A 51587-nucleotide genomic window follows, 5' to 3' on the forward strand; every position below is an offset into this window, starting at 1 on the left:
ATAGACTGGCATGTCTTAAGGTCAATAATAGGTAAAAAAAAAAAAAAGTGCCTGACAAGACAGCCACATCTATGGAAAATGTTACAGTAAGTGTGGGGTGAAATGTCACCTGAGTATCTGGACAAGCTGACAGCTAGAATGCCAAGGATCTGCAAAGCTGCAAGTTTTTTCTGAGAACTGAAGTTGTTTAAGAAGTTCTAAACATCAAACTTTCAAATTGTAATGGTAATTTTTCATGTTATTAATGTACTGAATATACATTGTAATCAGCTGAATGCCACTTTGGTGAATAAAAGTACAAAATTCTTTCCATAAGAGCAAAATCTGTACATTATTCCAAACTTTTGGCCACAAGTGTAAAAGTACTATAAATTGACATATAACTCATTATCTTCTAAGTAGACAATACAGATTAATTTAGAGTTGTTGAGTCCCAGGGAACACACAAACAGAAGATTTGGATAAAAGTGTCTGCTAAATCCATAAATGTAATGATTACAAATAAGTGGAGAGAGGCAATTGAAAATTTAATTTGGAGGGTTGAATTCTCACTCACTCACTCACTCACTCACTCATACACATACATTTCGCAAGGCTTGTGATTTGCAATATGTGAGTGCTCCACTGAAATTCGTATCAGATGTAGATGATTGATAATGTTCACTTAAAACATGCTATTGAGAATGGCACAGTAGGAGCATATTAAATCTACTGTAAACAAGCCTACGGGCTGAAACTCAAAGTTCTTCTTGCAGTTTTCTGCAAAAATAAAAGCCAGAAGGTTTCTAGGTGCGCATTATAACTATAATTTAAGGTTTTGAACTAGCTGTTTGAAACCAACATACAAAACTTCTGCTAGAGAAAAACACACATTTGCACAATTGGACTTTTGAGTCTGAGCCTGTCACAACTTCCCCTTGTGACAACTAGCCCTATGTGTTTTATATCTAAATACATAATAACATGCATAATAGACAGACACAAAAGTAAACTGCAAACTCTTAACATCGAGACAGTTCTGTGCATGTTATAAATCTTAGATGCCCCTTAAATACACCAAAGAGTAAAGCCATGACCTTGACTGGACAAAGGTCTTTACTTTAGCCCTGACCTTTTCACATTAGCCACAGAAAAATGCTGTAGCACAACCTGTGTTCAGAGCTTGTACCCCTTTGTCTGAAAAGCTACACTGAGGTTCCAGTCAAGGGTTGCAGAATCCAGTGAGGGATCTATTGTCCTGAAGACAGCCCTTGCTCTGCGTCCACTTCCCTATATTGATGGTATACAGAACAAGACAAAGCAATTACAAATAACATTATTCCAAACTAAACTAGATTAGTGAAGTATCACTATAAGATCTCTATTTATAGTACTCTGAATTTTGTAAACAGCAAACAATGATCTCTAACCCTGTGCCTTCCAGTTGTACACTGAGCTTGCTGATATACTGGAGTCTCTCAGCGATATTGATTTTTATCTTGACTCAGGAATTCTTTGTGCCTTCAACTTGTGTTCTGGGGTGGGAACATGTACACGTCACTAGGGAATCATTTTGTGACACAGGTCAAATATAATGTACTGTTTAAAAAATATATATTTTCAATATAAAAAGGCTTTAGGGGATAGCCCCCAAAAAATTTAATTCTCTGACTATTTACTCACCTTCATGCCATCACAGATGTGTATGAATTTCTTTCTTCTACTGCATACAAATTAAGATTTTTAGAAGAATATCTCAGCTCTGTAGCTCCACGTCATACAATACAGGTAAATCGTGGCCAAATCTTTGAAACTCCAAAAAGCACATGAAGGCAGCATAAAAGTAATCTTCAGGGAGAAAACCTTCCTCAAAGCATCTTTGAAAATCAGCATGAATATTGTAATAATCACATTTCAACCATTATTATTCCATTCTTATCCTGAATATTATTCAAAGACAAAGCACTGACCATACAACACGAGTTCTTTTCCTCACCTAAATTCTAAATATATATATATATTATATAATAATATAATAATAACAATAATAATAAACAGTGGGTGGCTGTGGCTCGTGTTTGCCACTAATCGCAGGGTTGGTGGTTCGATTCCTGGCCCACACGAATCCACATGCCGAAGTGTCCTTGGGCAAGACACTGAACACCAAGTTGCTCCCAATGACAGGCTAGTGCCTTGCATGGCAGCTCTGCCGTCATTGGTGTGTGAATGTGTGTATGAATGGGTGAATGAGACGCAGTGTAAAGTGCTTTGAATACCGCAAAGGTTAAAAAGGCGCAATATAATTGCACACCATGTACCATTTAATATATGGGGGTCCTACATAACCTGCAAAACCTGCTTTTATGGACTTACATGTTCAGGTTAGCTATAGACATGACAAAAAAAAAAAAAAAAGTGTCATTGAAAAGACAGATCATCTTCAAGATTGTTTTTGATGCTTTCCATCAAGCTGTAAGCCCACGCTCATGCCTTCTCCTTATACTGTTCCACAAGATAGTAGAGTAAAACCTTCAGGTCTCTGCAGCCATCACTCTTTATTGATGAAAAAGGTGTGCAGAAATTAAGAAAACCATAGTAAACATGCATAACAAGTGAATGTTTAAACAAATTGTCTACAAACAGTTTATTTCCCTGACAAATCAGAGATGATAATGCAATGGCATACCTTCTCATTCTCTGCAGTTTTGTCCCTCCAGATATCCTTGATTACTCTAACTACATCAGCTTTCTTGAGCTTAAGATTCTTAAGTTTCCCCTCATAGCGTTGATAAATGGGGACATCATTATATGTGCCCTATGAAAACAACTTGAATTTAATCTAGCAAAGCTGGTAGAATTGAGCCTAGTGCTACCAATAACAACAAGCAAATTGTAGATCACAATATTCACACCGGAAGCATAAATAATGCAAATGATTAGACGAAATTGCTATTGGTTTGATGTTAGCAACACTTACAAGCCCAGTGTAGAACTCATTTTGATCTATGACCTGTCCATTCTGCTCCTGCAGAAAGATCTCCAACTTATTTTAGCTGGATTGACCTTCAAAGATTGAGACATAACACGCAGATCTGAGTATGTGTTCTATCGTACATACTACTTGTATGTCTGAGTATATGCTTTATGTGATTATTTAATTTCAAAGTAAAAATGTAATTAAATGTCAATATAAAAATGTTTGCCGATTAACAAAACATCGCTTTCATCATAAGGTATCCAAAATGATGCAGATCTATACAAAGATCTGAATGGAGAGTAAAATAAAATAGGCTCCACCTGAATCTGCAGGGTACTCTGTTGTCCTCTCGTACTCTCGATGATGCTCTGCAGACATTGATACTCTTGCTTCAGAGCACTGACCTTATCCCTCTCTTGTACCTTTAGATCCAGAATCCTCTTCTCACATTGTCCTGACACCAGCACTAATTTTGCCCGCAAAGGTAGCAGATCCCTGATCTGTTCATGCAGGTGTGCTGGGACAGTCATTAACACTCAACTAATATATTTAGCATTTCATTCTACTTTATTTAGAATATGCTGGTATAACTTAACTTAAGTCATCTTTACACAGAAGCTGCATCTTAAGTGGCATTTTGGTGCATTCATACAGATGTTCAATGCCGCTCATAGCAAGCCTAAATGCATTTACACAGCAATAGCATTTATACTTTTTTTTTAATAAAGTTATACTTTTAAATATGAAAATAAATTATGAAATATGGTCTATCATTACAACAACAAAGTTTAAGGCTACTCTGATGCTGCATTTCATTTACACAGAATTTAAGAAGTATCAGAGCTGCCTTTGATACTAGGGGCTGAGGTGGGTCAGAGCAGGTTTAATTTAGTCTGACTTTTGTGTGTTTACACAGAATTTTGAGTAGGCTCAGAGCAGGCTTAACTCTGCTGTGTAAAGACACCTTTAGAGTGTAAGTACAAAGCAGCTTGACAGAAAATCATACTGTAATGTCTGAAATGTCTTAAAGTCCCAAAAGAACAGCTTCAACAAAAAACTGAAAGGAAATTCCTGCCTTAATATTTTTACACCTCCAATTCAGTACACCTCCAATCAGAAGCTAATTGTCTAAAGGCTTGACATACATTTCTGGAATTTTCCAAGCTGCTTAAAGGCACAGTTGACTTAGTTTATGTAAACTTCTGACCCACTGGAGTTGTGATATAGTCAATTAAAAGTGAAACAATGTCTGTAAACAATTGTTGGAAAAATGACTCATGTTATGCACAAAGAAGATGTCCTAAACGACTTGCCAATACTATAGTTTGCTAATATGAAATCTGTGGCATGGATAAAAAAGATGAGTTTTAATGACTTCAACCTAAGGTTATGTAAACTTGTGACTTCAACTATATATATTTATATATTTCAGCAAGCCGGTTGATAACCAACTTTAAGAAACGTTGACGTAGATTTTCTACTGATAATTTGTCACTGGGATCCACTGCTATCTCTTTTATCATTAGACGGAAGGTGAGATGATGACCTATTGTAGATAATACAGTTATTTTGGAAAACAGCAGTAAAGGAGTATTTGGGTAGTTCACATGGTATGTCAAGCAGTCATTTGAATGGAGAAAATATATAGTATACTTGTACTTTTAAATTTTTATTTTTCACACCGTATTACTATTTAAGAGAACAACATAAAAGATAACAGGTGAATATAAATGGAGAAAAACTTAAAAGAAATGGTGAACTTTCACAGAACATACAGTTTATTGTTTCCTTTGTACATAAATTTAAACCCAAAACTCGTTCATGGACATGTTATTTGTCAACTACCCAGTTACTGACTGCAGTTTTGTAAATTAATCTGCAACCTAAAAAGTCCTTCAACCTCGCTTGAACTAGACGCCATTAGTGTTCAAAGGTTCTTAGCTTACTTTCAGAGTATGACAGCGGTGGTAACTGTAGTTCATTCTTTGCCGACATTTTGGACGACTATTTCAAATAGCAGCTATTTAAATTTTCAGCTGAAGCTACAGCAGCATGGCATTGTTGTTGTTTGTGAGGTGGTTGCCATGGTATTAGAGGCCCCTAGAAAAGCCCTCCAGTTTATAGCTGTGTAAAGCGTGCCTGTTTGAAAAATAAATTGGCTGATCGTCTAGAAAACGTTTTTTTCTCGTATGGAATTAATTGATATATGTAAATAGATAAACAGATTATTTATTAAATATTTTAAGTATTATATATTTGAATCTGTTTGATAGTGTGATAGCGATTGTAATTTGTTTCTCAAGGCAATAAATCTTCTGTATTACACAGCAGAGGGTCTTGTTTTTCTCTGCCTATCTGTTTTTTTAGACAGTAGGAATCCTTAAGGGTGTTTAACTTGTTGAACAAAATGTTAAGTTGATCAGAGCTAGTAGGGTTAGAAGTGTGAGTGAGTCTACTTTTGACTGACGTTAACTTGTTTCAATGTTGTGCTGCTTATGTGCTGTGATAACAACGTATTGACATTGTGATAAATGTCAATCCGCAAAATAAATATATATATATTTTTTTATAAAAATGCTAATAGTTTATATATAGTTTTAAACATCATGTGAATACAATCGGTAGGATTTTATGTAATATCATAACACTGCTTCAAAACCTTGAGGTTTGGTATTAGAATTACATGATGTCTGTTACATAAAGTGCTAAAAATAGTGATACAATTATGTGCAATCATAGAGGACATGCCCTGAAATGTAGTTTCAGCATACGTTTGATTAAATATCAAACTTTAAAGACACTAACTAAAGATAAAAAGATACCGGATTACTTTCAGACCAATGTAATATATGGGCTTTCTTAAAAAGCAGGGTTTTGCGGCATGATTATGAGTTGTGTTAAAACTACAAATCCTACAGTGCACTTTGCACCCGTCTTCGTTTTCAAGCGGACTAAAATTCAATTATTCATGGGGCATGTAGTTAATTGCACTCCCCTCGTGTCATCATTGTGCACTACGCAGGGCTTTGTGTTCAACTACAGTACCCACACGTCACTGTAGAGCGGCTGTTATCCGGGGGTGTCTCACCAATGCTGTGTTTCTCCAGTCTAGCGCTCACTCCTTTTTAGCGGATTGGCACAACAGGGTAGGATTACGAGAAGGAATAAAAAACATAACCAAAAATGGCAGAGCTTGGAGCGGGGAGTCTGCTAACAGGAGATCCTGCTTTTAATTATCTTGAGCATGAGCTAAACGAGCGTTTGAAGCGGCTGTACCCGGCCGTGAATGAGGAAGAAACCCCCTTACCCCGATCTTGGAGCCCCAAGGATAAGTACAGCTACATCGGGCTCTCACAGAATAATCTGCGGGTGCATTACAAAGGTATACAGATGTGACACATTCGCCAAAACATTGCTGAGCTGTCAACTCCATAGGCCTTGACAGTCCAGGTGGTGACGGCTGTTGTGGTTAGCCGCACTCAAATATTTGCAATCCCCCCGATCTAGTTTGAGCTGCTTTTCCGACCTCTTCGCTTTGTTGCATAGAAGGAAAGAGGAATGTCCAAATGGGTCGACATTTAGCAAACCATGTCAGAATTCGGTAGCTAGAGAAGCTCAGGGTTGAGTAACATATGCACGACTAGAGAACCCATCGTGTCAGTCTTGATTTTGGACACCTACTATTACCATCTGATGGACATGAAGTGCCATTGGTTTACCGAGCTTATCGTTTGAACTCACATGAATCCCTTTCGGTGACTTAGTTGAAACTGGTGCTAGCTAGCCATTCACAGTAGGGCAATAAAGGCAGCTAACCGGCTACAATGAAATGTACATAGATTTTGTTTACGCCGCATTGCATTAGTGTATTTGTTATCCGCTTTCGTGATCGGATGATTTATACAAGGGTATAACATTTGGAACAAAAAACCTGGAAATAAACTTGTGTGTGTGTGTGTGTGTGTGTGTGTGTGTGTGTGTGTGTGTGTGTATTTGACATAGACTCGACACTTTACGCACGAACATGCGTATTTGTTTATTATTGAGGGATGGCGAAAAACAGTTGAATCATTCGAATCGAATGAATCGTTCAAAGTCTCAAATTCATCATAGGTGTGAATTCGAATTCTACAGCACTGGTTGTTTGAATTCCTGCACTGGGATGATTCTGACGAAAAATGTCCTAAACATATTTAACCACAAAATGAATGCAAAAATATGAAATTATATTTCTTCATTAAGAAAATGAAGCCAACATTACACGGACCGTTTTTGCATTGTGACATTAACATAAGGACACTTGAGCACATTTAACCTCTAATGCTCATAAATACCATATCACGTTGTTACATTTTTTTTAATGTTTTTTTTTTTAAACTGTATAACAGCAGAGTAGGAAGGACTACTATAATGCATAAATTCTTAAAGGCATAGTTCACCAATAAATGAAAATTCTCTCATTTACTCACCCTCATGCCTTCCCAGATGTAAATTGCTTTTTCTTCTGCTGAGCACAAAGGAAGATTTGTAGAAATATATCTCAGCTCGGTTGGTCTATTATTCAATGCAAGTGAATGGTGAACAGGACTTTGAAGCTCCAAAAGGCATATAAAGGCTGCATAAAAGTAATCCATAAGACTCCAGTGGTTAAATACGTGTCTTCTGAATCGATATTATAGGTGTGGGTGAGAAACGGATCAGTATTTAAGTCAATTGTTACTATAAATCTCCACCGTTGACCAGCACTAATCAGTAGGTTGTGATATGCACAAAGAATGTTAATTGCCAAAAAACAAAAGAAGAATGTGGAATTGAAAGTGAAAGTAGAGATTTAGAGTAAAAAGGACTTGAATATAAAAAATATGAAAATATTGATCTGTTTCTCACCCACATTTATCATATCGCTCCTGAAGACATGGATTAAACCACTGGAGTTGTATGGATTACTTTTAGGCTGCCTTTGTTTGCTTTTTGTAACTTGACAGGTTTCATGACAATCACCCTGTAGTGTTTCTCCAGTTGAATACCCCAGGTGCCACAGTGAATTTACCCTGTGCAGATGTACTTTTTTGTTTAACAACAGTTTACTTTCTTATAGAGAATATATAATAAAGCAGTCTAATTTAAGAATTACTAAGGACAATCTAGATGTTGTGTATGGTTAAATGACTTTGCACCTTTAATAACAGTGAGATCTATTTTTTTTCTGCACCTTCATAAACCATAATGCTTGTAAAAAGGCTTTGTGTTGCCAAAAAGACATTTACCCTGGTTATGATTTGGATACAATTACTGTTGTATGGCCACTCTGAAAGCCCCTGTTTCTGATTACGGTAGCTTATGTCATGTGTCAGTGGATCTGTTCTGCATTGTGCTATACTTTAGGACAGTTACCATTTGAAGGTCATTTCAATTGTCTATAGACTTTACTGTTTATATTCTTACATCATGTGTTGTTGCACACATGACAGCTGTCAAATAGACAGCATGTTTGTGTCAATGCCCAGGTCCAGTGGGACTTTAATTATTATCCTAATATTTTAGTTGAGTTTATCCCCTTTGACTAAACAATGGACAACACCAAATCATTTTGGAAATGTACACTGCTTTGTGTCGGTGGAAAATTGTACCTCATTGGCAACTATCCTCTTTCAGGGCATGGGTATGTTTACCACTTCATATGGTGGCTGATGTTAACCAAGCATTTTGTATTTTGAGTACTGAGACTGTTTGTTAATAAGTGTTGAGCAGGAATCAGATGTTTTGAAATGCTGATATGCACATTTTGGATGCTTGTTTACATTTCGGATGTATCAGTTTATCCTCAAAACAGGATTGGTGTGATTAAATTTGGATTAAGCAAATGGTTGCACCATTAATCCATTTCTTATAAATCAAATGATACATGTTTTGTAGTAACATATTCAGAGCAGATCCTATTAAGATTTTAAGTATTAATCCTACTGTCATCTTCTCACCCTTGTGATTTCAGTGCTGTACTGGCCATATTCTCCATACCAAACTAAAGTGAATATCTTTCATGTTTATAGATAGAGACAACAAGTTTATACTGTGAGACTCAATATTATTAACCTATTATGGTCAAAATCCATTTGCTGTTTCTGTATCTCAACCTAATTTGAACCTGGATGAGAGTGCTGTGGGCGTTTTCTATTTCCCTTTATGATTTGTAATTTCTTTGAATAGCAAATAGTTTGCTTAAAAAACCTGTCGTCATATGGGGACAGTGGGTTTAAGATTTTGATTTTTTTTAATAACATGCTATGAAAAGTCAGCTTTGTGAATCAAATTGTTTACTACAATATTTTCTCAATACTTTGTTTTCTATAATTTAGTTATGTTGGACACCATTTACCCTTGTTTTTTTTTTTTTTAGCAACAGTGTTTATATGAATTTATAAATGTATGAATAGATTTTTTTTTTTGTAAGAAAACGTAATATCTACTTATTATAAAGCTATTTGCCTAACAGCTAAATGGTTAGCTATTTATCACATTTGTGGCAGTGAAAGTGTTGTATCAAGTAAAATACCAACTATTGGGCCAGCAGGAAAGTAACCTGTATTGAAAACAAATCTTCATTATAAGGGGCATGTTAGCCAATTAATGAAACTTTTGCAGCACTACATCATACATCCATGCAATTATTGTACTGCATTGTATTATGACACCACCTCCTGTGAGAAGATTAATGCAAGGAAAGATAAACGGATACAAATATAGAATAGGCCTAGATGAGAAGGATCTCTCTATAAAACTTGGTGGACTGCTGTCTATTTCCTGTGGCAGGCTTTTGGTTCATTGTGTTTCCTTTAACCTCATTGTCATTTTTGCCTATAGAGAGGGCTTTTGCCTGTCTGAGGAACCAATCATGCATGTTCACTTCATGCTGTGATGTCACCAGATTGTGTTAGTTAGTTTCCCCCTAGTGTCTCTGCAAAGCTGTGAAACCCTGTTTGCTAACACTAGCATGACACTCCCAATCTTCTCTCGCTCTCTCTTTGTTCTCTAATATTGCAGATTCATTTGGTCTGTTTAGCTGACGTTTTGGGTGCTAGCTGTAGCCTTGTTCTGCTTCCACCTTTCCCTTAGATGTTTTGAACACTTTGAAAAGGAGATTTACCAGATATTCATCCAATTATGTGGTGCTGATTGTTTGTGTGTGTTTATGAGAGAGAGACTTTTTGAGTATATGTCATTCCACCATTCACTGCGCTACACATACTGGTTAATGGCTACCTTTCATGCCAAAATCTAAAGAAAAATACGATTTTAGACTGTATTTTGCATAAAAACAATAAAGTATATTTTAGGACCATTCTACATAAAAAAGGGGGTTGGGTGGGACAAACATAACATTGGAGTCAGGTCATATCATTCATAAAGAAACAATGCAATTAAAAGAATAGTTCACCCAAAAACAAGAATTCAGTCATTATTAATTAATTAATTTATTTATTAATTAATGTCGCTCCCAACCCATATAACTTTTGAGGTATTTGCACTTTGTCACTAGGGCTGAAACGATTAGTCGACTTTATCTACAACATTGACAATAAAAATAATTGTCATTTGATACAAATTTAATGTAACATTAGATCACGTTATACTCTTATTATGACACGCAAGAGCAGCACTGCAGCTCGACGCGACTGAGGAGAGGAAGAAAACACAGCTCACAGTCCAGAGGTGAAAGTCCAAACTTTCCAAACAGCTTCAGGTAGATTGCAAAGTATGAGGGGCATTATAATGCAAAAATACCAAATAAGTAAATACAGAAGCACACTCGTTGTGGATTAAACGGAGCTGGAGCTCTTCAAAGGAAACAACCTGGCGTTACATCTGTAATGCAGTTATATTTAAAGCGTTAGAGCTGTATTAAAGTTCAATAATACAGAAGCAGATCATGTAAATAAATACAAACTCCGAAACTGGCACTTCTCTGTGCGGTCAGCACCTCTTCTTTGAGTTGCGTGAAGTGTCCCGATCTGAGGGGGCGAGATTGAAACTGCACCCGGCTGATTCACACTCTGGACCCTCCCCTGATAGTAAATCACATCTTTTAAATTTTCTGCCCGGCATTAGAATAATCCCGGAAGTGAAATCTGTTTTATTTGCATATAGAGTGGGAATTGAAGATCAGATTTATATCTGTTTAATGGAGACACATTGATGTGACCAAGTGTAAATGGAATGTGCTTATTCAATCGGATAGCAATCCGATCAGTAAAAACGCATAAAGTGACAAAGTGTAAATGCCTCCTTTCTTTCTTCCCTGCAGTAGCAAACACAAAATGAGAAATTAGAAAATGTTTATGATAAAATGAATGTGAATGGTGTCTCGGGGCTGTCAAGCTCCAAAAAGGCCCAAAAAGTACAAATGAAATCATTGATCATCAACTCCCCCTTACAGCACTCAAGACTTCTGACCAAACTTAGTCACCATATTGGACTTGGGTACTGCTATTGGGAGCAGATCAGTGATTTTTATTTGAGAGTGAACCATTAAAATGTCCCCCTGATATGACCTAGAGCTGCACGATTGTAGATAAATTGAGAATCATAATTATTTTGCTAAAAATAAAGATCATGATTCTGAAGAAAAATGCTTATTTCAGTGATTTACAAAACCTGGACATAAGTGTATTAAACAAAGAAACATAATTTGCTAGAGGTTCTGACAAAATGTTCTCTGCTTCAATCTATGCAAAAATGCAATTAAGTTGAAAATCAAATATATACATTTAAAATATCCCAAGTCCACAACGAATACATTATAAACTAAAACAGCACCTTGTGATTATTGCAAAAAAAAAAAAAAATGCATAATCAATAAAAAATTATTTGACCTGTTTCTCAGGTTAGTACATAAATATTTGACACTTTACTGTGATTATTATATCTACATTAAATACTGATTTGATGCAGTAAGAATGCCTCAATGCCTATAAAAGACATCAAGCAGCTTATATATATTTAGTCATTGCAACAATCAACATTTTGTTGAATCCCGTTGTACTTATACATTATTGGCTGTGTTTGCTTTAATATCCCGTCTGTTTCCACTGGTAATTCATTAACAGCTGTGTTCACATTAATATCACCTAAAGGGGGGTATTTTGATTAAAATCAGAATCTCGTACAGGATCCCTGCATTCACCACAAGACACAAGCTCACGGACAGACACACGCATGTGAGTGTTTAAAAGCAGCCGACTGTGATCAAACAGCACACGGGTAGCACATTTTGTCAGATCTTGGTAATGCCTGTATTTTTGTCGCATTTATGGCTATTCAAATATTGAATTGAATAGAGATTCCATCACACTCCTAGCTAATCGTGGCTGCACCCTTCAGTTTGTAAAGCACTGCACTGTGCTGAACAAAATTCATTTGGCCGTTGCGTTTTAGTTTATTCAGCATCTTATGCAGGAACGCTGTATTTTGGAGATGCCATATAAAGTTTATCAACATTTAAAAACATGTCTTGAAGTGAATTTCTAATTAAAATTTGACCGCCTTAATGCATGCCACTGGAACTTTAATATACATTGCTGGGGCCTGGGTAGCTCAGTGAGTAAAGATGCTGACTACCACCACTGGAGTCGCAAGTTCGAATCCAAGGCGCGCAGAGTGACTCCAGCCAGATCTCCTAAGCAACCAAATTGGCTTGGTTGCTAGGGAGGGTAGAGTCACGTGGGGTAACCTCCACGTGGTCACTATAATTTGTGGTTCTCGCGCATGGTGACCTCCACGTGGTAACCTCCACGTGGTCACTATAATTTGTGGTTCTCGCGCATGGTGAGTTGTGCGTGGATGTCGGGGAGAATAGGGCGAAGCCTCCACACGTGCCATGTCTCCACAGTAATACGCTTAACAAGCCACGTGATGCGCGGATTGACTGTCTCAGATGCGGAGGCAACTGAGATCCGTCCTCCGCCACCTGGATTGAGGTGAGTCACTACGCCACCACTTGGAGAGCATTGGGAATTAGACATGCCAAATTGGGGAGAAAAGGGGAGAAAAATACATTGCAGAATCGTTGTCGTTTAGAAATGAGATTGCGTCTGAATCGAGATTGCGATCTTTTAATGCTTAATCATGTATCTCTAATTTGACCACGCAAAGTAATTGTATGGCTTCAAAAGACTTGGCATATAGTGCACAAATTTTATCGACTACTGTATTTTTTCCATTTTATCGTCTGACAGCCCTGAAATCTTTCCTTTTTGTTATTTTTTTCTGCCTTTTGTGCTCCATAGAAGAAAGAGAGTCTTTGTGACATATATTTTTGTGTCACTTATAAGGAGTAGCCAAATGCAATGGCTGATGGTCTTATAATATATCAGTTGATGAGCTGAGCATTTGGGTGCCAGATTTTAATTGGACCACATTTCTTCCCAGTCAGGTTTGAAACCCATCCAGCCTAGCTCCCTTTCACAGACTGAAAGAATTGATAAGGGCTTCCCAAAACAGGGCCGTTTCTAGGAATAGGCAAACTAGATGGTCTCTTAGGGCACCACCTCGTCTAGGGCACCAGAATGGTCTGAATGGTCCCAAAACATGAAATCAGTGAATTTATATAGTGTAATTTTGTGACCAATCTGTTCCAACTAAAGCAAACATCAATTTGTTTGAAAATAGTAATCTCCTGTATGTCATATACAGTGTCACAATGTAAAAAAATTATCTTGCCCTAAATATGTGCTTAATTTTGCCCTAAATATGAGCCATTAAAAACAACAAGAGAAAAACTAATATATTTCACATGTATAAAGCAGCGCTAATGCAGAACAAAACATAAAATGATATGACCTACAAAGGATTAGAGCAGTGTTGTAAGACACAGCAGACCTATGAATATGCAGTGCAGAGGAGGACGCTGTATGAAAGCGGTTTGTATTTTGTGCATTAAACATGTTTGGGAGAGAGATAGAGGGAGGGACAGACAGACAAGGAACTAAAGAAGGAGAGATTCTCCCAGGGTCGTCTCACTCCTCTGTGCTCCCAGAATGGTGTGGTCATAGCATGATGTATAAATAGATAGATGAGTGTGTGTGAGCAGGGGGGGTGAAGAGTGTGTGCATGTATGTGCATTTATAGTTTGTGTGTGTGTGGAGGAGAGTCAGGGATTTGCTTATACAGGGATGTCTGCTTTTACTCTGGATGTGTGAGCTGGGGTTATAAATAGATTGTGTGTGTGTACGTGATTATGAATGCTTGTCTATTGTAGCTTGTAGCAGGACTTGCAATGCTAAATATAAAGGTGATTAATATTATTTCAGTAATCAGAGATGATGATGGTAAATGCTTACACTTGAAGCAGCTTTCAATGCAGTGGGGATATAGGATAAAAGTCCCAGTTAGTCCCATGTAAATCAGCTAAGCAGGGGGTAGATGTAGTATAGAAAAAACAAAACATGGAGGATGTTTATTTGAGGAAAAGTTTACCAAATTAAAATTCTGTCATATTTACTTACCTCATCTTGTTCACAAAAGGTGAAACGTTTAATTATGTATGGCACTCTTTTCCATATGATGAAAGTGAATTAGGACAAAAAGTACCATAAAAGGGGTCCATTTTGGGATTTTAAAGCTGATGTAATTTTTTGCACCAATAGCGCCATCAAATGGAATTCAAAACATAATTTTTGTTTTCAAAAAATCTTTCTGAATACCCCCTGTTTGCTGTTGGTCAATCAAAGAGATACTCACGCTATTGGTTGAGTAACGTTGTTAAGGCAAGTCTAAACTGGTCGCTCAAATCAAACGGAGCAATTTAATAGCACCACAGAGTACTTACAATTTTCAGAAAATTAACCTATGAATGGCTTACTATTAGTTGTTTCTGCATATTGAGCAAGGATAGGATAAATATTTTAACTAGGGATGTGCGAGATTAGTTGACTAGTCGACTAAACTGTTCTGATGCTGCTAGTTGACACTGGAATTACAGTCAGTTCATATTTTTCCCCATTAAACTTTTAAAATGTTTTACACATATACGTTTGACTTTATATTTTAAAATAGGCTGCGCTAAAATTACTGTCATAGTAATGTTACACACTTTATAAATATTATTTAAAAAGAGGATATCTGGAGCAGATACAAAGTTTCATTTCACTTCAGGCTGTGCGTGCTTCCCTCTCTCACTTACGGTACACACAGTAAAACGTCCTCTCACGAGACAAGCAAAATCAGCAAGAAGGTATGAAAATAACTTCGGTGGTGGAAGCAGATTTCCAAAGTTGCTATGGATGTTTGCACGTTTTAGTCATCTTGAAATCTGTGCATTCTCGTAAGTAATTTTTCCGCTTTTTTAAGAGCAGGATTGTCACCTCAGGTGAGTTGAGTCCCTTCTTTCACCGGACCATTTTGACGTGTTAACAGTGGCGGATTTATGCATGGGCGACATGGGTAGCCCATCTCACACCATCAAACATGCCATGGTCAAAATAACCGAGGCCACATTTTTCCCCATTCTGATGGTTGATGTGAACATTAGCTGAAGCTCATGACCTGAATCTGCTTGTGTTTATGCACTGCACTGCTTCCACACGTTTGGCTGATTAGATAATCATATGGACTATTGTTGGTGCCAAACAAGGTTTGAGTATTTCTGTAGCTGTTGATCTCCTCGGATTTTCATACACAAAAGTCTCTAGAATTTACTCAGAATTCTAAAACACTCATAGACGCATGTTCGGAACACGCACACACACACATTTTCAGCACACATACATACGGCGCATGTAAATCAAACAGGGCGCAGCTGTTACTAGATAACTAGCAAAATATAAAATTGTGTGCTTTGGATTACTTTCAACAGTGGAATAAGAATATGTATATATTTGGATTCACAGCAAATGGGCATTAGTGATGTGTGTCCCCGCACCAGAGTGTGCATCAGCTAGGAGAAGATACAATCTCTTCCCCGGCCACTTCACGCAACTCCTAGACGCGCTGATGACCACATGGAGAAATGCCAGTTTCCGAGTTTTTCATAACCTGCTTATTATATTTATTTGAACTTTAATAAATGACGCTTTAAAGTTATAATGCTGGGTTGTTTCATTTTGAAAAAGAATACGGCACAATAATCGTTTAAGCCAAAGACAGTATTGAAAATACAATTCGATTAATAGCCCAGCCCTAGTTCTAACCAGTAACCTTTTGGAAAGGAGGCTGCGAAACTTCTGAACCAGAATGAAAAAAATGCTCAGAACGAACCAAAATGAAAAACATTCAGTTTTTTATTCCCTGTTTAAGAGCTCCTGATAGTTGTCTCTCATGAAAGTTTTCCCCGACCATTTGACCGCACATAAAGGCAGCATGAAAGTAATCTACAAAACTCCAGTGGTTAAATCCATGTCTTCTGAAGCAATACAAATGGTTTTGGCTGAGAAACAGGAATACGCAAAATGATGGCCACGAGGCTGCAAATCCATTTGGGACAGGGCCTGAGCATGCATCAAGCTGCTAGGAAGTGTAATTAAGCATAATATCATGATCTTGCCTAGAGACTGCAATGGCAAGATGTACAGTGAAAAATAGTTCTCGCCCAATATCGACTGGATCACTTCGGAAGACATTGATTAATCTACTGGAGTTATATGGAAATGAGGTGAATTAGGAAAAAGTAGGTACATTTCCCCAAAAAGTGTAAACACTGTGGATCTGCTGTGCTGTCAAATCATTGCTCTATTTGTTTGTGCATCCCACCCTGCCCAATTCAGCAAAATTGGCTCAACCAATGTTATCGGTTTGGTGCGGGACTATCTGTTTGTCCAATTAATGGAAGACACCATTTTAAAGCAATTACTGTTTTTGCAATTGAATTGTGTTGCTGCTAGTGGCGAATAAATATTTTACAATATTTAAATTTTTCATCTTTAAAACATTTTTAACTTTGTTATTTATGTACAGTAGAGTCATCCATACAAGAGGGTGTTTGGTCAGTGACTCATTTCCTTCACTGTTTCCATGTTGCTTTAGGCCACGGAAAAAACCACAAGGATGCGGCATCCGTTCGGGCCACCCATCCCATCCCTGCCGCCTGTGGCATCTATTATTTTGAGGTGAAGATCATAAGCAAAGGAAGAGATGGGTAAGTGAAAACAGGCTCTGGTTGAAAGTATTTGTACCAACATTTTGAAAGATGTGTGTCTCAAGTAGGGCTGCAACTAATGGTTATTTTGATAATCAATTAATCGAACGATTATTCGACTATTCTGCGATTAATGCAACTTTTATCATTGGCACTTAACCGATTATTCAGCTTGTGTCTGGCTTAAAAGGATGTATTAAATGTGCTTACTAACAATAAAGAGGACAAAATCATCTATTAAAAATACCTCTAAATGACATTCACTGAATTAAAGGGGAAACATATTTTTATTAAGTTTAATTCAGTAAAGAAATTCCCTGCAAAAAATCCTCGTCATCAATGTTTTTGTCTTGTTTTCAATTTTAAATTGTCTAAAAATCATACGTTTACTTGAGAAGCAGCATGTAAGATATTTAGACTTGCTTTCAGAGAATGTATCTTAAATATACAGTAAGTGTATTTTGTCTATAAATGTATTTTTTCACAGGTTATACTTCTGCAAGTGCAATAAAGACAAAATATACTTCTATTCAAGATCTATTCAGATAAAAGCAAGTCTAAATATCTCATATGCTGCTTCTCAGGTATCTTTTTTTAAGGATTTTTATTTGATGTTCAATATTCTCAGATAACAATTTTCTTTTCTTCTGCAGTATAGCTGCTAAAGTTTTAGATATTTGTATTGGAAAACAAATCAAAAACATATTTTGTTGCAGTGTATAATGGGGCGAAGACTACCCTCTCTCACCTTTTTGTTCACTTCAATCTCCAATCCAACTCACAAAAAAAAAATATCACACATAAATAGTGATTTAATAATTTGTGAGCATCGCGTTATAATCTAGCTGCAGCAAGTGTTCGCGTTTGTCCCCATGACTGAGTGTGCATCAGCCGGGTGCAGTTTCAGTCTCTTCCCCCCTAGATCGGGATACTACGCGCAGCTCATTGAAGAGGCGCTGACCGCACAGAGAAATTACTGTTTCGGAGTTTGTAGTTATTTTCATGATCTGCTTCCATATTATTTTAACTTTAATAAAGCTCTAACACATTAAATGTAACTTCACTAAAAATGTAACGCTGAGGTGTTTCCTTCAAAGTCACTCGACACGCAAGTTTTGCTTCAGCGGACCGGCAGCTCCAGCTCCACTTATTCCACATCGAGAGTGCTTCTGAATTTACTTTACTGTATTTTTGCATTATAATTCCCTCTTACTTTACGATCTACATCACCTGAAGCTGTTTAGAAAGTTTGGAGTGCATCTGGACTGTGAGCTGCAGTGCTGTTCTCGCACGTCATCATTAGAATTTAATGTGATCTCATGTTACGTTAAATGACATCAATAAGACTATTCAACAATGACAATTTTTGTCAACAATTTTTTATTGTCGACATTGTCAATAATGTCAAATAATTTTTTCAGCCCTAGTCTTAGCATTTAGTGATGGGTATCAAATCTATTTTAAGAAGAGTCAGGTCTAAAAGTCTGAGACCACATTGAAAACATTTATTTATTTATTAAAACATGAAAATAAACAAAGTTTTAAGATTAATTTTTTTTAAAAAAGAACGGTATGACATAAAATGAAATTTTTAAGATTTAATTCTAATCAAATTGAAACAAATTTGTAATATCGACCATGTTAACTCTCTTGTACAATAGGATATCCTTGCTTCCATTCAAACATCCTCACAGATCATCAGTTTTTGCACAAACTTGTGGAGTCCATGGGAGCTAGAGTTAATGCTTTCATTCAGGCAAAATCAAGACATTACAAATACCATGAAATTCTAAAAAATATGATAATTTTCCAATTCTGCGATTTTAAGCTTATAATGTAATTTGTAAATAATAATACAAATTGAATTAGAATAATGCAAGAATCAACCACAGACCTTTGGACTTAACAGTACCTTTAAAGACAATTTCACCATCTCAGAATAATAATTGCTCTGATATATTGACCCTGCACAATTTTTGAGTCCGTAGTTGGAATATTTGTCATGCCTTGATTTGAGCATATTGTTACAGTCTCAACATAAATGAAAAAAGTTCCCACCCCTTCTTGTGACCACTGTAGCTAGTGGACCTCTCAAATAAACCGATGAATGATCTTAATAAAAAATCTGTGCTTTATGTATTTTGGATAAACATAAGGATTCTCAAGGTTGTAGGAGATTTTCAATGTCCTCATCATTAAATTAGCTCACCATTGTCCACTCTCACTTGGTGTTTGCAGGTACATGGGAATTGGACTGTCAGCCCAAGGGGTCAACATGAACAGACTGCCAGGTGAGATAACAGCTCTTCACGGGTCAAAGATCATGACTGACTGTTTATTGTTCTACTGAGAGTTTGTGTTGAAGTGTGCATCAGGATCTCATGGAAAAATGCCACAGAGAGTGACAAAAATTATAAGTACAAGAATTTCAAAATATGGGATTTTTTTTTTACAAGTTTCTTTTTTTTATTGATAACATTGATATGTTTCTTAACGTTCTAAACTCACATTATGTGTAAAGTGAGTTGATGTTGATTTAATGATGTATGGTAGGTACTATTAGAGGCAATGCATTCTTCTAAATTCTATTGCTATTAAATTGGGGTATTTGAAATAAAAGAATGACACCAAGTGTATTTTTTTTAATAATTAGTCCAAAAATAGGCCCTCATGAAGGTGAAAAATGCACCTAATATTGTCCTTTTAAAGGATAAAAGGACTCACCCTCATGCCATCACAGATGTGTATAACTTTCTTTCATCTACTGAACTCAAATTAATATTTTTAGAAAAATATCAATGGGTGCCAAATTGTTGAAGCTCCAAAAACCAAAATAAAAGTACTCCAGATAACGCTGGTGGTTAAATGCATATATTCTGAAGTGATATGATAGGTGTAAGTGAGAAACAGATCAATATTTAAGTCCTTTTTCCTTCACTTTCTCCTTCTTCTGTTTCTGGTGATTCACAGTCTTCATGCATATCACTCCCTCCTGCGCAGGGAGGAGAATATATGACAAAAAATTACTTAAATATTGATCTGTTTTTCACCTACAACTATCATATTGTGTCTGAACACATGGATTACTTTTATGTGTTCTCTTTATATGGATTTTGGAGCTTAAAAATTTTGGCAGCCATTCAGTTGCATTGTGAGGATCTACTAGGGCTGCCCCCAGATAGTCGACTAACCATTAGTCGATGAGAAGAGTCTTGGTCAACCAAGTTTTTATTGGTCGGTTGGTCGCAGAAAAAACTCCACATAAAAACGATGCACACCAGTATTACCGCTGGTTGGACGCTAGGTGATACTGTGGGGTAATTTTCATTAAGTGGCGTTAGAGTTAATCCTACACAATAAAACAAGACACCTTGATTTCAAACTTTGAACTTTATTTTTTATTTACTTGAACTAAAAGTTAAAATGAAACTGGAAAAAAAATAAGTGCATTTAAAATGTGTGTTATTGCAAAAAAGATTAATCTCATATATATACACACACACACACACACACACAATTATGTCAGAAACCTCTGGGGCTGAGGGATTAGTGAATATTCTTGCTTTAGTGATTTTGCATTGAAAATTTAATTATTTAAAAAACGAAAAACTTAAATCAAATACATTTCTAAATTCAAATTGCATTACAAACAAAAAAGCAAATAAATAATAAAGTGATAAAATAATAATAATAATAATAATAATATATTTATATAAGTAACCACCTTTCCATTTACCATCAGGCAAGAATCCGTCTAAAAATGCAGGCGGAAAATTACTTACACAAATGAAGACATAAAAACAATTATAAATATAAAAATAATAATAATGATGATAATAATCACTGAAATATAAATCATGGTTTGAGGTGAATGTGTTTTTTTTATTATTTTATATATTTAGTATTATTTTACAGGCTGCGGAGTTTTCACAATAAACTGCTCTGTGGAAATAAAGTGAACTGAACTAAAAGCACCACCTGAACTGAGATGTCTGAGGTCATTTGCAGCACTCATAAAAAAATAAATCTAATAAAAATAATATAAAATCTTAAGGCAGAAACAAAGTGTGAGATCTTTAGATGCACGTGTTCCACGAGACTGCACGACTCTGTATCAGCGCGTCATATATGCCCATATACGGCTTTTCTGTCATCTGTATTTAATAATATTATAAAGAGTGTTTCTTCAAACGCATGTCCATGTGTCTACGGGCAAATTATTGTAATATGAATTTGATAATAATAATAATAGTCTAAAAATAATAATAAATTAATAGATTAATGGGAAAACGAGCCAAATATCATCTTGACATGGTCAAAGGCATCAGCCATTGGTGATCTATCTGACTATCATTGATCCGAGATCATCGTATGTTTGCTCAACCCGAATGTGTATTTCTCTCTATAAATTAACAAAACGTTCAGACAGTCTCCTTGTTGGTTTTTCTGACACATTCAGAATCATTACCACTTTTGCCGGTGTCACTGCTGCTCGCTTTGTGTTTGCTCTTGTAAAATGTATATTATACTACTATATCGTTATTATGGTTTAGTATTTATCTGTAATGTAGAACAGTGTTAGCAATGTTACTTATAACATTCTTTTTCAGCCCTGGAACTCAAACCATTTTCTGATACCCAACATATAAGCAATTAAATTAATATCATAAACATGCGACAACTAGTCGACTAATGGCTTACATTAACAACTACTAGTCGACTAGGAAAATCTTTGGTCGGGGGCAGCGCTAGGATCTTCAGAGTACTTAGAAATACTCTTCTAAAAATCTTCATTTGTTTTCTGCTGAAGAAAGTCATACACATCTGGGATGCCAGGAGGGCAAGTAAATGATGAGAGAATTTTCATTTTTGGTTGAACTATCCCTCTTAAGGGAAAGTGACACTGCAGTGCAGATGTTGCCCACAACAATGTCTTCAGTCAGCAAAATATTTGGCCTTGTAGCCTAAGATCCTTCATCTCTTTAACATTTCCTCTTCTTAAACATTCTATTATCTTTCTGTTGAACAGTTAGACTGTGATTCTGAAACATTGCCTTAACATGTACTGGTAAAAGCCACCAGCTGTGAGAATGACATGGCAAATGCAGATACATCTCAGGATTTTTCTGTCTGTACACCTTAGTTAATCTTAGGAAGAACTTTGTGATGTTTTTTTTTCTCATGGAGTCCTTAAAGGAAAGGTAAAAAGGAAGGAGAGGAGAGCTTGATCTCATTACTGATTTTCCTCAGTGGATTTTAACTTGCATCCAGAATATTATGAAATCACAAAGCTTTTTCTTATTCAGAGCTGAAAGGTAAATTGAATTAAAGAAGATCTTTTCCTTTTCACAGAGCATCCATTCACACCAGAGAGTGTGAAGCCTGCACTGGTCCAGTAATTTTAATTGACAGAAATGATAAAAATATTAGTCAAAGAAGTCTATTTTGTCTAGTTTATTTCAAAGCAGCTTTACAGAAATTCATGCATTAACAGATTTAACTGTAATATCTATAATGTCTTAGAGTTATCATTGTGTCAATTTGATTAAATATGATTGTGAATTGTGTTTAAAAATAAGTAATTAAATAATAATTGTATTATAACCCCAGAGAGCTAGCTGAAGGCAACTGTGGCAAGGAACACAAAACTCCATTAGATGTTGGTTAATGAGAGAAAAATAACCTTGGGAGAAACCAGACTCGCTGTGGGGGCCAGTTCCTCTCTGGCTAACATCATGAATATAATGCCAATATTACTTATGTATAGTGCAAGTCCTGGTTTAAAATGATCAAACTTATTAAGTGTTAAGGGCCAGTGTTTAAACAAAGATTTTGTATGAACTGTAAGATTTATGACTTTGAAGTCCATCCTGGATTAACTGCAGAAGTTCATATATAGATGCAATTGCTTTTGTTAGTTGGCTGATGAAGGGTTTTGTTGGCAATTAATTGATAGTCTGCGTATTTTATTTTAAGAGTGTAGTCATTCTTTATTCATGTGTCAGCCATCATTAGACCGAGGTGATGCAGGCAGAGATCAGCTAAGTGCATAGCAGTTCAACCGGCCAATCATTTTGTTGAGGTCTATCATAAGTCCAAATTTCAGGCAATGGCATATGAAGTATTCCATGTCGTATGGTTGGAGTTGGCATCAGTTCATCCTCTGAAGTCCATCGTAATAGACTGAAGTGATGTCTGGCTTGCACCGGCTGCATTTAGTCGTCATCACTCAGAGACACATAGCAGTGGAGTTTGACACCAAGCAGGAATGGAGCTGGATTCGGCCGGCTCTGGTGACCTCGGGATAGGAGACCGGGATAAAAATAGAATAATATTAGTGCAGATGCCATTACATTTTTTTGCAGAGTTATAGATCATGATCAGTGAAACATTGTGTCAGAAAAACACACAATAACTCAATCTATTTTTGCTATTTTTGATGGCAAAAACAAAATTAAATGTTCTCACATTATTATTAATGAAGAAAGGTTAAGAAAATTTCAGAAACTGATGATTGGAAAATAATATAGCTCACTCTACCAAATACAATTGCTTAAATTTGCAAAATATGCAGTCTGCTTGACATTAGGGATGTAATACATTGTGTAATACATAGCTAACATTGTTCAAAAGACTAAAAATGTGACTTAAATTGTGACAAAATTAATCAACTTGTTGCTTATCCTAATTGCTTAGTTGAACAGGTCAATCTGTTAAATGAAATTAATTAAACCGATGATACCATTGTTTGAACTTAATTTTACAGGCAACTATTTATTTGACACTAATAAATACATTAACCTTTTTTTAAAATAGATTAAGTAATATTCAGCACACCTTGATGTAGAAACATTAAAGGAAGTATTAGCTCACTTTGAAACCCATAAAGTTTTATTGGTTTATCCTACATGTATAAAGAAAAAAATGAATGTATAATAGAGCATCAGAGCTGGGTTTTTGCAGAGAGAGCGAGAGAGAGAGAGAGTGTATAAGGGTCATAGTTAGTATCATGAAACCCTCCCATGACCTCTGTGACCAATCCAGCGATTCTGTCACCTGCTCTTATGCTTCTCCAATGTGCCTGAAGCCTTTGACATGCTTTGGAGAAATCTAGCCAATCTGGCATGTGTGTGCTGACTACAAATTGCGTGTTTATTCACCCCCATGCTCTCTGCTGAAGCCAGTCTTTGTCCTAGAGTTCTTTGGAATATAGTGGAAATGTAGACAAACGCATGTAGGCTGGCCCATGCATTTTCTAGTGTGTTTGGTCTAAGCCTATTGCCAGCTGCATGATATTCTGCCTGTGCTTGTAGCTGGTTCCTTGTCTGGAGCTGGGTTTTGTGTTGGTGTAATATACATTCAGTTTAGGTGCAGGGATGGTTGTTTAGGGGTTTTCAGATTAGTGCTAAAATGTGTTGGCGTTTTAAATTGTTGGGATGTTATAATCCATTTTTACGCCGCAAAGCTGGTTCTTCGGGAAGCGTAAGATGTCTTTCCAGAGTTGTTCTGGCAAGTGCAGGGGCTGGGTCCTTAGATCTTTACAGCGTCCCCATGGTCATGGAAAACCTGAAAATATCAGGGAACTTTAAAATTGAGAATTTCAGGTCCATAAAGGTCATAGAAATGAATAGATTCTTTAAAAATCCTTTCTCAGAAATCACAAATGACATGAAATGTACGGGCACTGCCCGTTTCATTAGCATGAAGGGAACGCTGTGCTCTGCTTTAGGAATAATGCAGATTAAACTAATACCTCACCAACTCCCGAACAACAAGCCCCCACTACTTTAATTTCTCTTTTTTTCATTCTGAATGCATCTGTCATGAACAAAATTCCATTGTTTTTACTCCGTTTCAAGCACAGCCATTGACCAGGAAAATAAAAAATGGCACTCCATGTCAAAAAGGTTGCTGACCCCTGAGCTATAGACTTCAACTAGAACTTTAATTAATTAATGTTCATTACATATTTTTAAGATTTATTATTTCAAATCAGTCAAGCAATTTAGATTTCTTAACTAGTGTTTCAGTTACCCCAGACCTCAAAGGCATGATCAAATGCTGAATGGGATCAATCAGCAACAGTGTAAATTTACATTAGACCAAAAAGAAAAAAAAAAAATGTATGTTAAAACTTTCTCATAAATTGAAACAATCACACTTCTTTTTTGCTCAGGCAGAGATAAGCATGTGTGTTTACAATTACAACTGTCCTGTTTCCGCCACTGATGTTTGTATCTGTAATACTTTAGTGAGATTATACTAGTCAGTGATGTAGACAGACGACGACTCTTGGTGGTTTGAAGCAGTGCGTAACTCACTGAATAGTTTTAGATGGATCTTGTAAGATTCAGGCGGCTTGAGTTCACAGTGCATGTACTCTACATTTATTATATATTTTGACTAATTTGATTGAGTGAATTAGCTAAAAAAAAGTTAACTCATTTTTAAACCCATTCTGTTGATTTCCCCCAATATCTGCACAGAAAAGGCTATTATAAATACTAACTTCTGTATGATCTGTCTTGGTCTGCTAATATCTGCTTGTACTCCTGTGCTGTTTCTGAATGCCTGAAGTCCTACCCACATCATTATTTATGTTTCTCTCACCTCAGGTTGGGACAAGCACTCGTATGGTTACCATGGTGACGACGGACACTCCTTTTGCTCCTCAGGGACTGGCCAACCGTATGGCCCAACCTTCACAACGGGCGACGTTATTGGCTGTTGTGTGAACCTCATCAATAACACATGCTTTTACACCAAAAACGGACACAGTTTAGGTAATATTTTAATAGAAATGAAATAGTATTAAACAGTATAATAGTTTAGCCTACTGTCTTATTATAATTAAGTAATTATAAGTCATATTAATAGATATAATTATAGATTGATGGCCTACATATTTGTTCTGGTTTATCCATAAAATTCTTTAAATCTTGTTTATGTTATCTCTGAATCCTCGACTACACAAAAGTTGACTAACTTTTGTGTTCCTCCAGGTGTGGCTTTCACAGATCTCCCAGTAAGTATAGCAACACAGATCTCTCTCAGATAAACAAATACTATGTTGTAGATCTGTTCCTAAACCTAGCAAGCTGCCTACCTAGACAGCTCTTAATTCATCATAGGCAAACTCCCACATGAAAAGCAGGGGTGGGTAAAAATATTGATTTTCTGATGCATCGCAATCTTCATTTCAACGATATCGATATTTAAATTTAAATCCCAAGATCGATCTTTTACTCTATGCTCAACCCTCTACTACAATGTCAGGAATCACTCACATTTGCAACCACATTTTGCGCTATGTGACTTAAATGTATATATTTGGCAAATGGCTGGTAAATGTTCAGATTTTACTCACCAGTGATTGTGTAGTTATTGGTGGAGTATTCAGCGTGATGAGAGTAAAAGTTGTTTCGTGTAATGTTTGTCCAAAGACAAGATCCACGCAACCCAATTGTCATTTAATGTCTCTTTTAATACCCTTTCTGTTCTCTACAGTCAGTTGTAGACCAAAACCAACAAACTAAATATTTAATTCCTATCACACATAGTACAGATGAGGTTAAGCAATTCGACTCTCTCATTAACATGCGCTTATTTACAGACTCTTTACAGAAATGCCGATTTTCATAAAGAAACAGTTCCAGTTTTAGCATGTGTTCAACAAATGTATTGAAATACCTATAAATAGTACATATTATGCAATTAAACAATAAACATGTCACAAAAAATAATATATATAATATAATTTATTGCTTGAATATATGGATTTGTTTATTTTTAAAAAGCTCAAATGTGACCAAAATGATGAAAAACTAATCAAATGTAATTAGTTAAATTTATATTTTCATAATGTACCAAGTTAGAAGGTCCCCTGTATAATTAACAGCATTCATACCCATATGAATCGATATTAAACAGAAATCGAATTGAGAGCTTCTGAATCCAATCAAATTGTATCGGGAAATCTGTATCAATACCCAGCCCAAGTGAAAAATATTGTTAAAATGGTTCAATCTATTTTAAATATGGACTACTTTATCCAATATTTGTGTGTGCTGTGTATTTTATGCTTATTAAAGTACCACGTAGTTAGCTTATCAACATGCTTATGTCAAACACTGTTGGAATTGCAAGTGCAGTCCCCTGTGCACTTCATAAGAGGAGCACTATTTCTGTGGCTCGGCTCATGGAGTTGCTGCTTATGAAGGGCATTCAAAATAAGTCACTTCTAAGGTTCAATTTCAGTTATAATGCTGTCTTAAAAGGTAAATGCCTACTGTATTTTGACAATAGACAGCAAAGCAGCTCACTAAGTTTTGGAATAGAGGTGTTGTCTTCTCAAAATACTTTTATTGATGCATCATCATGGCGTTTGTCACACTTGCATCTTTGTACTATTTTGTACTTTTCTGGCCAACTGTGAAACTTTGCATTGCAGCACTTCTTATGTTACTGTTGCCAAAGGATTAATCACTTGTGTTATAGCATTCTTCATTTGTATATTGCTTTGCATTTGATAAATGAATAATTGCAGATTTGGATGTTGACTGATAGTGTGATGTAGGTTTGTGATGAGCTCCGATTATGCCTGTTTATACTGTGATTAATTAAACAGGAGCTTCAGTTGAGCTATTGCCAGTTGAGGTGTAAAGAAGGAAAGGATTACTTGTGATGAAAATTTGGAGACCTAGTAGGCTGATATACTGGTAGCAAAAAAAAAAAAAATATGAATATACACACACACACACTGGCGGCCAAAAGTTTGGAATAATGTACAGATTTTGCTCTTATGGAAAGAAACGTAATTTTTTTTCACCAAAGTGGCATTCAGCTGATCACAATGTATAGTCAGGACATTAATAATGTGAAAAACTACTTTCAGAACTTCTTAAACTACTTCAAAGAGTTCTCATCAAAAAAATCCTCCATGTGTCAGTTTGTCCAGATACTCAGGTGACATTTCACCCCACGCTTCCTGTAGCACATGCCATAGATGTGGACAGGGCTGGACTGGTAATCTGGCATACCTGGCATTTTCCCAGTGGGCCGATTTAGACTGCACATGAGGGGAAACTAATGGGCTGTACCAAGCAAAAATTAGCTGCTGCATTTTGCAGAACAGACCACAAAACGGCGGCACGATATGCAGAAAAGGACAGCGTACAACAAGTTTTGGGCCAGTTGCCATGTAAAAACCCAGACCGATTTCTCTTCCCAGTCCAGCCCTGGATGTGGCTGTCTTGTCGGGCACTTCTCACGCACCTTACAGTCTAGCTGATCCCACAAAAGCTCAATCCAGAGCTAAAGATCCATAACACTATTTTCCAATTATCTGTTGTCCAATGTCTGTGTTTCTTTGCCCACTCTAACGTTTTTAAACATTTAAAAATAGATAACCAAAAAACAACTGTAACTTAAACCATGTGTTTAAAATAAAATGGTGTCAGGCTAGGAGAACCTTCTTTCTTTATTCAGTAATCTAACGATCAGCCGGATAATCACAGCACTTTTATGCTCACTGAAATCATATTCAGGTAGGAAAAACTATTTGGAGGCATCGCATTCACAATATAAAGCTGAACCCCTCCACTTTTAAACTTAAAATGTACAACTCTTTGGATTTACAGTTTCAATTCAGTATTTGACTTTCCCAAAAGGTAAGTAGTACATTACAAATAATATTTGCTGTGTTTGTAAAATTATTACCATCTGCATGGTGTTCCCTCAGGTGCTGGAACTTATTAGATGTTTTCACCGCTTTTGCTGGCACGTCTGCACGTTTTGCATACTGGATACCCGTCTTCAACTCTTGTGTCATTTTTTAGATAGTCAAAATGCTCCCAAATAGCTTAATTAATTAGCTTCTTCGGCAGATACAACTCCAGGAGATCGCATTGTTCCGCCATGTTTCCATTTTGAGAGTTTCACGTGCGCTGAAAGTTCACGTTCTGCACACACCCTGCCTTACCTAGACAATCACCTTGTGAACTCTGTTACCATAGTAACAGCCTCACAGACCAGCCAGGCAGACACACGCATGGCACAAGTAGTTAGACCCACACTAAAAGATAACAAATTTTCAGTAAAATTTAACTGTAGATTCCAAATTCCGTTAATAACCTTGACAGTTTTAATCGTGGTTAATTGTGAAATCGGGTAATCGAAACATTCCTACTAGAGACTCTGATGTACTTATCCTCTTGTTTAGTTGTACATCTCTCTCTTTCTGTCCTTGTTAGAGCCAGTTGTCCTTTGTCTTTGAAGACTGCAGTGTACACCTTTGTATGAAATCTTGTTTTTTTTTTTTTTTGCCAATTTCAGTCATTGTATAGACCTCAAAACAATGATTTACTGATGAGATTCTAGAGAAAGCTGTTTCTTTTTTGCCATTTTTTACCTAATATTGACCTTAAGACATGCCAGTCTATTGCATACTGTGGCAACTCAGAAATAAACACAAAGATAGCAAATAGCTTTCAGCTGAGTATGATATAATATCAAGTGATTTTCTAGTATCAAATTAACAATTTAGCATGATTACTCAAGGATAAAGTGTTGGAGTGATGGCTACTGGAATTTATTTATTTTTTTTTTAAATAGTGATGGTGCTGTGTTTTATATCAGTAATGTTCTGACTATAGTTTGTGATCAGTTGAATGCCACTTTAGTGAATTAAAGTACAAATTTCCTTCCACAACAGTAAAATCTGTACATTATTCCAAACATTTGGCCGTCAGTGTATTTTTCAACCTTTTGACTTGTATACCTGTATGTAAGTGTGTGTGTGTGTGTGTGTATGTGTGTATATATATATATATATATATATATATATATATATATATATATATATATCTCATTGTCATGTAGCTGTAAAATATTGAGATATTGTAAAGATTTTGCACAATATAAAAAATTATTAATGTATGTATTTACCTGCATTTATTGTACACATTGTAATAACGCATCGGGACTTCGATCCATGAACATTTTTGTGTGATGATGCAGCTAAATAGATGAATCAGAATTTTGAGTCGACTGACTGAAATGGACACTTTGAACTGATTCACTGAAATGAATCAAATTGACTAATTCTGGTGCCTCCTTCTTCCTCTTCTTCTTCTTCTTCTCCTTCTCCTTCTCCTTTCAGCCTAACCTGTACCCCACAGTAGGGCTGCAGACTCCTGGTGAGGTTGTAGATGCTAACTTTGGCCAACAGCCTTTTATGTTTGACATTGAGGACTACATGAGCGAATGGAGGGCCAAGATCCACAGCATGATTGCCCGCTTCCCCATCGGAGAAAGACTGGGAGATTGGCAGGCAGTGCTGCAAAAGTGAGCAGCCAAATATCACTTCCAGAAAATGATCTTTGTTCAAAACAATATTGATAAACGCATGGACTTTTTGAGAAGATATGAAGCTTCTCACTTTGTCATGATGGCATGTTCTTGAATTATTGCTTTTATTTTTCTTCTTACTGTGATAACCTTTTTTTATGTTTATCTGCAGCATGGTGTCCAGCTACCTGGTCCATCATGGGTATTGTGCCACAGCAATGGCCTTCGCCAGAACCACAGAGACCATGATCCAAGAGGACCAAACCTCAATAAAAAATAGACAGAGTGAGCTTCCACATTCATTCAATTCATCAACTAGTTTAGCCATTTTGTGTGTGTGTGTGTGTGTGTATGTGTGTGTGTGTCTGTGTCTGTGTCTGTGTCTTGTATGAGTTGTATATAGAGCAGCGTTATTTTATTATATACCACAGTTAGTTCCGGTCCTCGAATCTGATTGGACGAGAGACATTCCATGAGCACTGATGGTTTGATACCATCAGCACTTGGATGCTTCACTGTGTATGTATATCACTCCGCTTCTGTTCGTGCTGTTCTAAAGTGTAAGCCTAGTGCAGATCTGTTAGGAGTTACTGTCTTTATTTTTTAAATTACATATGTTAGATTTATGTGTGTTAAATGAGCCAGTTTGTGACGTTATGTGATTCAGTCATTGTTTACATAGAACAATGCTCCGTGATCGCTGGTATTACTAATACATTACCAAAGCTAGGAAATAGCTTTAAACAGCTTTAAACAGACAACTTCAGGATTAAGGCTCATCACAGCTGAGAGACACAACTGATTTATTACAGAACTCAAGGTGCTTACCTTTTATCGGAGTTTCCACATTGGATACATACTCTTTAAAATGGTGGAGGACATCGCTGTTTCTATAGTGAATGACTCTTGCGCAATGGCTGCCGTGAAATAGGGAGGAATACCCCCGCTTGGATGTCTATTTTCCACTGAGAAAGCTGATCTTCAGATATCTGACAGCATATCTGCTTGGGTGTGGCAACAGGTGATCGCACACGCTCTCTCTCTCTCTCTCACACACACACACACACACACACACACACACACACACACACACAGAGAGACAGACACACACACATCCATCCATCTATCCTTGTTTATCCTATGACTTGTTAGAAACAGCACAAGCCGTAATACTATTTCTGAAGTACATTTACATATTTTGCATTTACATTTATGCATTTGGCAGATGCTTTTATCCAAAGCGACTTACAGAGCCCTTATTACAGTGACAATCCCCCTGGAGCAACCTGGAGTTAAGTGCCTTGCTCAAGCACACAATGGTGGTGGCTGTGGGGTTCAAACCAGTGTCCTTCTGATTACCAGATTACCAGTTATGTGCTTAGACCACTACACCACCACCAAGTGAAATGTTTTAATTACTAATGAAGGCTTGGATGCATCATTTGTTTTGAACCAGTGAAGGCAGATTCAGATCCGTCGTGTAATGAAGTAGTTCCATGCACAAATGCGTTTTTATGACTGTACTCGGTTTTTCCTATTTTTTTTAAATTGACTTGTCCATTGAACTGTTGTATATAAGCAATATCACACGAGCAAGAGTGCGATATGGCCCTACATCAGCACTGCTGTGATTACTTAAGACCTGCGGCCTTACACAGCAGTGCTAATGTAGGGCCATATCGCACTCTTGCTCGTGTGATATTGCTTAAATATGCAACAGTTAGTTCCGGTGCTCAATTCTGATTGGACGTGAGACGTTCCATGAGTGCTGATGGTCTCACAGCATCATCACACGGACGCTTCACTGTGTGTTTATCACTCCGCTTGTGTTCATGCCGTTCTTTACTAAAGTGTTAGAGCAGTGCTGGTGTGTTAAGAGATATGTCTCTTTACATACAATTTTTTGACATTACATATATTAGCCAACAAGTGGAGGAAAAAGAAAATGTTTTGTGTGTAATGTCAGTCAGTTGATGATGTGAAGTGAGTCAGCGTCAGTCAGTATTTACATTCAACAGCACTCTGTGATCGCTCGTATTACTACTAAAACTAGGATATAGCTTTAAACTAACAACTTCAGCATTAAGGTTCATCACAGCTGAGAGACACAGACTTAATTACACAAACTCAAGGCGCTTACTTCTTACCAGACTTTCTACATTTTAGAGGACAAAATTGCGGTTTCTATAGTGAATAACGTTTGCGTACCAGCTACCGAGGAATACCCCTGCTTGGATGGCTATATTTCCACTGAGAAAAAAAATTACATTTTGACAAAATGACATTATCTTCAGAAAGTTGACTAACAGACTTCAGCATCATCAACAGGTTATCACACATGCTCCAACTCACTCATTCACTCACTCATTCACTCACACACTCACTCACACACTCTCTCACACACTCACTCACACACTCTCTCTCACACACTCACTCACTCTCACACATTCTCTCTCACACACTCACTCACTCACACACTCTCTCTCACACACTCTCTCACACACTCACTCATTCACTCACTCACACACACTCTCTCTCACACACTCACTCTCTCACACACTCTCTCACACTCTCTCTCACACACTCACTCTCTCACACACTCCTCTCTCACACACTCTCTCACACACACTCTCTCACACACTCTCTCACACACTCTCTCACACACTCTCTCACACACACTCTCTCACACACACACACACACACACACACACACACACACACACACACACACACACATACACATCCTTGTTTCCCAAAGATCGTGTTCGAAACAGCCCAATCTGTGATACTAGTAGTTCTGAAGTGATGTTTTTGAGAGGCTTGGAAGCATAATTTGTTTGAACCAGCAACGGCAGGTTGAGAAAGTACTTCCATGCACAAATGCGTTTTTTGTGACCGTACTCAGTTTTTCCTATTTTTTTTTTACATTTACTTGTTCATTGAACTGTTGTATATAAGCAATATCACACTCGCAATCGTGCTATATGGCCCTAAATCAGCACTGCAGTGATTAACTACTGCACTCGGCTCATATCACCACTATAGGGTCATGTCGCACTCTTGCTTGTGTGATATTGCTTAAATATCACTTGTAATAAGTTAAACAGATCTTTAAATGTTGCTTGGGATGGGAAAATATAGCTGTTACGGGGAACAGGCAATTTACTGGATAGGCAAAAAAATATATATTTTCTTGGGCACTAGATGGAATATTAATATTTAATTAATATTCAGTTAAAGTGAAATAACATGCTCTATTTTGTGCCTCTGATTTAAGCTTTAATAACATGCTGAATATTTAATGTTCACTTTGAAGTTTTCTGAACTGTTTATCTTGCACTTGCAACAATTGAATGAGTTTGCTAAATCTTGTTGAAGGCACCTTTTACCATAAGCCGTGAGAACCATTACATGTTATTATTTATAATTTTGCTAATGGGGTCGTATGATGAGGAACCACTTTTTCCTTGATCTTTTGAGAGGAAAGGGTTTAATATACAATAAAAACATACTGTAACTTTACAGTACTTAAGTCCAACAAAATAATTTATTGAAACTAAGCTGAGAAAACAACTAGTCAGAAATCTGAAATATTAACAATTGAAATTTCACATTTGCATATTAACACCAGAAGAACTATTGAGAGTAAAATATGTAGAAAGTTCTCCAAGTCTTTGTGCTTTATGTGCTGTTTCTCATTTCATTTGAGAACAGGGTGATCACAAGTATTAAAAGCACACCAGTTTAATTCTGAGGGTCATAGAAAGGTTTGAAATGGTCATAAAGTTATGGCTTTTACTTTTAAGGTTTATAAAATAAAACTCAGTGAAATTTTAAGTGTACCTCAGGGTGAAAAATAATGATATGTTCCATTTAAAAAAACACTCAAGATGATAGGTAATTGAGGCATCTCACTCCCGCTTATCTAAGTGTTTATTCTTTTTGCATACAGGAATACAGAAGCTGGTATTGGCAGGCCGTGTTGGAGAAGCCATTGAAGCTACACAGCAGTTGTATCCCGGCCTCCTAGAACACAACCCAAATTTACTCTTCATGTTGAAGTGAGTATCTCTACAAGCACACTCTCCCCAAGGGAACCTTACACAAATTATTTGTTTGTGTATGTGTGCGTGCGTGCGTGTGCACACACTGACATTTTATGTGCTGAAAGGATAAAAAGGAATAGCTTAACCTCAAGCAAGGTGAAAAATAGAGTTCTCGTTCCTTGGGATCACTAGAGAACTGTTGGATACGAACATCCAGGACTTTCTGTCCTGAGTTTCATAACGTAAGCCTGCTGAGAGAACACAAGATCTGAGATTAGGTCTTTAAAGGAATGGTTTGCCCAAAATTGAAGATCCCTTTACTCTCGAACTTCATGTCATTCCATACCTGAACGACTTTCTTTTGTGGAAAACAAAATGAGACATTTTTAAGAACGTCTTTATCGCTGTTTCCATGCAATTACAATGAACGGTCACCAAGTTTATAATATTTTTTTATGTAGTTTTATTTCTATTTCATTTGAAATGTTTATCTCCAATTAAGTTTAGTTTTCATGTTGTTAGTTCTTTGTTAGTTTTAGTTTTTAAATATTTTATAGTTTAGTTTTAGTTTTTAATTTATTTTTTCACATCAAGTTATACATTTAGAATGGGGAAAACAGGCATTTTGTTTGTTGTATAACTGGACACCCAAATGTACAGTTTGTAAATAATACTTATAATATAAAAAATCTTAGAGAGAGCGAGAGAGAAGGTCCGAATAGATTACTGAATATTATATTGCTTCTGTTCTCTTTGTTTAACATCATGCATTGGCAACACAACAAACAGTCATTCCAATAAAGGTTTAAATGTGTCAAAATTGAAGTCCCAGACCTGGCTAGCACGTTTTATATAGGGTGACCTGATTTTGAAAGTCTCAAACTGGGACACCTGGGGGGTTTGCTATACATGCATACTATATATTCAAATTTTAAAGTCAGCTGATTTTTAAATTGACATTGTTTCCTTAGTCCACAAGAAATTGTCATGTGTTTTTGACTACCTACTTTTGTGGGTTTTGTGATACGATCACAAAAACGTTTTAGACCCCGTTTAGACCTGTAATTAGCGCTGACCACATGTGATCGGATCGCCCAAAATCTTAATACCAGGGGTAAACGGGTCTTTGTGTTTCACAGAAGAAAGAGAGCCATATGGGTTTAGGTCCACATGAGGGTGATTAAATAATGATGTAATTTTCAGAATACAAATGAAGGTTTTCTTAAGTGTCCTAGGTACTGGTCATTCTGAGGAATAGTGTTACCCTTTGTTACAGTATGTGTGTTTTTAACAAACACACAGGGTGAGATAAATGTTGCTGCTTTAGACTGAGCTGCTTGTGATTTGATTAGTCACAATGTTGCATAAGTTTTCAAATTGACCTCTTTTGAAATTACTTTTGAGTTTTCAGTAATGCTTTCAAGTCACGTGTTCAGTTGTCATATTGAATAGTGGATGTTTTGTATTTTGCACAGTCCACACAGGTAGATCTGAATATTTATTTCCCTAAAAGAGATTTGAAATGATTTTAATAATTGAGAAGAAAGATAGAACAGGAAATCAGTTGCCTGGGACAACAGTCAGTTACAGTTTAACGATTGACCAATCAGAATAATTTATTCCAGAGTGCTGTGCAATAATGAATGATGAAAATCTCTCTGTGAACCATATTTCATTTGCTTTGCTGGAATTTTGTTATGATGAAACTTGAGCAGTCAGTTTCTGTTGTAACCATGCATGGAGGTGCATACCAGTTATTATTGAATTGCACCGTTAATGTCAAATCATAACTGATATCAAGTGCTGGTGTGGGAATAGTCTTGGATCTCTTGTCAGTTATTCAGAGACAGAAAAGGCGTGAAGGTGATGGTGAGAGCTGAGTCCTCTCTCTGTGATGGGTAACAGGTGAATGACAGCCAGGCAGTTTAATGGATTGCTGAGCTGACAATGTCAGTCAGTGGCATAATGGATAACAGAAACATGGTTGTCAGACATTTTAACAGACTGGCAGGTCTGAATTGAGTGTATATTACTATGTGGGTGTTTGAGGTCTCTTTGGTGTAACACAATGATTTTGTGTCCCTCTCTCAGGTGTCGGCAGTTTGTAGAGATGGTGAATGGTACAGATAGTGAGGTACGGTGCTTTAGCGTCCACTCTCCTAAATCCCAGGACAGCTATCCCGGATCCCCAAACCTGAGCCCACGGCACGGAGCCACCAACGCTCACTTGCACAACACAGGTACAGTAACACACACACACACACTTGTTTATTTCACTATATAAGTCAGGACATCTCATAGACTACCATTGATTTCATAACAAGCTAATGATATTTTCTATTCCCTACCCCATAACCTAACCCTCACAAAAACCTGTGCACATCAGTAGATTTAAAGCTAAACAAGATTTGGCTGATTTATGGGCCTTTTTGACTACCACCTAAAATGCCCTCAATAGTGGGTTTCCAACAAGTTTCACTATATTACTGAGGACATTTTCAGAAATTTGATTGAAAATGATTCTGTCTGAACACAATTTTATTATATAGAATATTATATATATATATATATATATATATATATATATATATATATATATATATATATATATATAAAATAATAATTATTATTATTATGTTATTTTTTTTAATGGGATAAAATTCAGTTGAAAAAAATACTGCAATGATGTATACTTAAATTTACAATATATACAATTAGGGCTGCAACTAACGATTATTTTGATAATTGATTAATCTAATGATTATTAGAACGATTATTTGGCGATTATTGCAACGATTAATCATTAGCTTTAAACCGAAAATACATTTACTTGAGAAGCAACATGTAAGATATTTAGACTTGCAATAAGAGAATGTATCTTAAATATACAGTAAGTGTATTTTGTATATAAATGTATTTTTTACTTGGTTATACTTCTGCAAGTGCAATAAAGACAAAATATACTCTTATCTATTCTAAATATCTTTATCTAAAAGCAAGTCTAAATATCTTATATGCTGCTTCTCAGGTGAATGTATCTTTTTTTTTAAAGAATATTTTATCCTTTGTTTTTAATATTATATTCAATATTCTCAGATATAAAAAACTTTCTGGAGTATACCTGCTAAAGTAAATGTATGTTGTTTTAAAAGAGTTTTACATATTTATATTGGAAAACAAGCCAAAACAAATCAAAACATATTTTGTTGCAGTGTATAATGGGGTGAAGACTACCCTCTCTCACATTTTTGTTCACTTCAATCCATCTTTAACTCACAAAAAAAAACTCTCTTGTATTAATAAAGCTGCATATTGCCAATTTTCTTCACAATAAGAAATGCACAGTGAATATATTATGATTCAATAAGTTGCGAGCCAATACGTTATAATCTAGCTGCAGCAAGCGTGCAGTCTCGAGGGATGAGCGTCCCCACTACAGAGTGTGCATCAGCCGGGTGCAGTTTCAGTCTCTTCCCCCTTAGATCGGGACATTCGCGCAGCTCATAGAAGAGGCGCTTGTAGTTATTTACATGATTTGCTTCCTTATTATTTTAAATGTAATAAAGCTATAATGCATTAAATATAACTGCATTTAAGTAACGTAGGGGTGTTTCCTTTAAAGACGCTCGACACACGAGTTTTGCTTCGGCAGACCGGCAGCTCCTGCTCCAATTATTCCACAATGAGAGTGCTTCTGTATTTACTTTTTTATTTTTATTTTTTTATTTTATACTTATTTTTGCATTATAATTATCTCATACTTGGCGATCTACATCACCTGAAGCTGTTTGGAAGGTTTGGAGTGCATCTAGACTATGAGCTGTGTAATTCTTCCTCTCCTAAGTCAGGTGCGAGCTGCAGTGCTGCTCTAATCATTAGAGTTTAATGTGATCTCATGTTACATTCATTTAGATCAAACAACTATTCAACAACAAAAAATGTTGTCGACAATTTCGTTGTCGAGAATGTCGACTAATCGTTTCAGCTCTATTTACAATATATATATATAAATATGCCCACAGAAGTTTTACCCTTTTTTTTCACATATTCTTCACTGATTGTGGGGTAAAATCTGTATTAATTCTGCATAATGGATTTAACTATAGTAAAATGTGTCAGCCGATATACGTACAATTGAGAATATAACATTACAAATATGAATTAAACCTACTTGCAATCTGCACTGCTGTGGATTATGCAATTTACAATTCAGGTAGTGTACTTGGGTTAAGACCCTCTTCTAATGGCTCTCATTGTTTCTCTCTCTCTCCTCATGACTCAGGAGCAGACAGTCCCACATGCAGTAATGGGGTCACCCCAACTAATAAAAATAAGAGCCACAGCAAATATACCGGTGTAAGCTCCACCTCCTCATCTCCATCCTCCTCCCCCTCCTACTCAGAGTCAAACTCTACCGACTCCACCAAGTCCCAGCCTCACAGTGCCACCAGCAACCAGGAGACTAGGTCTGTGTGCGTGTCCATTTGTGTTGTTTTTGTTGTTGTTTGTGTTTACCATGCATTACTTCTAGAGGTTTGAGTTTAATTTAAATATACTGCAGTGTTTCCCATTAATTGACTAGACTATGGCGGCCCACCACAGTCTAATTTGTCCCGCCACGGTCTAGTAATGAACCGAAAACTTTTTTACACTTCTCATCTAAAATATTTTGCACTTCTCAGTCTCATAATAACATAAAATAAAAGGTTGTGTTTTGCGCTCTCTCTCGTGCACCAGTCAGTTCAGTCAGCACCTCCCCCGCTGCTGTAAACTCACGTGCTCACACACACTCGCAGATATCTGCACTGGAGTATTCCTGCATCCATCTTACGTTATTTGTTTGAGGATGACACATTTTTTAGGTAAGTAACGTTAACCAGCCCTCTACATTGCAAGTAAATATCTCGCATATGCGAGTACATTTTGTATTATGTGACCAAAAGATTTCTGTTATTAGCCACTGGCAACAAGTAAATATTAACATTTCATTTGCCAGTGATAGAGTTGTGTAGTTTCGAAGCACCGAGTCCCTTTTAATAAAAAAAAACTAAACAAATCAGTTGATTCAGCCTCGTCTTTCCCTGCATGATGTCTCATGCGCGCAGGAAAAAACACTTGTCTCATTTAGTTGAACTCCGAGCATCTCAGGGAACCGCACCGCAGACATCATGTAGATTAACTACTTCTCAAGTGCTCTGATGTACTTGCACAGCGTCTACAGAGACTTGCTCCAAACTTCCACGAAAATAGAAAAAAGGTATAAACGTATTAATTTTGTGACCGCAAAGCACTCCAGTTTCACTTAGCAACCATGTAATGTAAAATATACATGGTCATTGTGGGTTTATTCACGCAGTGTTAATAGCAGACAGTGAGACAGAGGAGATGCCCTGCTCTATTTCTGTGGAGATGAAAACATCCAAGAAACAGAGTCTTAAAGTCTTCCTTCATGAGAAATAAGGGCTTGTGAGTTAATCAGAGAGCCTTAAAATAACGTGTGAAATTAAGAATTTAAGGCAGAAATATTTGACTATTGCATAATATAATTGATGTAATACAATTCAATATAATATATTGTAATGTAATATAATAGCTATACAGGTTGGCTGGGTTACAAAAGAAGCAAAAAAAAAAGTTACAATCATGATGATTAATGTAAAGTAACGTTAGTGTTACTAGGTTAATTGGCATAACGTTACACTGCTTATGGCTTTGCAAGCTATTGTTAGCAGTCTGAGGTAACATTAAAAGATTAAAAGCTGAAACTGACATCACTAGTTTGTACCCTGCTTTTTAGAATGGTGAGAGCACGAAATTGTTAAAGCTACAGTAGGTAGAGTTTATTCATTGAAAAAAACTTGTTTCTATATAAACATGGTGTCTAAGTTAAATGAGGCCCTGTGAGAAATTAGTTAGCACCACAGACTCAGTGAAAGGCAGGCCATGGCTCTGTTTGTGAACAGCTGCCAATTAACCCTGGCTGGGGGTGAAGAGCATCATGTATATGGGGAAGAATTGGGGGCACTGTTTCTCACAATTCAATTTCTTTGAATTTCAGTTGCCTACTGCAGCTTTAAGAGCACAAAACTGTTTACAAGATCACAACACTAGCTTCTTAATTTTGCTCTCAAAGTGCACCAGATGAAAGTATTTAATTTTAAAATGAACAAAATATTCTTACGGGGTAGCATGCCCCCGGACCCCCCTAGAGGGTTGGAGATACACCCCCCATAGTCTCACAAAATCCTGTGGGAAACATTGTACTGTATATATAAATTGAAGGGATAATTCTTTACAACTTGTATGTTTTAATTGCCCTAGTAAACCACAACAAAGAAGATGTGTATGTAAGCAAGGACAAACACATATATTTGGACATGGTATCAAATGTATAGTTACTGGTACATGCTGCAGGGACAAACACTGTATTTGACTGTGGATAACTGTGTGTGTTGATAGTGATAGTGAGATGGAGATTGAGGTAGAACACTATAGTAATGGCATGACAGAAAGCTCAACTCGTATTATGAATGGCACATACAAACACCAGGAAATCCTGCAGGTGGATGACAACAGTGTTGGCAATGGAGTAGCAGGTACAGCACACACTCACACTTCACATACTGTACACGTGGGCTTTTTAACACAATACTCAGGAGTCTGTGAGAATGCTTAAGTAAACATGCCTTTTTACAAGCGTATTCTTTTTCTCTTTATCCCTCTTTCATTCTTCTTTCTGATGTGATGTGAGTTCTTTCTCTGCTCTGTCCTTTTGCCCCTTGAGAGCTGCTAATTTTGGCTCTTCTATTATTCAGCCCATTAAATGTTTTCCTCCAAGGTTACAAAAAAAGAGGGTGAGCTTGTAGTTTTTAATAGTATGATGACATCCACTGCTCAAATTTCCCACGTTATCTGTTTCTTGGAATGCTTTCAGGCATGGAGTTGAGAACATAGTGCCTCTAATAGTTTTCCTAATTTAACAGAGAATCATGCTAATTAACAGTTTTGTTTTGTACACAGGTTTGGCCTTGCTTATATCCCCACTAATTAATAGTCTAATCCCACTGACTCATTAAACTTTTATTATTAATTAACTAACTAATTATTCAGATTTGATGAACCACTTTCGATGCCATTTATAAAATTACTATAAAGGCACACCTGACTGCACAATAAAGCATGTCTTGCATTTTGTCTAATTGTGCAACAGCAGCTGCATGTCCCCATCAAACTCTTAACAGTTAGGATAATTAACTATATTACTTGGTGGAAGAATTGTTTGTTATGTTGGGTTATTCTAAAGACTTGGTTTAGGGCTTTTACAAAATCAATAAAGACCAAATTTATTAAATGTAACTCCTACAGCTTTCAAGCTACATCCACAGGACCCGCACAGCCCTTCAGACTGTTCTGACTTGGCATGCTATGTCTTTTTGAACTGATCTGACTTCTGGCTCTCCCAAACCAGGCAATCAAAAATCCCCTAAATCCCAAAGACTTGAATTGATTGAATGTTCAAATGGAAAATTCAAATGTAAATAAACATGAAAAAGGCCTTTAGTCTGCTTTTATCTATCGACTGTATCTGTATATCTGTCTGTCTGTTAGTTAAACCTTCAAACCTCAAGCTTTTAAAACTTATTTTATTTGTTTTATTTACCTTTTAAATATATATATATTAGGGCTGTATATCGATTAAAATGTGTAATCAAATTAATTACATGGTGTCCCGATTAATTAATCGCATATACAAATATTTGCTGAGAAAGCCCCTCATATAACAATAATTCAATATATAATGATGAAATAATTATACATAGTTACCTTTTAAATATAAAAAAATTATATATATGTGTGTGTGTGTGTGTGTGTGTGTGTGTGTGTGTGTGTGTGTGTGTGTGTGTGTAAATAAAATAAAAAAATATTCAGATAATTAAAATGCATTATATTCTTGTGGCAGAAGAGTTAATCATTGATAAGACAATACAAAAGGTGGCTTTAGAATACAATGTATTGTTTACAACCATATTATTGATCATAAGTCAATCATTGGCATACAGTTCACAGCAATCCATTTCACAAGTGAATTTTAAGGACTCGTCAATTTACACCTGCGTGTATTTTATTTTATTTTATTTTTTAGAAACAAGCCACCTAGTGGACAATACTACAGATATATTTTACAGTAATGCCAAGACATTATATTCATTACATGAGTGCAATGGACAGCGCTAGTGCAAGTGTAACTTAAGTTATCAAAATGGTGAAACCCCAATATAACGTCTTTATATAGCAAAGAAAAACTAGTTAAAATAGAGGTACATAGAAACAAACAACATTTTCTCCAAAATACTACATACTACAATAATTCTGTCCTTGTTAGGGCCAGTTGTCCTTTGTCATTGAAGACTGCAGTGAACACCTTTGTATGAAATCTTAGTCTGTTTTTTTCAAGCATTGTATAGCCTCAAATCAATGATTTACTGATGAGTTTCTAGAGAAAGCTGTTTCTTTTTTGCCATTTTTTACCTAATATTGACCTTAAGACATGCCAGTCTATTGCATACTGTGGTAACTCAGATATAAACACGAAGACAATGTTAAGCTACTTTTAACTAAGCAAATAGCTTTCAGCAGTGTTTGATATAATGGCAAGTGATTTTCTAGTACCAAATTAGCAATTTAGCATGATTACTCAAGGATAAGGTGTTGGAGTGATGGCTACTGGAAATGGGGCCTGTCTAGATTTGATCAAAAATGACTTTTTAGTCAATAGTGATGGTGCTGTTTTTTACATCAGTAATGTTCTGACTATACCTTGTGATCATTTGAATGCCACTTTGGTGAATTAAAGTACCAATTTCCTTCTGAAACAGCAAAATCACTTTTCCAAACTTTTGGCCACCCATGTGTGTGAATAATGTAATGTAATGTTCTGCTTTTTAGATGACAACTGCAGCTCAAGACAGCTTTGTGGAGGAAACCAAGCAGCCACAGAGAGAATGATCCAGTTTGGCAGAGAGCTTCAGACCCTCAGCGAGCAGCTCTGTCGCCAATATGGCAAGAATGCCACTCACAAAAAGATGCTGCAGGTAGGAGGAATGGAGAGCAAGAGGTCAACAGGCTTAAGAATGTTTTCAGGGTTTAATGCCATGATAAAACCTGGAGATATCAAATATAATTGTTCAATAATGCTCAGTTCTACGATATTTATCAACAAAATTGAATTGAATTGGCTATTAACTTAGGGCAGCCTTTATAAATTGAATTAAAAATCTTTATCCATTAATCAAAAACAACTGAAATTTTTTTTGAAATTCTTTGGGATAAAGGTTTGGGAAACTTTAAATCATGAAATTACGAATGCTTACTATTAAAGGCATAGGCCCTACTCTAGTTATAAAAAAGCATCTGATTGAGTGGCGGCTTGTGCTTTTCAAGAGTGTGGAAGCAATGATGTCACTTATCAATGTAAAAATATGTATCTACAGTATTTATTTATTTTGTAGCTACCAAAAGCAGCTTCTCCAAGTACTACTAAACATCAAATGTGCTTGACGAAAATAACTGACCAAGCTCAGAGCTGTATTTTTATAGTGCCCCGTGAAGTCAACAGCTGTATAAAGTTTTAAATTATTAGAGTTTTTACAACAAATAATAATAAAGGGGTCCATTTCACTTCAGACTTTATATGACTTCAGTGATTTTAAAGCATACAATAGTCTTTTAAGTGCCTATATTACTCAGACCACTGAAGCTTAGCATGTTAATATCTCCTTCACTTTGTTGCTGATGTTATTGGACACATTGTAAGTGGAAAGGTAAGTCACTATGTGTAGCAGTACACTCGAGCTTCTGTGCCCAGTTTGTATGTCTGTGTGTGTGTTTAGGATGCATTCAGTCTGCTGGCGTACTCAGACCCCTGGAACTGCCCCGTGGGCCAGCAGCTGGACCCCATGCAGAGAGAGGCGATCTGCTCTGCTCTCAACAGTGCTATTCTGGGTTAGGGTTTCACACACACACACTGTTCACATAATCACTTACCTAAACCTTATAAATAACACAGCCACGGTAACAAGACATAAAATATCTGGTTCAATAAGAGGAACATCAGGTGAGATCAAAGTTCTTTTGTGAATAGATGTCTTTAGTTCCTAGATATTTAAAAGTACTCTTTGTAATTTTGTCCACACCTAAAAGAGTATAAAATAGTATTCTTGATAAATGTAGTAAAGTATACTCGCCTGAGCAGAAGACTCCAGTCATATTAGTGGTCTAGAATTTTTTTTTACTCCGCATAAAGGTTCTCTGACATGACTAACCAATTTCTACTCACTTTAGCTTGGAGACCCCCCTAATATTGGACATTTTGCTTGTAAGAATAAGTAAATCATTAGTGATAAATATGCCTGCAAATGGAGTATTTCTACAATGCCATTGGTAACCAAAAACATTCTTTTTATTTTGTCATGATGTTGATAGGTTTCAATATAAAGCCCAAAACCTCTGTTGTCAAACATGAACAAGTAAGTGCAGTGATGGCTTCATATCTACAATCTTTTCCCTTGTGTAGAGTCTCAGAACCTGCCCAAGCAGCCTCCTCTCATGCTAGCCCTGGGTCAGGCCACTGAGTGTGTGCAGCTGATGGCCAGGGTCCGCTCTGGATCCTGCTCCTTTGCCAGAGTGGACAACTTTTTGCACTAGTGCCAGTCCAGGTGAGAGCAACTAATTACCCTCTGCATATGTGACTAGCTGCTGTCCGTCTAAGGGGCTGCTCAGACAGAAAAAAAAAAAAGAAAAAAGCTAGATACAGTGCAACAAATAGTGCAGAATGCAGAGACTGGTTTTAAAAGTTGCAGTTTATTTTAGCATGACGCAGCGTAAAAGAATGCGCAAGATGCTGAAAAACAGCGAAACATGGTGCAACGGTCAGAGACACCTAGCGCTTTTAAGCAGAAAAACAAGCGAAAACCAGTGCAGACCGATGCAAAAATGTGTTTGGTGTGAGCGCCCCCTTACACTGAGATTTACTTGGTTTGAAATGGACAATTCATTGTTAGATTTCTCACTGGCTAACTGAATTATATATGAACTTCGACAACAGCAATATTCGAATATTTTGAGAAATCCATGCATCATTACTAATATTATAGTTGTTAAAAACACAATATTTGTGTATTTCTCTCAGGCAATGATACGGACAGCTAAGAAGAGGACTTTTCCAATTGGTTGCCATGACGAGAGCACGTGTTTGAAATGGTGTGTCGCTTGCCGTTTGCCAGAAGCAGCCGAGCAGAATGAATAGAAACATGAGAAGAGAGGCTTCTTTTTAATTTAGTATTATCAAATACAAATTGTGTGACACTATTTAAAGATAATTAATTATTCTGTTTATCTAGTCATTTTCATTTTAGTTTATATTTTGTCCGTTTGTTGTGCTCATTATGAAACAAATCAACTTCCCAACTTGTTTTTCTTTTTCATGGGTGAATTCAGTGCAAAGTATTTCAATCATACCATATCGCTGATTATACATAATGGTAAATTCCTACTGAAAATATGAGCTACACACTCTGGTTTTCTCAGTCAGAGCTCAGGTATTTAGACAAATGATTTGTCGTCAGAAAGAGATATTTGCAGAAACAGGTTACCATACTCTGTGGTTTAAAGCAGATCATTTTCTGTATACAAGACAATTGTGTAGGGTTTTTTTTTTGGTCAACCTTAGCCACCCCTTTAGGAATTAGATGGACATTAATGTTGTATGTACAGGAGTTTTCATGTGCCCTGGCAATGTGTTCATTGGAGTATAAGTATGTGAGATAATGCATGGCTCCTAGCATCTCACCTTTTAAGCTACCTTAGGATCTCAGGCACCAGCACAACTTTCATTAGACGCAATCACACAGTGACGACGCAGACATACCTTTGGGTCCAATGTAGGTTAATGATATTTTGAACCATAGATGTTTTCCCAAAATGAATCTATTTTACCATCTTTATAGCAGTGGGTATCATGCAAACTTTTTTTAAGTTAGGTATATTGAAGTTAACCTGTGGTTTTCTGATTTTGTGGCTGTACCAAATAAAAACGTAACGTTTTTGACAGAAAATTAAGGTCAGTAGTTTGATTACTGAAAAGCTTGACCGAAGCTTGCAAACTAATTTATACTTACTTATTCTGTAAGTTTTATACCCATGTGAATAGTGTCACTGTGTTGATGGTTTGTAGTGTTTAATGACTACAGGCTGACACCATTTCAACTTTCATTATTAGTTGTTTCATTGACTGTTTAGTACTGTTGTTAAAGTTTTGTTACCAATCGATGCACTGTACTTCAATGAATGCACATGAAGCATTACTGTACCTGTCTACCTCTCCTGTTCAGTAATGGAGGGATAGAATAGGAGCTTGCTGCATGCAAGACAGTTGACTGACCCAAGGTTCCTGCAAATGAATGGAAAATGGCAATAGAAAAAACACAGTGTATTTATTTAGTAATTAGAACATCTCCTTAAGAAGTTCACTGCAACCTCATATCCGTGTTATTGTTTTGTTCATTTCCCCTAGCTCACAACAATCTCTACTTGGCTTTTATAAGTACAGTATATAAGTGTGATATAAACAATAGCTCAGGCACTTAACGCTTCACTCTTTTATTTCCTTCTAGAGGTGTCTTCTATGTTGGATGTGCCATCACTCTTCTTAGCTTTTCTTTTAATCTGATTGGTCCATAAAGGAAAAACTGTCAATCGTTTCCATGTCAACCCAAAATTTCACTCAGCCAGCATGCCACCGTGGTGTTGAATGTAGTTTAGCAGATTTTAACCCTCATTTTATGTCCTACATTTTTGCTGCTGGCCATCATGAGATTGTTTGTTACATTCCCTTATTTACATCTGCTTTTTAAATATACCTCATTTACTCTTCGGATAGCGCTGTCTAGCTTGTTGTATCATGTCAGGCATTCACATAGAAGGTCTGTGTAGTGCAGTAAACATTTTGGTACAGTAGGTCACTGAGGTCAGAGGTCCCAGGCTCAACCTTGCACATGTTACTCTTAAATATTGAAAATTAAATCGACCTTTTCTTTTTTGGAGCTATATCAATGGGGGCTAGAAATAAAATCATGGAATAAACTGTATGGCTCCCCATCAATTCACAAATCCTCATCCCTAATAATCACTGTCAACTAATTTGATAATTTCATTTAAAAAATGTATCCCCTTTTTTTCCCCAATTTGGAATGCCCAATTCCCACTACTTACTAGGTCCTCGTGGTGGCACAGTTACTCAATCTCAAACCTCAATCCGGGTGGCAGAGGACAAGTCTCAGTTGCCTCCACTTCTGAGACTGTCAATCTGCGTATCTTTTCATGTGGCTTGCTGTGCATGACACCGCGGAGACTCACAGCACATGGAGGCTCATGCTACTCTCTGCGATCCACACACAACTTACAAGCGCCCTATTGAGAGCGAGAACCCCTAATCGCGACCACGATGAGGTTACCCCATGTGACTCTACCCTCCCTAGCAACTGGGCCAATTTGGTTTCTTAGGAGACCTCAGCACACCCTGGATTCAAACTCGCGACTCCAGAGGTGGTAGTCAGTGTCAATACATGCTGAGATACCCAGGCCCCCTAAGGTCAATTCAATTGTTAAAGGGATATTTCACCCAAAAAAAATTCTCTCATCATTTACTTGCCCTCATGCCATCACAGATGTGTATGACTTTCTTTCTTCTGCGGAACACAAATGAAGATTTTTTAGAAGAATTTATCAGCTCTTTTGGTCCATACAATGCAAGCCAAGAATTTGAAGCTCCAAAAATCACATAAATCAGCATAAATGTAATCCATATGGTTAAATCAATGTCTTCGGAAGTGATATGATCGGCGTGGGTGAGAAACAGATCACTTTTACATTCTCCTTCTGTTTTTGGTGATTCACATTCTTCATGCAAAAAAGAATTTAGGCCTAAATATTGATCTGTTTCTCACCCACACCTATCATACAATTTCTGAAGATATGGATTAAATGTGGAGTTGTATTGATTACTTTAATGATGCCTTTATGTGCTTTTTGGAGCATCAACATTTTGGTACCCATTCACTTGCATTGTATAGACCTACAGAGCTGAAAATTCTTCTAAAAATCTTAATTTGTGTTCTTCAGATGAAAGAAAGTCATACACATCTGGGATGGCATGATGATGAGTAAATGATGAAAGAATTTGACCTATCCTTTTCAGTGGTGGTATTTTAATGCATGAGGATATCATGCGTAACTTTACACGGCCATAAATGTTGGAAGTTGACACAAAATTTTGTGTCTAATACTTTTATTGACTTTTGTATGGTAATAGGTCTTTGTTATAGGATGGCTTTTTAATGCCAAATATGTTTTGGATCATAGTCTAACCACCTAAAATGTATATTGTCGTTTTAAAAATAATCCATCATAGAACTAAATATTGGCTTTAAATAGGGACCTACATACATAAATATATGGAAGGGAAGAAAGTAGCCAATATCCTTCTTGTCAAGATCTTCTTTGTCATGTGGTGAAATTCCGGCCTGAAATGTCAAGGAGCAGGGCAAATGGAATGGAGTATAGCAAGCTGTGCACAATTTACTTCTATTATAATTATAATTTTATTTGAGTTTTCTTTTTGCAATTTTGAAATGAGTTACCCTCTACTTAGCATGAACCTTTAAAAAAAAAACATAAAAAAGGAAAACAATTTTAAAAAAGGAAAAAAGAGACATACCTATGTACTGGAAACATGATAAAGAAATATTGTACTCATTTAATTTTAACAGAATTATTTTTATTAAAATACACATCCATGAGCATATCGTGTCTGTCTTTTGTATTATTTTGCTGCTATTTCTTTCAGGGGAAAGAAACAGTACTATACTAATACCACAATACTAAGTGATAGTTGTGAGTAAAGGGACGAGTCTCACAAATGATGGTGAGTGTCTCCTGTGAATGATGGCTCTCTGGAAGTGTGAACTCCTAGTCTTTGGACTGAGACAAGCTCGTGGTATTTCTCTTTATTCAAGGAGAATATGAGAAAAGAGACCTGCTAGGTTCAGTTTAGTCTCATATGAACATTATATTTTCCCAACACTTTAGGATCTACATGGTTTACTTAAAATGTTTTGATTTTCCTGTTTTGTCTATGTTGCAAAGATTAAGAGAGAAGGTCAAGTTTGTATGATATAAATGTGTCCTGTTAAACTTACATTTATTTTCATTAACATTTTTATTTTGACTTGTAATTATGCTAATAGTTTAAAAGTACAGTTTAGTCCAAATTAAAATTTTAAATTTTTAAGTAAAATTTTAATTAAATAAAACATAGGGACATAAACACAAATATGACATGATAAAAGAGAGTAATTGGGCCCACTTTATATTAGGTGACCTTAACTACTATGTATTTAAACATTTGATACAATGTTCTTATGTACATATGTCATTGCATTGTAATTACAATAAAAGTAGGCTACTTGTATTTAATTACATTTGTAATTACTCTGTTAACTTTACCCCTAAACCAACCCTTACCACAAAACCTAACCGTAAATCTTGCTCCTAAACTTTCCCATACCTCAACTTCCGTACCAGCAAATGTGGGCATTTTGCAGAAGAACATGTAGTTACACAGTAAATTCATAATCTTGTATGTATTTCGTGTTAGTATATAGTAATGGCCATCTAATATAAAGTGTGACCAGAGAGTTTCGGTCCATCACAGGTTATTGTTTTTTCTCCTCTTGATTTTCTCTGAACACTTTCTTTAGGATGTGCTGCTCTTTTTATTGAGAGGTTTGGATGTCGAAATACATGGACGTCTCCTCTGGACATTCTGTGACCATACATGTTTATATAATTAAAACATTCTTGAAATTCTTGCTTGGTCTTTTTTGAGGGGTTTTCCAGGCTATACAATCTTCATAGTTTGAGTCTGAGACTTTGCTGGTGTATATAATATTAAACATGGTTGGGGAGTAACGGAATACATATAACGGGAGTATATCAAATACAAGTAACTGTATTCCACTACAGTTACAATTTAAATCATTGGTAATTAGAATACAGTTACATTCAAAAATATTTTGATTACTGAAGAGATTACTTTGCATTTTATTGTCATTTGTTTCATTTAATATTTAGTGCTTTCAGATGGTAAATACATATAAATAATGTGATTCAAAGTGCATTTGAACAGCGGTGAAACACTTTCTTATGATGTGTTACATTCATACGAGCAGACAGAGAAGTAAGTTTGAAGTAAGATTGGAGCAGAAGAAATAGAAATAAACCTTGTGTAAATTGTCAGCTTTACGCTAATCTGAAATGCTATTTCTAGCCATTTTACATGCACATGTTATCAGGCACGATCATATTTTTTTACCCAGAAAATTCACGTTGGATCGCAATTTCTTTTCCTAAGACCGTTCAAATTAGGGCAAAAATCGTATTCTGGTGTTTTACAGTAAAAATATAAATTTGATGAATCTTGTTTTAAAAACAACACTGCATGAGATATTTAGGTTTTTCAGAGAATGTATTTTTAACATGTGTATTTTGTCTTACTGTACTGAGTTTTTATAGTCAAAACAAGTGAAAAAAAATGTACTAGTGCTGAAGAAGTAATCCAAAGTATTTAGAATATTTTACTGACCTTGAGGAATCTAATGGAATACGTTACAAATTACATTTTACAGCATGTATTCTGTAATCTGTAGTGGAATACATTTCAAAAGTAACCCTCCCAACCCTGATAATAAATACTTTATGTAATAAGAACATACCTTGTCATACAGCAGCAACATATTTCAGCTCCTTTAGCATGAAGAGTTCTTCATCAACTGAATTCCTCCTCAAAGAATTCCCCCTTAACTTCTAACCCTCAGGTTCTGTTCAGTCATTTTAGACTGATATAACTTTTTATTAGAATAATATTTTAGAATAATTGCATCCTTCATCGTAGAGGTATAGAACTTTGTGACTTTAACTCTTTTTACTATCTAAACACAAAATCCTGAAAAGATTCCTTTAAGTTTAGGCAGATTTCTAACAAAATATATATAAC

At 36.3% G+C, this 51587-nt stretch overlaps 1 protein-coding gene and 1 long non-coding RNA gene across 3 annotated transcripts; one reads left to right on the forward strand and one right to left on the reverse strand.

Moving 5' to 3' along the window:
- Positions 1-2229: 2229 nt before the first annotated feature.
- Positions 2230-5029, reverse strand: LOC127623372 (uncharacterized). The gene is made up of 5 exons (XR_007968050.1): positions 4903-5029; positions 3277-3473; positions 2957-3042; positions 2666-2794; positions 2230-2532 (listed from the first exon to the last, which is right to left on the reverse strand). It is a non-coding gene; the product is annotated as an uncharacterized LOC127623372 (long non-coding RNA).
- A 1007-nt stretch (positions 5030-6036) lies between these two features.
- Positions 6037-49329, forward strand: LOC127623099 (ran-binding protein 10-like). 2 transcript variants are annotated; one of them, XM_052097349.1, is made up of 15 exons: positions 6037-6338; positions 16973-17084; positions 19323-19375; positions 25700-25867; positions 26087-26109; positions 30244-30428; positions 30604-30716; positions 34384-34492; positions 36569-36717; positions 38760-38949; positions 40937-41073; positions 43424-43569; positions 44368-44479; positions 45051-45192; positions 45666-49329. In XM_052097349.1, exons 1-14 carry the CDS (start codon positions 6140-6142, stop codon positions 45179-45181), a joined length of 1827 nt encoding a protein of 608 aa, XP_051953309.1. In that variant the 5' UTR covers positions 6037-6139; the 3' UTR covers positions 45182-45192; positions 45666-49329. The 2 variants fall into 2 exon arrangements, with proteins under 2 accessions (XP_051953309.1, XP_051953310.1); XM_052097350.1 differs by having other exon boundaries at positions 38760-38943.
- Positions 49330-51587: the final 2258 nt, after the last annotated feature.

The sequence above is a fragment of the Xyrauchen texanus genome, chromosome 29, assembly GCF_025860055.1.
Source record: "Xyrauchen texanus isolate HMW12.3.18 chromosome 29, RBS_HiC_50CHRs, whole genome shotgun sequence".
NCBI classification, from domain to species: Eukaryota; Metazoa; Chordata; class Actinopteri; order Cypriniformes; family Catostomidae; genus Xyrauchen; species Xyrauchen texanus.

What these genes read in the sequence shown, in the direction of transcription:
- LOC127623099 (XM_052097349.1), top strand. Translation starts at nt 6,140, where the DNA reads ATGGCAGAGCTTGGAGCGGGGAGTCTGCTAACAGGAGATCCTGCTTTT. An exon ending in AACCAGGAGACTAGGTCTGT is followed by an intron (nt 38,950 to 40,936) that starts GTGCGTGTCCAT and finishes GTGTGTTGATAG; the next exon opens with TGATAGTGAGATGGAGATTG. An exon ending in TCTCAACAGTGCTATTCTGG is followed by an intron (nt 44,480 to 45,050) that starts GTTAGGGTTTCA and finishes TCCCTTGTGTAG; the next exon opens with AGTCTCAGAACCTGCCCAAG.